General features: G+C 39.5%; 1 long non-coding RNA gene across 1 annotated transcript; it reads right to left on the reverse strand.

Moving 5' to 3' along the window:
• Nucleotides 1–23459: 23459 nt before the first annotated feature.
• On the reverse strand, nucleotides 23460–28434 carry LOC134761306 (uncharacterized). The gene is made up of 3 exons (XR_010139803.1): nucleotides 28086–28434; nucleotides 25427–25496; nucleotides 23460–25236 (listed from the first exon to the last, which is right to left on the reverse strand). It is a non-coding gene; the product is annotated as an uncharacterized LOC134761306 (long non-coding RNA).
• Between the last annotated feature and the right edge of the window lie 43655 nt (nucleotides 28435–72089).

Here is a 72089-nt window from a genome sequence, read left to right on the forward strand (position 1 = left end):
TCCTAAATTTTATACAATGAGAATGTATTCTTTTTATTACAATAAAATTAACCATTATGAAAAACTTGCAGCATGTTGACACTAACTGAACAAGACAGAAAAAAATCCTAGTATTTTTGCTCAATATCCTTCATTTTTACCACTTTCTTTTGGTATCTCTGGGTTTCAGTTCCCTCCTCTGTAAATAGAAGGAACTTAATTAAGGTCCCTTCTAGCCTTAAAAAAGGGAGTTATAGATCCATTCCTACTCAGTCATCTTGGTTGATAGAATTCTTCCTTCATTAAGATCCTCTGCTAAAGAGCACCCTCAAAATTAGCCATTTTAAAAAGCTCTTCCCAGTTTTGCAGAGACATTTTTGTTTTGCTGAATGACTTTTGGACAAGCACTAGACTTGTGTCATTTCCATGTGAACAGAAACACCTGTTTTCCAGAGGGCCGACTGTAGTTAGGGCTGTGTCTGTGCTGCTGTGTCTCTGTATAACCCAACTGGCCTGCATGAGAATAGGACTTATCATCTCATTCTCATTGGTTTCATACATTAACCAAGTCACTTCATATGTGCTAGAGGTCATGGTGGGAACTCTCAGTGTAAGGCTATGGATGGTTCAGCTCAACCCATTTCTTATTTCTGAAAAACAATTTGAAGCATGCAGCCTATGACTGGAAGGCAACTGAATTATGTTCATAGAAGGGCAGCTTGATTTCTTTCCATAGTATCCTTCCTTCCCTTTTTTCCTTCCTTCCTTCTTTCCTTCCTTCCCTCCTTCCTTCCTTCCTTCCTTTTTTCTTTTTTTTTTTTTTTGAGACAGAGTTTCACTGTTGTCACCCAGGCTGGAGTGCAATGGCGCAATCTCGGCTCACTGCAACCTCCACTTTCCAGGTTCAAGGAATTATCCTGTCTCAGCCTCATGAGTAGCTGGGATTACAGGCACCCAACACCACACCCAACTAATTTTTGTATTTTTAGTAGAGACTGGGTTTCACCATGTTGGCAGGCTGGTCTCGAACTCCTGACCTTAGGTGATCTGACCATCTTGGCCTCCCAAAGTGCTGGGATTACAGGTGTGAGACACTGCACCCAGCCATATCCTTTCTTTAGAAAGTAAAAAATAAGTTGCTGTATGTCATCACCAAGTATGGGCAAATTGGTGCAGAAATTATAAAAGAGCAGATCTCTTTATTGAGATGCACATCCTACTTATTTTTCATTATTTAGTGATTTTTCATAACTTAGTATGGCAGAAATTGCCTAAAAATGATAATCAAATTATCAATGACTTTCTTGCAATGGCAAATGGAAAATTTTTAATTTTAAGTTTTGATGGGTTTATGATTACTAAGGAATCAAGGGAACCCTACTTACCTATGCCAAGCAGAGAGATTATGTTAAAATAATTTTGACACACACACCAAAGTGGGAAAGAATCAGATACATGTCTGAATCAGACATGTGGCTGAAGGCAAATAAGACATTATCAGGCCAGCACGTAAGGCAAGATTCCACCTAGTCCCTACTCTCAAGGAGTTCATTAGGACTTACTGCATAGCTTATAAGTGATTGAAATATTAGGATGATTTTGAAGACTGAGGTTACCTGCAATTGCAGGTTATTTAAAAATCTATATCTGTATCTATGTATGAGTTAGCTAAATGTGATACTACATTTGGTTTTCTTAACATATGTGTGATCAAACTGAGAACAACTGTGGAACATTGTGCCTGATGCAATAATTTAATATGGAAACATAAAAATGAGTTAGGTATCTCCAAGCCACAAGTATCTAAATGTATTACCACTTTGTTTCTGAGCAGAAATGAGCATACTTTTGAGTAAGATTAGAGGATGAGAAAAAATCATCTCCTATGCAGATAGCACTCTGGGTAAGACGCAGTGCTGAGTGGTTGACCTCAATAATTTGCCAAATAATGAAATTTCCCATTATGATCACTAGTCCTGAAGGACTTCTAGATACATACTCATTTTCTCTTAACTTCCAAATAAATTTTTGCTGAGCATCACCTAGGCACTAAGTGCTATGGGAGGTAAATAATTAAGCAGAAATGACTCAAATCCTATTCCTGCCTTCAGTGAGCTTTCCCTCAAGTCAACAGGGAGAACCATATGTCTACTCAAGTAGTTACAATGCAAGAAAAGTGTGTGAAGTATAATTAGTAAAAAGTTACAGAAATTTTCAAGTTATATTGTTGTGACAGTTTGGAGAAAGGAAAGATTATATTTTAATTGGGTTAAGGCATTAAGTCATCCAGAAGGATTAATAAATTGACAAGGATTAGATCATTTAATGAATAAATCACTACCACCCATGATTATTGTTAGCAGTGGTTTCTAAACATTTTTGATTTTATAAGCCAATAGTAAATAAAATTTTGAGCAGCAACTCAGAATTGTGTATTATATTTATATTTTTGTCTTACACATGTATTGCTGTATCAATATATTATATATATCAAACATACACAAAATAGGTATGCTTAAAGGATGCACTAAATTTGAAATAAATAATATTTGAAGATACTTATTAATTTTTATTCATGGCATACTTTTTTTTCCTTAAAAATGCCATTTTAAACCAGTGCAGTGTGGTTGAAGATCCTTCTTTCTTTTTGAAAATGGTAGTTTCACATCTGTGACACAGCAATTCAAAGGTCTGCTTTTCACTTGTTTGTTTCTTATTAGTTTTAATGGCTGTCATAATTGCAAAAGACATGTCACAGACACAACATAAACACACCTAAAGTGAAATCTAGGTGTATGACTGTAGATACATTTCCATATTCTGGTATTATTCTTGACATTTGCAGTTTGGTGAGAGCATCTTCTTGTTAGATCTAATTAGATTGTCATTGTCTTGTGAGTAGCGAAGAGACCTTGTCCAGGCACACAAAGGTCAGCTCTGCCATTGTTCTGTTTGATGTTGCTTTAGTGCAATCTTTAATTGGAAGGGGTTTTCTCTTTTCTGTACTGTTTTAAAGTCATTTGTATATTTTGTGAGGGTTGGTTTACATAAATTAGATACTAGGATCTATACATCCCCTTAACCTGTCATAAACAAAAGACCATCTGTCGCAATACACTGGAAGAGTGGAAGTGGGAACTCCACAGTCAACGCTTCCATGCTGTGAAGCTCCTGCTCCTCTGGAGAAGTGTCCCCTCCAATAAGTGAGGCCTGACCATCTGACATCTCCTCCTAGCAATGGCACTGCTGTCACTTCATTTAGTGGATATTTGTAGTGCATATTTCCCTAATTTTTAAGATAACATTTTAAATGTTTGAATATTTTCTTCCCACACCACAATGATGATGTTGACAATCCTGCGAGGTGCACACTCACACCCTACTTTGGAGATCTGGGAACTAGAGAATAGTTTATCCTTTCCACAGAGGGGCAGGGGACAGCAGGAGGGGCTAACACCCTAGGATGGAGCCCTAAGGTGGCACTTTTTCCCTGGAAAATACAATCCCAGGTATCTTAAAATCCAGGTAACCACTGTGTCACAACGACACCACTTTAATTTTTTGTTTTGGGCCCCTTTTGATGAAATAATCAGATTTACTCTGTTCTAGTCCCCAGGTATCTCTAAGTCCTCTTAAACCAGTGTTGGTAAATTCATGAGATGGATGGATTAGAGTCCTCTTCCCCCCATGTATTAATAGAGTAACACAGTACATTAGACTCCTGTTTGTTAATCATCAACATTAGGGGCTTGATAAACAGTTTTAATACTAAATGCCAAATATCTGTGTTGGTAGATATGTCAACACAGATGGGCCATATTGTTCTTTTCTTGCTTCTCAGACTCAAAATGAAACACTGCCCTCTCTAGGATTTCACTTAATTCCAAGGACAGCCTCGTAGCTGGGTCTGTGTGGGGCTTGCCAGCACACAAAGTTCATTCCTACTCCTTTAGAGGCCAAAAGCCTCTGCATTTTGCTGTTTAATGCATGTCTTTGACCAGTCCCTGGAATCTGGCTGTGCCCTCAACTTTTCTTAACTACATTAGGCAATGTCACATCCTTGAATTTCTGTTGGCCTGAGAATATGTGTGACATCCAAACCTCCAATTCCTCTCTGAGATCAGTTAGACTAGTTGTGTGGCGTTTTCCAAACGGGCACAACACCTAGATCCATGTTATTAACCTTTTCTGGGTCACCTACTCCTTTGACGATCTATGTGAAATCTAATCAGAAAAATACTCAACCACATAAATTATGCATACAATTTCAAAAAGGGGGTAGTTTATACCCCTTCTGAAGTTCTTCTTAAACTAGGATTTTTTTTAAAAAACTGAATTTACTGAGTTGTCCTATAAACCAAATCATACTGAAACTGATTGTTTTTAGGTTTTTAATTTTTATGACTGTTTTCTCTATCTCTTTTTTAATGAGTTAGCTTTGAAGACTTATAAAATGTTTGTGGTATGTCTATTTATATTGCCTTGAACAGTTAAGGACTATTTATTATGGCATAATATTGATCTTAAATATATAGTTACAAAATCCCCTGCTTTATAATTTGGTTGTCACTGAAGCCTGTAGACAGGCTGGTAGTTGCTTACCCCAATCAATTTCTCCCCTTCTTCCTCATAAGAGAAATCTGATTTTGTTAGGGGAGGCAATGTACCATACTAAAAATCTACATTTTGTAGCTTGCCTTGTGGACAGAGGTGGCTATGTGGTTAGATTATTGCCAGTGCTAATTTAAAATGCTTCTTAAAAGGGGTTGATTCCTTTTAAAGAGCCAGAATGTGCTCTTTTGCACCCATTCTTTCTTCTTCTTCTTCTTGCCCAGAGCACAGATGCCACAGCTGGAGCTCCTACGGCCATCTTGCAGCCATGAGACCACCCTGAGAATGGAAACCATGTGTTCAGATGTCAGAACAGAGAGTTAGAAAAATACTGAGAAACGGATAAACCTGAAACCTCTAACAAGCCCTGGGTCTCCTTCCTCTTGACTCTTGGTCTTCAAGTTACATAAGAAAATTAAATCCTGATCTTGGTCAAATAAATAAATATGGTGTGTATACATGCACACATATATATACAGATACATATTCACATCCACACAGAGACATTTCTTAAGTAATGCAAATCTATACATGTATTTAAAAATATCTATGAACATTAAGTAGCAAATCCTCTCTCACAGGGAAACTGATAATTTCAACAAATTCAGTACACCCTTCTGAAAATAAGTTGTTAACCTATTTATATGGTATCATCAAAAACTATATATACTACTTTCTAACTTACAAATAGTACATTCTTTTGTTGTTGTTAGTAAACTTTAAAAAAATTCATTATACTTTAAGTTCTAGGGCACATGTGCACAACATGCAGGTTTGTTACATATGTATACATGTGCCATCTTGGTTTGCTGCACCCATTAACTGGTCATTGACATTAGATATTTCTCCTAATGCTATCCCTCCCCGACTCCCCCACCCCATGACAGGCCCTGGTGTGTGATGTTCCCCACCCTGTGTCCAAGTGTTCTCATTGTTCAATTCCCACCTATGAGTGAGAACATGTGGTGTTTGGTTTTCTGTCCTTGCGATAGTTTGCTCAGAATGATGGTTTCCAGCTTCATCCAGGTCCCTACAAAGGACATGAATTCAACCTTTTTTATGGCTGCATAGTATTCCATGGTGTATATGTGCCACATTTTCTTAATCCAGTCTATCATTGATGGACATTTGGGTTAGTTCCAAGTCTTTGCTATTGTGAGTAGTGCCGCAATAAACATACATGTGCATGTGTCTTTATAGTAGCATGATTTATAATCCTTTGGGTATAAACCCAGTAACGGGATAACTGAGTCAAATGGTATTTCTGGTTCTAGACCCTTGAGGAATCGCCACACTGTCTTCCACAATGGTTGAACTAGTTTACACTTTCGGCAACAGTGTAAAAGCGTTCCTATTTCTCCACATCCTCTCCAGCACTTGTTGTTTCCTGACTTTTTAATGATCGCCATTCTAACTGGTGTGAGATGGTATCTCATTGTGGTTTTGATTTGCCTTTATCTGATGACCAGTGATGATGAGCATTTTTTCATGTGTCTGTTGGCTGCATAAATGTCTTCTTTTGAAAAGCGTCTGTTCATATCCTTTGTTTACTTTTTGATGGGGTTTTTGATTTTTTCTTGTAAATTTAAGTTCTTTGTAGATTCTGGATATTAGCCCTTTGTCAAATGGGTAGATTGCAAAAATTTTTTCCCATTCTGTAGCTTGCCTGTTCACTCTGATGGTAGTTTCTTTTGCTGTGCAGAAGCTCTTTAGTTTAATAGATCCCATTTGTCTATTTTGGCTTTTATTGCCATTGCTTTTGGTGTTTTAGTCATGAAGTCCTTGCCCATGCCTATGTCCTGAGTGGTATGGCCTAGGTTTTCTTCTAGAGTTTTTATGGTTTTAGGTCTAAGATTTAAGTCTTTAATCCATCTTGAATTAATTTTTGTATAAGGTGTAAGGAAGGGATCCAGTTTCAGCTTTCTGCATATGGCTAGCCAGTTTTCCCAGCACCATTTATTAAATAGGGAATCCTTTCCCCATTTCTTAGTTTTTGTCAGGTTTGTCAAAGATGAGATGGTTGCAGATGTGTGGTGGTATTTCTGAGGCCTCTGTTCTGTTCCATTGGCCTATATCTCTGTTTTGGTACCAGTACCATGTTGTTTTGGTTACTGTAGCCTTGTAGTGTGATTTGAAATCAGGTAGAGTGATGCCTCCAGCTTTGTTCTTTTGGCTTAGGATTGTCTTGGCAATGTGGGCTCTTTTTTGGTTCCATGTGAATTTTAAAGTAGTTTTTTTTTTCAAATTCTGTGAAGAAAGTAATTGGTAGCTTGATAGGATGGCATTGAATCTACAAATTACCTTGGGCAGTATGGCCATTTTCACAATATTGATTCTTCCTATCCATGAGCATGGAATGTTCTTCCATTTGTTTGTGTCCTCTTTTATTTCATTGAGCAGTGGTTTGTTGTTCTCTTTGAAGAGGTCCTTCACATCCCTTATAAGTTGGATTCCTAGGTATTTTATTCTCTTTGTAGCAATTGTGAATGGCAGTTTACTTATGATTTGGCTCTGTTTGTCTGTTATTGGTATATAAGAATGCTTGTGATTTTTGCACATTGATTTTGTGTTCTGAGACTTTGCTGAAGTTGCTTATCAGCTTAAGGAGATTTGGGCTGAGATGATGGGGTTTTCTAAATATACAATCATGTCATCTGCAAACAGGGACAATTTGACTTCCTCTTCTCCTAATTGAATACCTTTTATTTCTTTCTCTTGCCTGATTGCCCTGGCCAAAACTTCCAACACTATGTTGAATAGAAGTGGTGAGAGAGGGCATCCCTGTCTGTGTCAGTTTTCAAAGGGAATGCTTCCAGTTTTTGCCCATTCAGTATGATATTGGCTGTGGGTTTGTCATCAATAGCTCTTATTATTTTGAGATATGTCCCATCAATACTTAGTTTATTGAGAGTTTTTAGCATGAAGTGCTGTTGAATTTTCTCAAAGGCCTTTTCTGCGTCTATTGAGATAATCGTGTGGTTTTTGTCTTTGATTCTGTTTATGTGATGGATTATGTTTGTTGATTTGCGTATTGGTTTACATTGAACCAGCCTTGCATCCCAGGGATGAAGCCAACTTGATCTTGGTGGATAAGCTTTTTGATGTGCTGCTAGATTCAGTCTGCCAGTATTTTTTGAGGATTTTCGCATCAATGTTCATCAGGGATATTGGTCTAAAATTCTCTTTTTTTGTTGTGTCTCTGCCAGGCTTTGGTATCAGGATGGTGCTGGCTTCACAAAATGAGTTAGGAAGGATTCCCTCTTGTTCTATTGATTGGAATAGTTTCAGAAGAAATGGTACCAGCTCCTCTTTGTACCTCTGGTAGAATTTGGCTGTGAATCTGTCTGGTCCTGGACTTTTTTTTTTGGTAGGCTATTAATTATTGCCTCAATTTCAGAGCCTGTTATTGGTCTATTCAGAGATTCAGCTTCTTCCTGGTTTAGTCTTGGGAGGGTGTATATGTCCAGGAATTAATCCATTTCTTCTAGATTTTCTAGTTTATTTGCATAGAGGTGTTTGTAGTGTTCTCTGGTGGTAGTTTGTATTTCTGTGGGATCGGTGGTGATATCCCCTTTATCATTTTTTATTGCATCTATTTCATTCTTCTCTCTTTTCTTCTTTATTAGTCTTGCTAGTGGTCTATCAATTTTGTTGATCTTTTCAAAAAACAAGCTCCTGGATTCATTGATTTTTGAAGGTTTTTTGTGTCTCTATCTCTTTCAGTTCTGCTCTGATCTTAGTTATTTCTTGACTTCTGCTTGTTTTTGAATTCGTTCACTCTTTCTTCTCTAGTTCTTTTAATTGTGATGTTATGGTGTCGATTTTAGGTCTTTCCTGCTTTCTCTTGTGGGCATTTAGTGCTACAAATTTCCCTCTACACACTGCTTTAAATGTGTTCCAGAGATTCTGGTATGTTGTGCCTTTGTTCTCATTGGTTTTAAAGAACATCTTTATTTCTGCCTTCATTTAGTTATTTACCCAGTAGTCATTCAGGAGCAGGTTGTTCAGTTTCCATACAGTTGTGCAGTTTTGAGTGAGTTTCTTAATCCTGAGTTCTAATTTGATTGCACCATGGTCTGAAAGACAGTTTGTTGTGATTTCTGTTCTTTTATATTTGCTGAGGAGTGCTTTACTTCCAACTATGTGGTCAATTTTGGAATAAGTGCAGTGTGGTGCTGAGAAGAATGTATATTCTGTTGATTTGGGGTGGAGAGTTCTGTAGATGTCTTTTAGGTCTGATTAGTGCAGAGCTAAGTTCAAGTCCTGGATATCCTTGCTAACCTTTTGTCTCATTGATCTGTCTAATATTGACAGTGGGGTGTTAAAGTCTCCCATTATTATTGTGTGGGAGTCTAAGTCTCTTTGTAGGTCTCTAAGGACTTGCTTTATGAATCTGGATGCTCCTGTGTTGGGTGCATATGTATTAGGATAGTTAGCTCTTCTTGTTGAATTGATCCCTTTACCATTGTGTAATGGCCTTCTTTGTCTCTTTTGATCTTTTTTGGTTTAAAGTCTGTTTTATCAGAGACTAGGATTGCAACCCCCACTTTTTTTTTTTTTGCTCTCCAGAGGTATTCCTCCATCCCTTTATTTTGAGCCTATGTGTGTCTCTGCACATGAGATGGGTCTCCTGAATACAGCACACTGATGGGTCTTGACTCTTGATCCAATTTGCCAGTCTGTGTCTTTTAATTGTGGCATTTAGCCCATTTACATTTAAGGTTAATATTATGTGTGAATTCGATCCTGTCATTATGATGTTTGCTGGTTATTTTGCCCATTAGTTGATGCAGTTTCTTCCTAGCCTTGATGGTCTTTACAATTTGGCATGTTTTTGCAGTGGCTGGTACTGGTTGTTCCTTTCCATGTTTAGTGCTTCCTTCAGGAGCTCTTGTAGGGCAGGCCTGGTGGTGACAAAATCTCTCAGCATTTGCTTGTCAGTAAAGGATTTTATTTCTCCTTCACTTATGAAGCTTAGTTTGGCTGGATATGAAATTCTGGATTGAAAATTGTTTTCTTTACGAATGTTGAATACTGGCCTCCACTCTCCTGTGGCTTGTAGAGCTTCTGCCGAGAGATTTGCTGTTAGTCTGATGGGCTTCCCTTTGTGGGTAACACGACCTTTCTCTCTGACTGCCCTTAACATTTCTCCTTTCATTTCAACCTTGGTGAATCTGACAATTATATGTCTTGGAATTGCTCTTCTCGAGGAGTATGTTTGTGGTGTTCTCTGTATTTCCTGAGTTTGAATGTTGGTCTGCCTTGCTAGGTTGGGGAAGTTCTCCTGAATAATATCCTGAAAAGTGTTTTCCAGCTTGGTTCCATTCTCCCCATCACTTTCAGGTACACCAATCAAACATAGATTTGGTCTTTTCACATAGTCCCATATTTCTTGGAGGCTTTGTTCATTTCTTTTATTATTATTATTATTATTATTATTATACTTTAGGTTTTATGGTACATGTGCACAATGTGCAGGTAAGTTACATATGTATACATGTGCCATGCTGGTGCGCTGCACCCACCAACTCGTCATCTAGCATTAGGTATATCTCCCAATGCTATCCCTCCCCCCTCCCCCCACCCCACAACAGTCCCCGAAGTGTGATGTTCCCCTTCCTGTGTCCATGTGTTCTCATTGTTCAATTCCCACCTATGAGTGAGAATATGTGGTGTTTGGTTTTTTGTTCTTGCAATAGTTTACTGAGAATGATGATTTCCAATTTCATCCATGTTCCTACAAAGGACATGAACTCATCATTTTTCATGGCTGCATAGTATTCCATGGTGTATATGTGCCACATTTTCTTAATCCAGTCTATCATTGTTAGACATTTGGGTTGGTTCCAAGTCTTTGCTATTGTGAATAATGCCGCAATAAACATACGTGTGCATGTGTCTTTATAGCAGCATGATTTATAGTCCTTTGGGTATATACCCAGTAATGGGATGGCTGGGTCAAATGGAATTTCTAGTTCTAGATCCCTGAGGAATCGCCACACTGACTTCCACAAGGGTTGAACTAGTTTACAGTCCCACCAACAGTGTAAAAGTGTTCCTATTTCTCCACATCCTCTCCAGCACCTGTTGTTTCCTGACTTTTTAATGATTGCCATTCTAACTGGTGTGAGATGGTATCCCATTGTGGTTTTGATTTGCATTTCTCTGATGGCCAGTGATGGTGAGCATTTTTTCATGTGTTTTTTGGCTGCATAAATGTCTTCTTTTGAGAAGTGTCTGTTCATGTCCTTCGCCCACTTTTTGATGGGGTTGTTTGTTTTTTTCTTGTAAATTTGTTGGAGTTCATTGTAGATTCTAGATATTAGCCGTTTGTCAGAAGAGTAGGTTGCGAAAATTTTCTCCCATTTTGTAGGTTGCCTGTTCACTCTGATGGTAGTTTATTTTGCTGTGCAGAAGCTCTTGAGTTTAATTAGATCCCATTTGTCAATTTTGGCTTTTGTTGCCATTGCTTTTGGTGTTTTAGACATGAAGTCCTTGCCCATGCCTATGTCCTGAATGGTAATGCCTAGGTTTTCTTCTAGGGTTTTTATGGTTTTAGGTCTAACATTTAAGTCTTTAATCCATCTTGAATTGATTTTTGTATAAGGTGTAAGGAAGGGATCCAGTTTCAGCTTTCTACGTATGGCTAGCCAGTTTTGCCAGCACCATTTATTAAATAGAGAATCCTTTCCCCATTGCTTGTTTTTCTCAGGTTTGTCAAAGATCAGATACTTGTAGATATGTGGCATTATTTCTGATGGCTCTGTTCTGTTCCATTGATCTATATCTCTGTTTTGGTACCAGTACCATGCTGTTTTGGTTACTGTAGCCTTGTAGTATAGTTTGAAGTCAGGTAGTGTGATGCCTCCAGCTTTGTTCTTTTGGCTTAGGATTGACTTGGCGATGAGGGCTCTTTTTTGGTTCCATTTGAACTTTAAAGTAGTTTTTTCCAATTCTGTGAAGAAAGTCATTGGTAGCTTGATGGGGATGGCATTGAATCTGTAAATTTCCTTGGGAAGGATGGCCATTTTCACAATATTGATTCTTCCTACCCATGAGCATGGAATGTTCTTCCATTTGTTTGTATCCTCTTTTATTTCATTGAGGAGTGGTTTGTACTTCTCCTTGAAGAGGTCCTTCACATCCCTTGTAAGTTGGATTCCTAGGTATTTTATTCTCTTTGAAGCAATTGTGAATGAGAGTTCACTCATGATTTGGCTCTCTGTTTGTCTGTTATTGATGTATAAGAATGCTTGTGATTTTTGCACATTGATTTTGTATCCTGAGACTTTGCTGAAGTTGCTTATCAGCTTAAGGAGATTTTGGGCTGAGACGATGGGGTTTTCTAGATATGCAATCATGTCATCTGCAAACAGGGACAATTTGACTTCCTCTTTTCCTAATTGAATACCCTTGATTTCCTTCTCCTGCCTAATTGCCCTGGCCAGAATTTCCAACACTATGTTGAATAGAAGTGGTGAGAGAGGGCATCCCTGTCTTGTGCCAGTTTTCAAAGGGAATGCTTCCAGTTTTTGCCCATTCAGTATGATATTGGCTGTGGGTTTGTCATAGACAGCTCTTATTATTTTGAGATACGTCCCATCAATACCTAATTTCTTGAGAATTTTTAGCATGAAGGGTTGTTGAATTTTGTCAAAGGCCTTTTCTGCATCTATTGAGATAATCATGTGGTTTTTGTCTTTGGTTCTGTTTATATGCTGGATTACATTTATTGATTTGCGTATATTGAACCAGCCTTGCATCCCAGGGATGAAGCCCACTTGATCATGGTAGATAAGCTTTTTGATGGGCTGCTGGATTCTGTTTGCCAGTATTTTATTGAGGATTTTTGCATCAATGTTCATCAAGGATATTGGTCTAAAATTCTCTTTTTTTGTTGTGTCTCTGCCAGGCTTTGGTATCAGGATGATGCCGGCCTCATAAAATGAGTTAGGGAGGATTCCCTCTTTTTCTATTGATTGGAATAGTTTCAGAAGGAATGGTACCAGTTCCTCCTTGTACCTCTGGTAGAATTCGGCTGTGAACCCATCTGGTCCTGGACTCTTTTTGGTTGGTAAGCTATTGATTATTGCCACAATTTCAGCTCCTGTTATTGGTCTATTCAGAGATTCAACTTCTTCCTGGTTTAGTCTTGGGAGGGTGTATGTGTTGAGGAATTTATCCATTTCTTCTAGATTTTCTAGTTTATTTGTGTAGAGGTGTTTGTAGTATTCTCTGATGGTAGTTTGTATTTCTGTGGGATCGGTGGTGATATCCCCTTTATCATTTTTTATTGCATCTATTTGATTCTTCTCTCTTTTTTTCTTTATTAATCTTGCTAGCAGTCTATCAATTTTGTTGATCCTTTCAAAAAACCAGCTCCTGGATTCATTAATTTTTTGAAGGGTTTTTTGTGTCTCTATTTCCTTCAGTTCTCCTCTGATTTTAGTTATTTCTTGCCTTCTGCTAGCTTTTGAATGTGTTTGCTCTTGCTTTTCTAGTTCTTTTAATTGTGATGTTAGGGTGTCAATTTTGGATCTTTCCTGCTTTCTCTTGTGGGCATTTAGTGCTATAAATTTCCCTCTACACACTGCTTTGAATGCATCCCAGAGATTCTGGTACGTTGTGTCTTGGTTCTCGTTGGTTTCAAAGAACATCTTTATTTCTGCCTTCATTTCGTTATGTACCCAGTAGTCATTCAGGAGCAGGTTGTTCAGTTTCCACGTAGTTGAGCGGTTTTGAGTGAGATTCTTAATCCTGAGTTCTAGCTTGATTGCACTGTGATCTGAGAGATAGTTTGTTATAATTTCTGTTCTTTTACATTTATTGAGGAGAGCTTTACTTCCAAGTATGTGGTCAATTTTGGAATAGGTGTGGTGTGGTGCTGAAAAAAATGTATATTCTGTTGATTTGGGGTGGAGAGTTCTGTAGATGTCTATTAGGTCCGCTTGGTGCAGAGCTGAGTTCAATTCCTGGGTATCCTTGTTGACTTTCTGTCTTGTTGATCTGTCTAATGTTGACAGTGGGGTGTTAAAGTCTCCCATTATTAATGTGTGGGAGTCTAAGACTCTTTGTAGGTCACTCAGGACTTGCTTTATGAATCTGGGTGCTCCTGCATTGGGTGCATATATATTTAGGATAGTTAGCTCTTCTTGTTGAATTAATCCCTTTACCATTATGTAATGGCCTTCTTTGTCTCTTTTGATCTTTGTTGGTTTAAAGTCTGTTTTATCAGAGACTAGGATTGCAACCCCTGCCTTTTTTTGTTTTCCATTTGCTTGGTAGATCTTCCTCCATCCTTTTATTTTGAGCCTATGTGTGTCTCTGCACGTGAGATGGGTTTCCTGAATATAGCACACTGATGGGTCTTGAGTCTTTATCCAATTTGCCAGTCTGTGTCTTTTAATTGGAGCATTTAGTCCATTTACATTTAAAGTTAATATTGTTATGTGTGAATTTGATCCTGTCATTATGATGTTAGCTGGTTATTTTGCTCGTTAGTTGATGCAGTCTCTTCCTAGTCTCGATGGTCTTTACATTTTGGCATGATTTTGCAGTGGCTGGTACCGGTTGTGCCTTTCCATGTTTAGCGCTTCCTTCAGGAGCTCTTTTAGGGCAGGCCTGGTGGTGGCAAAATCTCTCAGCATTTGCTTGTCTGTAAAGTATTTTATTTCTCCTTCACTTATGAAGCTTAGTTTGGCTGGATATGAAATTCTGGGTTGAAAATTCTTTTCTTTAAGAATGTTGAATATTGGCCCCCACTCTCTTCTGGCTTGTAGGGTTTCTGTGGAGAGATCCGCTGTTAGTCTGATGGGCTTCCCTTTGATGGTAACCCGACCTTTCTCTCTGGCTGCCCTTAACATTTTTTCCTTCATTTCAACTTTGGTGAATCTGACAATTATGTGTCTTGGAGTTGCTCTTCTCGAGGAGTATCTTTGTAGCATTCTCTGTATTTCCTGAATCTGAATGTTGGCCTGCCTTGCTAGATTGGGGAAGTTCTCCTGGATAATATCCTGCAGAGTGTTTTCCAACTTTGTTCCATTCTCCCCGTCACTTTCAGGTACACCAATCAGACGTAGATTTGGTCTTTTCACATAGTCCTACATTTCTTGGAGGCTTTGCTCGTTTCTTTTTATTCTTTTCTCTCTAAACTTCCCTTCTCACTTCATTTCATTCATCTTATCTTCCAGGGCTGATACCCTTTCTTCCATTTGATCGCATTGGCTCCTGAGGCTTCTGCATTCTTCACGTAGTTCTCGAGCCTTGGTTTTCAGCTCCATCAGCTCCTTTAAGCACTTCTCTGTATTGGTTATTCTAGTTATACATTCTTCTAAATTTTTTCAAAGTTTTCAACTTCTTTGCCTTTGGTTTGAATATCCTCCCGTAGCTCAGAGTAATTTGATCATCTGAAGCCTTCTTCTCTCAGCTCGTCAAAGTCATTCTCCGTCCAGCTTTGTTCCGTTGCTGGTGAGGAACTGTGTTCCTTTGGAGGAGGAGAGGTACTCTGCTTTTTAGAGTTTCCAGTTTTTCTGCTCTGTTTTTTCCCCATCTTTGTGGTTTTATCTACTTTTGGTCTTTGATGATGGTGATGTACAGATGGGTTTTTGGTGTGGATGTCCTTTCTGTTAGTTTTCCTTCTAACAGACAGGACCCTCAGCTGCAGGTCTGTTGGAGTACCTGGCCGGCCGTGTGAGGTGTCAGTCTGCCCCTGCTGGGGGGTGCCTCCCAGTTAGGCTGCTCGGGGGTCAGGGGTCAGGGACCCACTTGAGGAGGCAGTCTGCCCATTCTCAGATCTCCAGCTGCGTGCTGGGAGAACCACTGCTCTCCTCAAAGCTGTCAGACAGGGACATTTAAGTCCGCAGAGGTTACTGCTGTCTTTTTGTTTGTCTGTGCCCTGCCCCCAGAGGTGGAGCCTACAGAGGCAGGCAGGCCTCCTTGAGCTGTGGTGGGCTCCACCCAGTTCAAGCTTCCTGGCTGCTTTGTTTACCTAAGCGAGCCTGGGCAATGGCCGGCGCCCCTCCCCCAGCCTCGCTGCCAACTTGCTGTTTGATCTCAGACTGCTGTGCTAGCAATCAGCGATACTCCGTGGGCGTAGGACCCTCTGAGCCAGGTGTGGGCTATAATCTCCTGGGGCACCATTTCCTAAGCCCGTTGGAAAAGCACAGTATTTGGGTGGGAGTGGCCAGATTTTCCAGGTGCAGTCTGTCACCCCTGGAAAGGGAACTCCCTGACCCCTTGCGTTTCCCGAGTGAGGCAATGCCTCGCCCCTGCTTCGGCTGGCGCACAGTGCACTCACCCACTGGCCTGCGCCCACTGTCTGGCACTCTCTGGTGAGATGAACACGGTACCTCAGATGGAAATGCAGAAATCACCCGTCTTCTGCGTCGCTCACGCTGGGAGCTGTAGACCGGAGCTGTTCCTATTCGGCTATCTTGGCTCGATGATGTTCATTTCTTTTTACTCTTTTTTTCTCTAAACTTCTCTTCTCACTTCATTTCATTAATTTAATCTTCAATCAGTGATACCCTTTCTTCCACTTGATCGAATCACCTACTGAAGCTTGTGCATGCATCACATAGTTCTCATGCCATGGTTTTCAGCTCCATCAGGTCATTTTAGGTCTTCTCTACACTGGTTATTCTAGTTACCCATTCGTCTAATCTTTTTTCAAGATTTTTAGCTTCGTTGCAATGCATTCGAACATCCTCCTTTAGCTTGGAGAAGTTTATTATTACTGACCTTCTGAAGCCTACTTCTGTTAACTCACAAAGTCATTCTCCATTCAGGTTTGTTCCATTGCTGGCAAGGAGCTGCGGTCCTTTGGAGGAGAAGAGGTGCTCTGGTTTTTAGAATTTTCAGCTTTTCTGCCCTTGTTTCTCCCCATCGTTGCGGTTTTATCTACCTTTGGTCTTTGATGATGGTGACTGACAGATGGGGTTTTGGTGTGGATGTCCTTTTTGTTGATGTTGATGCTATTCCTTTCTCTTTGTCAGTTTTCCTTCTAATAGTCAGGTCCCTCAGCTGCAGGTCCGTTGGAGTTTGCTGGAGGTCCACTTCAGACCCTGTTTTCCTGGGTATCACCAGCAGAGGCTGCAGAACAGCAAATATTGCAGAACAGCAAATATTGCTGCCTGATCCTTCCTCTGGAAGCTTCGTCTCAGAGGGGCACCCGACTGTATGAGATGTCAGTTGGCCCCTACTGGGAGGTGTCTCCCAGTTAGGCTACTCGGGGTCAGGTACCCCCTTGAGGAGGCAGTCTTTCCATTCTCAGAGCTCAAATACCATGCTGAGATAATCACTGCTCTCTTCAGAGCTGTCAGACAGGGACGTTTAAGACTGCAGAACTTTCTGCTGCCTTTTGTTCAGCTATGTCCTGCCCCCAGAGGTGGAGTCTACAGAGGCAGGCAGGCCTGGTTGAGCTGCGGTGGGCTCTACCCAGTTTGAGCTTCCTGGTCACTTTGTTTATCTACTCAAGCCTCAGCAATGGCGGACGCCCCTCCCCAAGTCTGGCCGCCTCCTTGCAGTTTGATCTTGGACTGCTGCTAGCAGTGAGCAAGGCTCTGTGGGCATGGGGCCTGCTGAGCCAAGTGCAGGATATAATCTCCTGGTGTGCCATTTGCTAAGACTGTTGGGAAAGCTCAGTATTTGGGTGGCAGTGTCCCGATTTTCCTGGTACGCTCTGTCATGGCTTCCCTTGGCTAGGAAAGGGAAATTCCCCAGCCCTTTGTGCTTCCCAGGTGAGACAACGCCCTGCCCTGCTTTGGCTCGCCCTCTGTGGGCTGCACTCGCTGTCCAACCAGTCCCAATGAGATGAACCAGGTACCTCAGTTGGAAATGCAGAAATCACCTCTTCTGCTTCGATCATGCTGGGAGCTGCAGACCTGAGCTGTTCCTATTCAGCCATTTTGGAACAGACCTCACAAATAGTACATGCTTGCAAAAATTTTCAGCTTGGAAGTATTAATGTCCTTTGGTCTCTCCTTCTACATCCCTCCCCCAAAAAACCCACTACCCAAGATTAACCACCTGCATCCATTTTCCATTGGTGCTATAATAAATTACCACAAACTTGGTGGCTTAAATAAACAACACACACAACAAATTATTTAGTTCTAGAGGTCAGAAATTAGAAATGGGTCTCACTGGGCAAAATTCAAGGTGCTGGCAGGAATGAATTCCCTTCTAGGGGCTCTAAGGGAGAATCTGTTTCCTTGCCTTTTCTTGCCCCTATGGTTGCCTGTATACCTCTGCTTGTGGCTTCCTTCCATCTTCAAACCTGGTAATGGGAGTCAAATCCTTCTTCTACTATACCACCCTGAAACTGACTCTTCTGCCTCTCTTTTTCACTTACAGGGACCCTTGCCATTACATTGAGCCCACCTGAATAATCTGGGCTAAGCTTCCCGTCTCAAGATTCTTAGTTTAACCATATCCACAAAGTTTCTTTTGCCATGTAAGGTAACATATCTAAAGATTCTAGAGATTAAGATGTGGACATATTTGAGGGGGCATTATTCTGCTTATCACACCAGCATTACATGTTTGGTGAGTATCTATGAAGAAGACTTTTTAGTATATATTCAGTTATATTTGCAATTTAACATGTTTTATCTAGCTACTTGGGAGTCTGAGGCAGGAGGATCTCTTGAGGCCAGGAGTTTGAAGCTGTAGTGTGTTATGGTCATGTCTGTGAATAGCCACTGCACTCCAGCTTGAGCAACATAATGAGTATCTGTCTCCAAAAAAATTTTCTAAATAATGTTTTAAAATTATCAGAATGAGATTTTATACTATTCTGCTGCTTGTTTGTTTTTACTTAGCAGTATATAATGCATAGCTTTCCACATTGGACAAGATAAATCTAGTAAGGTAATATTTTAAAGAAAGGCTTTCTTCTGAAATTTTGAGAAAATGTTTTTTTTTTTTTCTGAAAAAAATAATAAGGGGGGAAAATAGAAACCAGGAATCCTGCCTTAGGCTAAATGAGGTGAAAAATCAAAGTGTGGGGCCGGGCATGGTGGCTCACACCTGTAATCCCAGCGCCTTGGGAGGCCGAGGCAGGAGAATCACTTGAGGTCAGGAGGTCGAGACTAGCCTTGCCAACATGGTGAAACCCTGCCTCTATTAAAAATACAGAAATTAGCTAGGCATGTTGGTGGGTGCCTGTAATCCCAGCTACTTGGGAGGCTGATGCAGGAGAATCGCTTGAACCTGGGAGGCGGAGGTTGCAGATCATGTCGTTGGACTCCTGCCTGGAGGACAAGAGCAAAACTCTAGTCTCAAAAAAAAAAAAAAAAAAAGAGAAAGAAAAGAAAAGAAAAACGAAAGTGGGAAGTTCAAGAGAAGTAGTCCCAGCTCTTTGCATATTGCAGGTGAATGTGGTATTTTAGGAAGCGGTTAATATCCAGTTATGTTCTGCTTAGCTCTAGTGAAAATACTCTCATATGCTCACTGTAGTGGGCATTTGTGGTTATTTTACTGCTTAGTGTCTATTCCCCTTACCAACAGCATCCGATTTCCCTTAGAGCATTACACTCCCCAATGGATAACTTTTTGGGTGTGCCCTGCACCTCCTAGTGAAGAGAGGCCACGTGACCCAAGCTAGGCCAATCACCTACTGCCTCTTTTAAACCTAAAATTTGGAGACAATGACAAATAAATAACAGTTGACATTTCTACATCCTCAAAATTGCTCTAAAATGATTTTTAAAAGGGTGAGTAGTCAGCAAAATATAAAATAAAACCCCTAAAACCAACATTGAGCCCTGTCTTCAGAATTGTAACTAAAAATAGTTTTAAGAATTGTTGATTGGGTGCAGTGCCTCATGCCTATAACCCAAGTACTTTGGGAGGCCAAGGTGGGAGGATCGCTTGAGCCCAGGAGTTCAAGACCAGCCTGGGCAACATAGTGAAACCCCGTCTTACAAAAAATACAAAAAACAAAAATGAGCTGGGCCTGGTGGTGCGTGCCTGCAGTTCCAGCTACTCGGGAGGCTGAGGTGGGAGAATCACTTGAGCCCAGGAGGTTGAGGTTGCAGTGAGTGGAGATTGTACCACTGCACTTCAGCCTGGGCAACAGAGTGAGACTGTCTTCAAAAAAACAAACAAACAAACAAACAAAAGAATTGTCAGTCTGCAGCATAATAGATAAGAGCTATTTTGTTGAGATCTCTCATTTTTATCATTGGGTAAAAAGGTGAGTGTATCCAGGGAATCACTTAGGCAATCCCAACGCATCTCGGCATTGGTAACCTGACATTACAATTTGGGAAGCTAAGGTTGTTATTGCACCTGAGCCATGGTGTGCACCTACCCCTGTACTCTGTAGCCAGACCAGCTGAGTTGAACAGCTTTAGTCAATATCCGAGCTGGGTGGGGCTGGGCGAAAGAGCAATAGGTGAAAACAATCCCAGCAAGATGCCATCTCTTCCTTAGAAATCAATTACTGAGATATCAAAAAGGAAAAGCAACAGAATGCTTTGCCTAATTAAGCAGTTGAGTTTGTAAGTATTTGATAAAACAGCAAAAGTAAAAGCAGCACATATATCAGAGCTCTTTGTTGTAAACAGTGGAAACCCAAGGTGGCTTACTTTGAGCTCCATGGAGGAATACGGAGAAAGATACAAGAGGTGCTCCCAGAAAGCTTGTGAAGGGAACAACCAAACCCCAGAAGACAGGGTGCACAGAGTTGGGCAGTGGGATTCTCCAACTCCAGAACTGAGGACTTTACACTTGGTATCACCTGTCCCTACAATTTGGCTTCATTCTTCTATACCAGCTGTCTCCATGGGGTGGAGTTACATGGCTGCTTCTAGACATCATCATTAGCAAAGAAAGCTCTTCTTCCCTGTGGAGCTACACTTCAGAATCCTGGTGAAGGCCTCTGATTGGTTTACCTTTCATAGCCTCTTAGAATAATCACTAAAGACAGTGCATGATGCATGGTAATTAACCACATTCCTGCCCTTTGACTGGAACAGAGAGATCAGGGGTCCATAATTAGAAGTTCACACTAGAAACATGTGATTGAAATGGAGAAAGGTAGATGAAAACAATCCATGTTCAACAAAGCCTGTATATGGAGTCAAATATGCCATATTTGGGTATTCATAAGCCTATGGGAAGAAAGAATCTGGGTATCATTTGATTTCACAAACTAACATCCCATCAAAAGTGAAAACAAAACAAGATTTATTCAACAAATATTTAATGGCTTAAAATGAACAAAGCTTGTTTATTTCTGATTTTTGATCACTCATTGGCTTTTTCAGGATGCCACTGATATTTTTGTCTCTGTGAATGTGGAGGTCTTTCTAAAATTTGTCTTAGTAATATCCCTCCTGAAGGGTTTCCTAATATATGCAGGAGATAAAGAAAGAATTACTATATACTTGCCCCCAGCGTGGATTTCTTCATAAGCTGCATTCCAAAGGGAATACTGCGTGCATTACCAAAGTTAAAATGCATGAGTCTGTAGAGCTGCACTTTGAAAATATTTAAAATACTAAAAGATGTGTGCATGTATGTCTGAATGCAAATGTGTGTGTATGTGTATTTGTGTATGTGAAAACTCTGTTGTAAAATGAAAAATTAATGGTTGAGTAACCGAGATAGTTCAACAACTTTTAAAGGATAAAACATATACCTGTTAAATTTGACTCATGACGTTTATTTTGCCTGCATGGTGAAAATGTTGATTTCATTAGTCATAGTAGTTGGCCAATGACAGCTATTTCAATATAATCCTTGGATAGTTGACAGCCCTACCAACCATTTCTACAGTTATGAAAATATTCCTCTTCATAACGTGTTAGGAAGTATTACTGCATTTTTTAAAAGTTCAATTTCTTCATTTTCCTTAAGCTAGTGAAAGTACTTTTTAAAATTGGTCTTCACATTTTTGCTGCAGTTATCACTATAAATATGTATTATTTTGGCCTATCAGCGGAAATCATATTACTTTTGTCAAGAAAATTACTAGTAATACTTGTAGCAAATAAGACATAAATGTAGATAGGCAAACTTACCATCTTTGTTTGGGTTCCCCAGAATGCAGAGTGAGATAAAGATTTGATTACAGATAGTTTATTTGGTGATCCCAGGGACTTCATGGGATGGAGTAGGGAAAGGGAGAGAAAGAAAGGAGAAAAGTAAAAAGGGGGTGCCTTAATGAGTAGGTTCCATTTTTCCTAAGCAACTGGAGCTCACTTCCTCTGGGGAGCCTCTGAGAAACCGGAAAGAATGTATCTCAGAAGGAATTCACTATTCTGACTCTTGGACCTCGTTGATTAAAGGTTGACCTTTGAGGCATTATGCCCTTAGTACTTGCAGGCTACTCACACTGTGAGCTGAGAAGGGCCTCAGCAGAGAAGCAGAGAGTTATGGCACTCGTGGCAGGAAGATGGCAGTGTGTATAGACATGTTTGCAAGCTGCCGGGGAGCTAACAGGTGAGCTGGGGGCCATGGGCAGGGTATCAATAGTGACTACCATGTTCATTCCTTGCTCTCAGCAGATCCTCTCATGCCCACCCTGAGTTTGCTCTGTTACTGACATTTCAGAGTTGTAGCTGGCTGCAATCTCCAAAAATGACTGAAAATAGAAGAATATATGGAACAAGTCACAATCTTCACTGCTGCAGCTGGTCCCAAGGCTATAATCTATACTCATCATCTCTCTCCAATTCTACTTCTTCTAGATTTCCTGAATCCTTGGCTAGCACTTCCACTAGTCATCACTGTTTGCTCAGTGAATGACCAGACCTTCATCTCTGAGTGGCTGGGCCTTGATTACCTTGTCCTTGTGAGGACATGGCTACTTCAATGGCTTCTCTGCTATTATCGCCAGACAGAGAAGCACTAAGGGGAGCCTGAGTGATTCCCCCAAGTTCTAGACATCTTCCTCTCTGGGCCCATTATGTAGCAGCAACTCCAACTCTTCAAGATAATTAGTCAGGTATCCCTGCCAGTATAGTACTCCCAATTTGCCTGCTGACCTGTCAGTATGGAGATGCCCAAATCCTCAGATGGCACTGCATTGATGCAGTGGAATGCTTACTGTCTCCCTCTGTACACACACCCTGAGACCAAGGCTTTTAATCAGGAAGAGACTAAAGTTGTAAGAATTAAAAACATAATTTCCACTAATGGGTCAAAGGGAGTGTGTTTAAGTCAGTCCTACTTGTATCCTTTAATTATCATTCCTGTGTATTCCAAATGCTGGGAAAACAGCACAGTGATTGCTTATGGTGATCACTGGTTCAACAAACATGCTGTATCCTCGAGGACAATGACCTAGCCATGCAAGGTGCAATTCCTAAGCCAATGCCTTTTTAAGCCTTTAAAAGGCTATTCAGATACTCTCTCAGACCCCCTCAAAGCCAATAGTCTTCTGAGACAATAGATCAGAACATTATTCTCATGGGTAGTATTTATTATTATTATTATTTTTTGCCTCAGGAATTCAAAGCAGCTCACCAAGTGCTGTGCCTCTCTCTTAGTGGTAGGAAATGCAAAGTATTCTTTTGAGTAGGGTGTCTCAACATACTCCTGGATCTTTGGGCCCCTAAAATATTCCCTGATGTGGCAGACTTCCAAAACTTTGTAGGGCTTATCTCTCATTCCTTCAGCATGAAGTATTTAAAACCAGTATACTTGTTCCTTCCTAAAAACCAAGTTCAGTTATTATTTTCTCATTAATATAATGGGCCAGGATGATGTTCTATAGAATGTCAAGATGATCAAGGTCACTGAAGACTATACTGTAACAGAAACGAGGATCACCGACCAAATTCCTAGGGCCAGGTGGTGAATGATAAAGAGAATGCATTCAACAAAAACAACAATCTTTGGCACTTAGCGTGAGACTATTGAAAAAGTGGTTTGCATTCACAAGAGAAAGACAGAAGTGCACATTCACTATCAATATGAAGGATCTTGCTAAAGCAACCAGCTTACTTGCTCTTCATGTGGCTTTACTTTCTTCCAGCATGGCAGCCTCAAGGTAGTGGTCTTCTTATGTAGTAGCTCAATCCCACAGAGGCAAATGCCCCCAGGAACAGGGCAGAAGCTGCATCACCTTTTATGACTTAGCTGTAAGAATCACACAGCACCACTTCTGTATATTACAGGTCAAAGCAAGTAAAGTCCAGCTTAGATTCAAGGGCATTGAAATTAGATTTCATCTCTTGGTAGCGGAGTGACAAGTTTGCATTGTAGAAGAGCATTTGGGATGAGAGACATGGTTGCAGCCTTCTTTAGAAAATACAATCTGTCACATCTCTCACAGCAAGAACTGTGCTACCCTGCTCAGGGCATGCTGAGACTTGTTCTCAGTTTTTGGAATAGAGGCAATGAGGGCAGGCAGTAGCAGACCTTGAAGTAATCTTGGAGGTGTCTGCTTCAGAGGAGGATTGTGTAGAGTCTCTAGGCAATGGTAAGCTGTTCTGTTCAAGTAACAGGGTGCAGGATACTCCTGCTAGCCGGGGTTGTTCAGGGAATCTAGGGGTTCAAGGTTATCTAGCACATCTATCCAGATGCCTGCCTGCATCCCAGTAGTTTTTAAGGACCATTTCCTTCCTCTAGGGCTTTGACTTTTGCATGAGAGGCCTGCCTGGACTGTGTCTTCAATCTGCTCTGTAGTTAAATTCCTCTTGCAATGAACCCCTGAATGTCATTTTTTAAGAACAGCCTGCCCTCTGGTTGCAGGAAATGGGGGTCTCTTTAGATCCTCTCAAGGAGACCTTCTGGCTTTCATTGCTATGCTCTGAATGGATAGTTGGATGTTGTAAACCTATCTTTCTTTTTTTCCCAATTCTTCTAGGGGAGTTAACAAGAACAAGACAACTCTTCAATTCCTGTGATTATCACAGCCCTGTGTCTTTCAGGAGTTAGCACTATTGCATAAGGTAAGCATCTCCTTTCATCTTTACCTCATCCAAATACACCATGGGTCAATTGTGGGTATTGAAATTCTTCAAAGTGCCAGGGTTTGTCACCACCTTACTCACCACCATTAATGGGGTTTTTGTTGCCTCCATACCATTGAGAATATACTTTCTGTAGTCACTTCCAGTACCTATTATCTCAGTTTGAGTTCCTCCCAAATCAGACCTTGAGACAAAGCTTTGGATACAGGAGTTTATCTTGGAGAGTATCCCAGGGAGAACAAGTGAGTGAGTGTGCAAATTGAGAGAGGTGAAATGAAAATTGAATTGGTGAATGGGTTTTTACTGTGGGCAACTTTGGTTCAATCCCATTTGGGACCTCTGAGGAACCAAGCAGAATGCCTAATAATAGTCCCACCAAGGTATGGGACAGTTGCTATTAATCCACTGATCCTCATTCTTCCCCAGCAATTCCAGGATACCTTGTGAGTGTTGGGCAAGCTCTTGGTGTACTGGAGGAAATCCTTGGAGAAGCAGAATGAGGCAGGTGCTTGATGGGGGAAGCCATCAGCATCCTTAGGGAGTGTTCACTGCAGCTGCAGGTCAACTCAGAGTCAAAGGGACGTGAGGAAGGGCATCAAGATAGTCTACTACCTACTCCTCAGTAATTCAAATGAAAAAATCAGGAGGCGGTCCCTGTTAAACATTGTAGACTGAACACATGCGTTTATCACAACTCCATCCTGAAGCCTCTCTGAAATGACTGAAAAGGAATAAAAACAATCTTATAAAACCTGGAAGGATAAAGAGAACAGAAGAGGCAACAGCAGACAAGAGCTAGCAACAAAATGTTGGAAGACAGAAGGCAGACGGGTGAGTGGTAACGAAGTTAACAGAGCAGCAAGAAAGTTTGCTTTGCTGTGGAAAATATCAAAAAGCAAATGAATACCTACTGTACAACCCTGGAAAGGCTCAGAAACTGGAAATTGTTGTTACTTCTGTAGAAAGGGATGCAGGCTGGGGCTGAAAAAAATGGGACTGGAGATGACCCCTCAGAATCCTTTTCCTCTTCTGTACACCAACCAGCCCAGCAGGCAACTGCTTTAATTTCTAGAGAAATAGAGCCAGGGATTTTCAGACCCAGTGATACCATGTTTTGTAGAGGATAGGAGTAAGGCTGAAAAAGGATGATCAAGGTCAAGTCTATATGCCATATACTAATTAGTGAGACTCCCACCCTTTTTCCTTCACTTGCAATTAGGGCACTGGCAACTAGATTTATATTCCCTAGGCAGGGAATTAGAAGAGTCCCCTTTGACAAAACCAACTGATTGGAGAAAAGACTTATATACTGACATTTTAAGTCTCCCAATGAAATGACCAGGTGCCTGACTGATTGCTTTACAGTAAACAGTAGCAACTGACAAACAATGCAAATACACACAAAGCTTCCCATTCACTTTTTAAGTGCCTCATTCTTAAGTGTGAACCATCAAGTATCACCAGACATGTGAGGAAAGTCTCTAACATAAAATATTAAAGATTAAAATAAACAAACAAATGAATAAAGGCAACTTGGAGTAACAAAGAGTGCAATGAAAAGAACACTTAAAAGTATTATTAAACGTAAAGATAAAATGTTACATCTGCAAAATAAGAATGTGTGGTTACATGAAAAAAGGAATATATAGAGCATAAGAAATCATTCTTGGTAAATGAAAATAGGGTAACAGAAATAACAGATTCAATAAAAGGGCTGGAAGGTAAGTCTTCAAGAAACTAAGTAAAAAGACAAAGGGATGGAAAAATGGAAGAGTCAAGTAAATCAGAGAATTGAACTAGGAGACCATCATTTACTAACAGGACTTTAAGAAAGACAAAATGTAGAAAACAGAGGGGAGAAATTATAAAAGAGAATTTTAAAACTTCCCTAGAACAGAAGGATAAGATTCTCCAGATTCATCAGGCTCATGAGAACAAGTTCAAGTGAAAACTCCAAGCTTATCCTCACTCTCTCCAATATGCCCTTGTAGATGCTGTCATGGAATTTCTGCCAACCGAACATGCTCTCAGTGCCTTGACTTCTTTTTCTTCAATTATTTAATTATTTTCCATCATTTCTTCAGCCAACTTCTTTCTTCCCATCGCTTAGATCCTAGACCTTATCATTACCAATGACTGTACTGATATTAACTTGATAATCTCAACTTCAAGCTTCCTACTTTCTGACCATAACCACCGATTTTTCCTCTTAGGTTGGTGCAAAAGTAAGGGCAAAACAAACAAACAAACACAAAACCAAACAAACAAGAAAATTACTTTTGCACCAAGCTAATAGTTTATTCCCACTAACATCCCAATTCCTAAAATATTTCTGGTCCTTTGGGACTGAAAATTAGTTTATCTGAAACCACCACCTTTTCACTGTCCCACACTCACCTCGCGTCCTTACCCTGTGTAGATTCTACAGTCCATCAGTATAAATTCCCTTGCATACACTTTCAACTCTCTTGCCCTTCTCTCCTTTCATTGTATTTTCTTGAAAAGGACCCAATCCTGGCTTAATTCGATTCCCCACACATGATGTTTGCACATGCATGCAGCTTAAGATGGCAGGAGAAAATCTGCATCCAAACCAGGCAGTCCTGTTTTAAACTCGTTATCACTCACCTCCGGTGAGACTTTTGTGCTACTCAGCAATCCTACTACATCTTCCTAGTCTATGTACTGCTCCATTCTCCTTGTTTAGTTCCTCTCCCACCCTCCTAAATGACTATTTTGTATCTTTTCCTACAATATCTCCTTTTCCACCCTCATTTCAAGTTCATGCCCTTACCTCCAAATTCACTAAGAAAATTAAAGCAACCTGAAAATGTCCCTGCTCATTCCCATCACCACATTCACTTGCATCTGTTAGTGCACCCTGCGTGCTACAGGACACACATGTTCCATCCCCTGAGCTAATACGATCCCTCTACTTATAGTCTTAGTTTCTTCCCCTTCCTTGAAAGTTTTAGTGATTGTACTTTGTCCCTTCTTTGCCTGTCTTTTATCAGTTTTTTCCTCCTCTCTTGGATCACTCTCACCAGCAAGCAAATGTGCTATATTGTCTTTCACTGGAAAAATGAAAATCTTTTCCTTATATCATATCTCAACTTCGCTTCAGGACAAAATTTAAAGGACTGACTACATTCACTGCCTCTAAGACCACTCCTCCAATTCCCTTTGAACTCACTTCAGTCATGTTTTCACTCTCACAGGTTGAGCTAGTCAAAAATCACTGATGACCTCCATGTTGCTAAGTCTCAGTCCTTATCTTACTTAATCAGTCAGCAGTTGATCATTCCCTTCTTCTTGAGACAGTCTCTTGGCTTGCTTTCTACCTCCCTGACTACTCCTTCTCAATCTCCTTCGTGGATTCTTCCTCTGATCTTTAATCTTTAATATATGGGCATGCCTCAGATCTCAACCCTCAGACCTCTTTTTTTTCTATGTTCACTAACTCCTCTGCCACCTCACTTGTTTTGTCAATATTTATAGGCTGATGACTTCAAAGCTTATATATCTAGCGAACACCCCTCTCCTTAACCCCAGACTCCCATATCCAGCTACCTGTTTGAGACCTCCAAGCAGAGGTCTAATAGGTATCTCAAACTGCAATGTTCAAAACAGCTTCTGCTCTTCAGAGACATCTCTATTTCAGCAATTCCTTCCTTCCATTTGTTCAGGATAAAAACATCGGTGTCATATTTAATTAACTCCTCTCTTCCTTTATCCTATATCATCATCATATTCTTTACAATCATTGGCGTATCCTGTTGGTTTCACATTAAAAAAAAAAGCAGAAATGGAACACTTTTCAACACTTTCAACATCACTAACTGGAACCCCACTAGCTGGGTACAAGCCCATTATCACTTGCTTGACTTACTGCAATCACCTCCTAACTGGTCTTCCTCCTGCTGCCTTAGCCCACCAGTTTATTCTCAACACAGCAGCCAGTCTGATGCTTTAAACATATGATTTAGATCATGACACTTCTCTGCTCAAAACCCTTCACTGGCTCCCTAGCTTATTCAGGATAAAAGCCAGATCCTTATAAAAAGCCTCCAAAGCTTGATATAATCTGGCCACAGACTACTTCTTGCAATCCACATCTTACCTCTCTCCCCCTCACAAACCCTGGTCCAGCTTACCCAGACCATCTGTTCCTCCACAATGCCAGGCTTGCTTCTGCCCCACCCCAGGCTCTTTGCACTGGACATCCATGATCTGGAGTGCTCTTACCTCAGCAGCCTTTTCCTTCACTTCCCTGAGGTATTTTCTTATACTTCAAGTAAGGAAACAAAATAGCAGTGCCTTTAAAAATTTAAAAATTTGCTGGAAAATATTTCTAATCTATAATTCTCTTCATATCTAGATTATCAATCAAGCTTGAGGGTAGAAATTGCATTTTACATCATGCAAGGTCTCTACAAATTTCCCTTCAATTTCTTTTTCAGGAAGCTCCTGGAGGATGTGCTCCACCAATATGACATAATAACCCAAGAAAGAGGAAACGGAGCATCCAACACGGAAGAGAGGCAAGGGGAATTCCCAGGGTGATGGTGACAGGAAGTCCTGGGGCCATAGCTGTGCAGCCAGCCTAGCAGGAGGGCAGCAGGTGCAGGAGGAAGGTAGTCAAGGGTAAAGAATAACACTGAGAGATTGCCTGATGCATTTGGTCATGTGAAGGAGACTGATACAGTTTTATAGAGCTTGGAGCTGATATGTGAGAGTCACATAGAAAAGCAGTGGGGTGGTTTTCTGTAGGAAACAAAACAATTAGACAACAAAAGATAAAACATGATCACATGTCCCAACTGTTAACAATATTTTCATGGTCATAAGAATGACTTCAACCAAAATTGTGTAATAACTCTATTGGGACCATGTAAGGAGTACAGATGCTCCTTCATTTATGATTGGGTTACGTCCCAATAAAACCATCATTAATTAGAAAATATTGTAAGTCAAAAGTGCATTTAATACACTAACCTACCAGACATCATAGCTTATTCTAGCCCGGCCTACCTTAAATGTGCTCAGAACACCTACATTAGCCTACAGTTGGGAAAATTACCTAACACAAAGCTTATTTTACAATAAAGTGGTGAATTTCTCATATAATCTATTGAATACTGTACTGAATGTGAAAAACAGAATGATTGTATAGGTACTCGAAATATGGTTTCTACTGAAATGTGTATTGCTTTCACACCATCATAAAGCAGAACAATTTAAAGTCAAACCATCATAAGCTGGGAATCATCTGTATAGTGTGCAAGGGGGAGGGAGTAGAAAGAAAGCTGGAGACTCAACTTCCAGATTAGAAAGCTAATACATTATGTCTAAAGGCTTAAAGATCGAGGCATAGCAATGCAATAATGTTATTTAAGAATATGAAGGTAAATATAGAAGTGATGGCTGAAAGATTTGAAAATGTTTCCTCTGGGAGCAGAAATCAGGATAGAGAGGGGATTTTTTTTCCTCTTTTAAATTAAAGACTTATAATGATTGACTTTTGTAAACTAAGTACATGAATTTCTTTGCTAAAATTAAAATAAAATCAGAAATAAATAGAAAGAAAAGTTCTCCAAACTACAATAAAAAAGGAAGTCATGAATCATACTTAATTTAACTGATATGTAAGTGGTATAAATTGCTCATACAGAAAAAACGAAAAAATTATTTTCAATGTGTTCTAACCCTGTGAACATCTTCTAATGTGTTCTACCTATATTTCTCTTTCCTTCTCTCTTTCCTTCCTTCCTCCTTCTTCATTCCTTCCTTGGCTTTGCTTTTCTTTTCTTCTTTCTCTTTCTCTCCCCTTTGTTTCTTTCTTTGTTTCTCTCTTTCTTTCTCTCTCTCTTTCTTTCTCTTTCTTTCTTTCTCTCTCTCTCTCTCTTTCTTTCTTTCTTTCTTTCTTTCTTCTTTTTTTGAGACAGGGTCTAACTTTGTCACCCAGGCTGGGGCTCAGTGGCATCATTATAACTCACTGCAGCCTCGACCTCCTAGACTTAAGCGATCCTTCTCCCTCAGCTCTCTGGGTATCTGGGACCGCAGGTATGCACCACCACACCCAGATAATTTAATATTTATTTATTTATTTATTTATTTTGGTAGAGACAGGATCACCCTATGTTGCCTAGGCGGGTCTCAAACGCCTAGGCTCAAGCAATCAGTCCTCTTTAGCCTCCCAAAGTGGTGGGATTACAGATGAGAGCCAACGTGCCCAGCCCCTCCTTTCTTCTAGGAAGTGCATCACCTTCGTTTTACAAATTTGCTCCTTTTGCATTTGGGTTTATCTGTGGTAGTATCCCATCTCCTATACATAGGGGTTGGCATATGATTCCATCAAGCCAGTCTGAGTCCCGTTTTGAAAGTTTTTGAATTGAATAGAGGAATGGAGCTTTGTGAAAGCAATCCCAGAGCTGTCAGCAGGTATGTCTTCTGTGTGAAAAATCCTGTCTGCAGTAGATAGTAGGCAACAATGACTCAGACACAGAAATCTGTGGAAGAAATAAAGAACGAATTTGAGAGTGGGAGAGAAACCAAGAACTGACAGCATTCAGGTTTCTGGTTCTGGTTGTCCCCAGCTACTTCCTTGCATTTCTAGCTCACGAGCCAAGAAGCCCTGCTTTTCTGCTCATGCTGTTTCAGGTTGCATTTATAGCAACTTCTAAAAGCACAATGTACATGTGTGTCAAAGGCAGCACTACAACACACCTTTATTGTTCCCCTACTAAGTGTGGGGCACTAAGTGCTTGACACTGGGTCCATCCTCAAAGAATTAGAGAAATCAGGACACAAAGACAAATGGAATCTTGAGGAGCCTCAAGTGCAAGAGGAGCCACGTAAATAATGAGTGCATTCGGAGGGAGGAACAGTAATGGAGGAGTAGGGAACCTGATTAGAAAAGGAGGTGGCCTTGGAAGGGAGAGGAGAGAAACAGGAAGTGTATTCTAGGCAGGGAGAAAATGAGAGCTGGGGTTGCAAACTCAAAAGCTTACTAGTGCTGCAGGGCAGGGTGGCTCATGCTTATAGTCCCAGCTACTTAGAAGGCTGAGAAGGATGATCGCTTGAGCCCAGGAGTTTGAGGCTGTAGTGAGCTATAATCGTGCCACTGCACTCCAGCCTGGGAAACAGAGTGAGACCCTGTCTCCAAAAAAGAAAAAAGAAAAGAAATTTAAAAGCTTACTAGAGCCATGCATCACATGAGTCAGGCTGGGGTGGTTGTGGGGAGCACGTGTTCCATTTGCACAGGGTTCCTGTGCTCAACAATGAATGCTGCCAGGGGAGGGCCCAGTCTTACCAGGTCTTCCAATTTTTCAGGAAAAGTGAGAAATCTAAATTTTGTTGTGAAATTGGTGATGTTCAAATGTTGACAAGAATTTGTAAAAATCAAAACACTATATGAGCCAAACATACCACGTCTATTGGCTGGCTCTGGGTAGTGGTCCTTTGGTGAAAGACTGATGCTGTAAGCAAAGACAGGGCAGAGGAAACATGTGATTGTGTTTCTAAAAAGGAGACTGGGAGCAGACGGTTGTATTGAAGAATAGTAGAAAAGTTTGGAGAGTCAGATGGGGGCTTTGAGCCCTGTTAACAGGTTATTCAAGAGACATGTGTGCAGAGAAATATTTTAGGAAGATATATTTGGTAGCTGGGTGAAGGATGAGTCAGACATGGAAAAGACTAGAATACTGTTTTATTTAAAGACATGATTTTAAGGGTTTGGTACTTTTGTGGTTTTTTTAAACTGTAAAATGGGGTCAAAGTTATTCTCATGTGAAGCTGTAAGGTTTTCCTCCTTTAAGTCTGAAGCAGAACTGATCTTTCTGTTAACCTCCTGACAGAGCAATATTAGAACAACAGGGGACTCAGTGGGGAGATGGAAGGGAAGGCTTTCACTATGCAACACTTGGAGTAGAGTCTAACCACATTCTTGCTGGACATTGCTATACTCTCCCCCAAAGTCTCTTTGATCTCCATCCACTGAGTCTCCTTCCCTCTCAACTCTATCCCCCACTATCACTACCTATTTAATCCTCCCCACCAGTGGAGTTGCAGCAGCCATGGAGCTGAGCCATCTAAATGCCCCTTCCAAAGTAAATCTGCCATGAGTTCAGTCAGCCTTCAGTCTCCAGCTGTAGTACCTTTGGGATTTGCCATAGGGTGCACACCGAGGTCATGCTCCCCATGGGCTGTTCCCAGTCAATAACTGAGCAGGCAAGGGTACTAGAGCTCATCATTTTTGCCCAGCATGGGACTCTTCTAATGGCCAATATTTACTCTGAGGTTCCCCATTGTGCTGGCTGATTTTCTCAGACTGCACTTCAGTTGGAGCTTCTTCTTACCCAACCCTTCTTCCTTCCTCATTTCCTTTCACAGATGTCAGAGCCACATCATGGTCTGACGATTTGCACTACCTACTTCTGCTCCCTCATCCCTTTACCTTTCACAGGTGTTTTGTCCAATAAATTTTTTGCCCTTCTAATTCCATCTTGGCATCTGCTTCCCAGAGGACCGAACTGGAACCAGGATTAATCCAAGAAGGCAGGTAGTCAAAGAGATTTGGGGACTGGATCACTCACTTTCTGGCTAGTAAGGAAGATCTCCTCTGGAATGGAATGTGGGGCATGGATAATCTTTGGCACAAGATGGTGGCCTAATTGCTAAAACTTTCATTGGTGGTGATTCGGGAAATCAGGCCTTCAAAAATTATGAGGGGAACAGTGTGTATAAGGATAATGGACTTGATGGGATTTTACTAATTTATTTTATGCTCTGCAAAGGGATTATGACAAATGAACACTGAAAACTATGTGTGAAAAACCAAAAGCCATTTTAAAAAATGGGAAGACCTGACAGATGCCAAATATTGGGAGGAGGCTTGAATAGCTCCCAAACAAGAGATATGGATGGCAAATAGGCACATGGAAAGATGCTCAATATCATGAATTATTAGAAAAATGCAAAATCGAATAAAATATCACCATATATGTATTATAGATTTGATGGCAAAAATTAAAACTACAGATAGCACAAAGTCCTGACAAAGATGTGTAACAAATGTAACTCTCATAGATCACTGGTAGGAATGCAAAATGGTACAGCCATTTTGTCAAACAGTTTGGCAGTATTTTTAAATTATCTGAAACATACACATTATCATGTAACCCAACAATCCCATTCCTGGCTATTTACTCAGGATAAATGAAAGCATAGCTTCACACAAAGACCTGAATGTGAAAGTTTATACAAGTTTTATTCATAATTACCCAAACCTGGAACAACCCAAATGTCCACCTAATGAGGAATGGATAAACAAATTGTGATGCATCTATACTATTAAAAACAAAAAGGAATGAACTACTGATGCATGCAGCAACATGAATGACTCTCAAATGTGTTAAAATGAAAAGAGGCAGGTGCAAAAGACCTCATGAATGATTCTATTTATGTGATACTTTTAAAACGTCACAGGGACAGAAATCAGAACCGTGGTTGCTGGGGGCTGGGGTTGGCAAGAAGATTAATTACAAAGGAGCAACATGAAGGAATTTTTTGGGGTGATGCTTATGTTCCTTATCTCAACTGTGGTGGTTGTTACACTAATATATACATTTTTCAAAAACTGATCAAACTATACATCTAAATTTTACTATATGTAGATTTTATCTTAATAAAACTGTGTTTAAAAAATAAGTATGAAAGACAAAGGTCCTTCTTGGTAGCTTTCAAAGCATCTCTTGTCTTCAGCAGTGCAAAGTGGACATAGCTGAGGTATAAAGTCAACACTTAATAGAGTTGCAGAACTACATAGACAATGAATGGTTAGCCAAGGCAGGTCTGCTATGCTAAGGTCAGGGCCCTAGCTGAGAAAAGCAGGGACCCTGAAACATGGAATATGGACATCTGGGTGAAGGACCCCTGAAGACAGTGGCCCTGCAAACTCCCAAGCCATTAGAGGCTGCAGAAGTGTCCCATCTCCCACAAGTTTAGAGCTTTGCCCAGAAAAGAGGACACTGCAGAGGCCTCTTTTCTTCAACACAACAAGAGTCTCCTCAGTTTACTACCTCTTTTCTTAGTGCCAGATGGATAAACGTGGTTAAACCCCAGCACCCCACTTCTGAGGACATGCTGTGCCTGATAAGGGAAGAAAAAGATTACATCCCCAAAAGGCTGGAAGAATTAGCCACCACAGACTGGCAGAAGCCAAGGGAAGTACTCCCGGGATTTGATGTTGAGGGTGTTTGATCAAAGAGGCCAGGATATAAGACTGGAAAAGCAAGACTTTGTAGTCTTGGGACACTATGGGACATTGGATTTAACACCCTGTCAAGGATCTTAGGAGATAGGCAAATTTACAGCTGGGTGGTTCTTGGAAACTTGAAGAAAGTGATGACCCTGCCAGAAAGCATTTTCCAAGGAAGAGGCACTGAATAAGCAAGTAGACAAAAATGACTTGGGCAGCCAATATTATCTGGGCTTTGTCATTGGCTACCCCAGAATTAGCATGACCTGCACGTGAATGAAGCTGCCATGGAAGCAGAGATGGGTCCAACAGCATGAACTCCCATGATCTAGCTATGGCTGCCTCCAAATGTCCGATCTTCCAACAATGGATACCAATACTGATCCTGCAATATGGCGCTATCTCTTGAGGAAACCAAATTGTCATTTGGTGGCAAGTTGACTACATTAGGTCCCTTTTATCATGGGAGGTTCAGTGATTAATTCTCATTAGAATAGGGCGCTATACTGGTAAAAGTTTGCATTTCTTGCCTTCGGAGCCTCAGCCTGCTAAGCTTCCTATTTGAGAGTTTATGGAATGTCTCTTCCACGGGCATGGAATCCCACATAACATAACATCTAACAGGATACCTACTTCACACTAAAGGAAACCCGTGACCATGGGGCCAACTTGTTCTACCACAAGCCACATCATCCAGAAGCAGCCAGCCTCAAAGAGCACTGGAATAACCTTCTAATGGCCCAACTTCAGCACCAGCACAGACACAATACTCTGTAAGAGTGGGTATCATTCTCCAGGATGCAGTATATGCGCTGAACCAGAGACTTGTGGAGGTCTGTCCTCAGGTATGGAGCTGTGTCCCCATTGAGAAGTATGCACGGACCCAGGAACCAAGGGGCAGGAATACCTTCCTTTCTACTATCTTTTCATCCATTCCAATGACTCACAGGGGTCATTTCACTTCATGGCTGGACAACTGTGGGGGCTGTAGGGTTAGAGCTCCTGGTCCTCAAAGTGGGTGCACTCTAGCCAGGCAGAAAAGCCAGAGTTCCATTAAACACAAAATTAAGGCAGCCTTCCAGGGCACCTTGGGCTCTTTGTGTCCAGAGACCAGCAAGTTAGAAGAGAAATGACCATCCTGGTAGGAGTAATTGATCTTGATCAGCAAGAGGAGGTAAGAACATTTTTATATAATGGACAGAGTCATTGCATACATATAGAGCTCAGGTAACCTACTTGGGTGCCTCTTAGTAGTCCCATGCCCACTTGTAGTGTGAAGGGACTCCCTTGTATAGCAACTTTGGCCAGAGATTACTCAGGGCTCAGCCCCTGCAGTAATGTGGTCTGGAACACATCACCAAATAAACCTCCAAGACTTGCAGAGGTAATAGCCAAGGGTAAAGGGTAGTTGGAATAAACAGTGGAGAAGAGAGAAAATGAGTGCCGGTTGCAACTCCAAAACTAATCACAGTGATGGGGGCTGAGGTTCATCTGATCTCCCTCTTCTGAGCTTATCCTCAGGAAGCAAAGCTCACAGTAACTGTGGAGGAGCAGCTCCCTGATCATGCACGGAGAGGTAGCTCACACAGGGTGAACTGCAGTGGTCCTGGATTTGTGCCATTCAGAACATTCAGAACTCCCTTCAAGAGAGAGCTTGTTGCGAAGAGTGTAGTTAGCTGACAGCCTCCAGCTGCAGAAACTTGTGGACCCTGTGCAACATGCACGCATACTCACACACTGAAACCATGTTCTCTTAAAAGACTGAGCATGGTGGGGATACTAGAGCCCGGCCATTCCTGCCCAACGCAGGACTCCTCTCACAGGAACTCCTTGCTCTGTGGTTTCTTCTTGAGCAGGCTGACTTTCTGAGAGCTGTACCACAGTGAGAGGGTGAGGGTAGGCTCTTCTCACCCTTCTCTCCTTCCTTCTCACAGTCTAAAGGGTTTCCCTGCCTGCTCTCGCTCCTTTGGTTTCCTCCCTCCCTTCCTTCCTTCATTCCTTCCTTCCTTCCCTCCTTCCTTTCTTTCCTTTCCCTTTCTTTCATTCTCTTTCTTTTTTCTTTCCTTTCCTTTCTCCCTTTCTTTCTTTCTTTTTCTTTCTTCTTTCTTTCTTCTCTTTCTTTCATCTTTCTTTCTTCTTTTCCCTTTCCCTCCCTCCTTCCTTCTCTTTCTCTCTCTCTTTCCTTCTTTCTTTTCTTTCTTTCTTTCTTTCTTTCTTTCTCTTTCTTTCTTTCTTTCTTTCTTTCTTTCTTTCTTTCTTTCTTCTTTCTTTCTTTCTTTCTTTTCTTCTCTCTCTCTCTCTCTGTCTCTCTATCTCTTTTTTTCTTGATGGAGTCTTGCTCTTATGCCAGACAGGAGTGCAGTGGTGTGATCCCAGCTCACTGCAACCTCCGCCTCCTGGGTTCAAGCGATTCTCCTGCCTCAGCCTCCTGAGTAGCTGAAACTACAGGCGCATGCCACCACGCCCTCCCAGCTAATTTTTGTATTTTTAGTAGAGACGGGGTTTCACCATGTTGGCCAGGATGATCTCCATCTCTTGACCTCGTGATCTGCCTGCCTCAGCCTCCCAAAGTGCAGGGATTACAGGCGTGAGCCACTGCAGCCAGCTGTGTGTTATTAATCCTATCTTGACCTCTGCTTCCCAGAGGGAGAAGCACCCAGAGGGACAATTACGCTTTCTTATGCCTGATCCTAATGGGAGCACAGCTTCTGTGCAAGCAGCCACACAAAGAAACTGACTTCTCTCTTGCAGTGATGGTTCTGATTACGCTACTAAAATTCAAGGCAAAATTTAATATTCCTTCACATTTTAATGCCCAGAACACTTAAATTATTAAAATTGGGGGGAAAAGTCAATTTACAGAAATATAATTATTTATATTTTAGCAAAGCACTGTTCCACAAAGTGAGTGCATACACAATGCATCTGCTCAAGAACATTCCAAGAGATCCCCAATCAGGTTTTAATCTATTTCTTCAGGTCTCTTCAAGTTTTGCTATTTCCACAACTCCTTATTCTAAAACTTGCAAGTCAATTTTTCAGCCCTATAACATGTTAAGAAAATTTCACATTTTCATCGACTGAAAAGGAAAGTACCGTTATATAAAAGATGAATAAGCTGACAGTTTTGGAGGGGCTGGCATCATTATATTTAAATGGTTTCAAGTGTTTTAATTTCATCCACCATCAGATTTTATGCAAATAGAAAGTAAGGTCTGTGCCTTTTCGTGTATCCTTCTGGGCCCCAGGAATTCTGCCTGTGCTTAACAAGTTCTCAGTAAATAACTAGTTCATTGAATCTCTCCCCATCCTCTCCTTTCTTGGACCACCACTCTAGGATAATGGTCATTATACCTCTTAAGACCAATTCATTTCTTCCTTTGTTTTTATTTTCTCAATATATCTAAATATTTTAAATGATGATTTTTAATTACATCAGCAAGTCTGCTTATTTTACAAAGTGATATAGATCCAAATATACATAAGAACGTTAATAACCTTCTTCCAGTCCCTTCCATCCTCACCCCATAACTAAGCAATGGTAACAGCTTGATGTACCTTGGTCCATATCTTTTCTTATGCTCATATGGACTTGTAAAAATTGGCATATTCATGTGTAGTGTATTTTTTGATTGATAAAAAAAATCACAGTTAAGCAATGTGTTTTTTTCATCTCTCTGTCTCAGTAAGTGAGACTCTGGCTCAATATTTTTTAAAACAACATCACATTCCAAGTTATTGGTAAAACCACAATTTATTCAGTTTGCTTATTCCTGAGGTCTAATGAGATTAAGTGTATTTTCATAATATTATAAAACACATATTTATTTCTCTCTTGTGCATTGCTGTTCCTATTCTTCATTCCTTATATTTAAATTTCTAAACCTTCAGACCCTTACTTTTGTGGATAACATGAGATAGTGGATTTAGTTTTATTTTCTTCTAGATTGATGTCCAGTTTATATTTAAAAAATAAATCAATCTTTTCCTACCTAATTGAAATAGCACCCTTTCCATATTTCAAATTCTTATATATAATTGCATTTATTTTGGGATCAATTTCTGATCCACTGATACATTTTTTATTCATCTCTTAATGTTGTTTTGATTACAGTGACTTTATAATATGGGTTAATATTTGGTAGGGCAATTCTCCCTATTTCTGTTTTTTATTTTCATAATTTTCTTGCCTATTCTTGGATGCTCATTTATTTTTTCATTTAAACTTTACATTCATTTCATGTAGTTTTGTAAAATGACTTGCATGTTTGAATGTTTGTGACCCCTCCAAATTCATATGTTGGAATCCTAACCCCCAAGGTGATAGTATTAAAAGATAGAGCCTTTGGGAAGTAATTAGGTTGAGAAGGCAGAGCTCCCATAAATAGGATTCGTGCTCTTATAAAAGAAGTCCAAGGGAGCTTGTTTGTCCCTTCCCCCACTGAGGACACAGCAAGAAGGCGCCGTAATTAAACCATGAAATGGGCTCTCACCAGACACTGGTCTGCCTGTGCCTTGATCTTGGACTTCCCAGCCTTCAGAACTATGAAAAATCAATTTATGTTGTTTAGTAGCTATCCAATCTGTAGTATTTTGTTACAGCAGCCCAAAGGGACGAAGACACAATTCAATGCGATTCTAACAGGAATTGCATCATAGTTATATATTAATTTTTCTAAGGATTAACATTAACACCATCCTTTCTGGAGTACTGGCATGTCTCTCCTCTTGTTTAGATCTTGTTTTCTGTCTTTAAAAATGACTTTATAGTTTTTTTTGTATGGGTCATTTACTTAACTATTAAAAACATTTCTTAGCCATTATTGTTGTTTTTATTATGATTTTAAAGAAGATATTTCAAATGTAAAATTGTATTATTAATTTCAAATATACAGAAGAGTATAAAACATAATATTCAAGGCAACTTGTACCCTCCTCTCATACTTACTAGATTTTAACATTTTGACATAGTTATAGAATGTAATGACATTCTTTCATCCTCCCCCTTTCTAGAGATGTGACTAGTATCTAGAAGCCAGTATGTATGATTCCTATACATTTGAATATTTTAAAAATATGTTTGCATTCCTAAATAATACATAATGGTTTTATATGTATTCCTAAGTAACATATAATGCTTTTATGAGTTATTTAAAAAATAAATGTATATCCATGTCTAGTTATTGCTCATATTGAGAAAGACCAATGATTTTCATGTACTGTTTATATCTTGATTTGAGATACTTTATTAACTTATTTTAATTGTAATAGTATTTATCTTATTAAAATCTTAAGCTTTCTCTGTTCTCTATTGCACACAAAGATATGTAATTTTACCTTTTTTGTACAATATGCATGCCAATTGTTTTCTTTTAGTTTAATTAGCTAAACATTCCAAATAATGTTGAATAATGCTGGTAAAAGCAGCATGGTTTTCTTATTCTTGATTTCAATGGAAATGACTTTAGAAATTCTAATGTAATGTTTCTGTTAATTTTCACAGTCTTGTCATATTTAAGCAAGACTTTTAACTTATTTTTTTAGGATAATATTTATACTTCTCATTCACAATTAGGGTCTAATTTTGGGCCAGATCCCAGCCAGGAGAGACCCTCTATGTGAAAGTTGGATATTTTGAGTGTCTTGGCATTGGTCCCATCCTGTTTTACGGGTGGTAACAGGTATTTTGAGTTCACATTATTTGCAGGGCAAAGTCTAGATGTTCTCAAAATGTGATCCCTAAATGACAGCATCCGTTATATCCTAGGAATTTTTTTGAAATACAAGTTTTTGGGTCTCATCCCAGACCTACTAAATCAGAAATTCTAAGGCTGGAACACAGCAATTTGAGTTATCACAATCCTTCTGGCATACACTGAAGTATTAGAACCACTTTTTCTTTGCAGTATATACATACAATGGAATAGTATTTAGCTCTTTAGATAAAGAAGGAAATCCTGACATAAGTCACAACGTGGATGAACCTGGAGGACAGTATGTTAAGTGAAATAAAGCGGGCGCTGAAGAACAAATACTGAATGATTCAACTTAAATAGTGTATCAAAAATAGTCAAACTCCTAGAAGTGTAGAGTAGGATGGTGGTTGCCAGGGACTGGGAGGAAGGGGATATGGGAAGTTGCTGTTCGATGGGTATAAAATTTCACTGTGCAAGATGAGTAAGTTCTAGCTGTACAACATTGTGCCTAGAGTTAACAACACTGTATTGTGCACCTACAAAATTGTTGAGGGTAGATCTCATAAGTGTTCTTACCACAATAAAAACAACATAAACTAATATAAAATGAAACACAAGCACACAAAATCAAAGAAAGTAAAATTTGAGAACCAATGACCTGGAGACAAGTGTAGAACTCAAACAGGCTGTTATTGGCCCCATCTTTTTTTTTTTCTTCCTCAAGTGTTCTCTTGATCTCACTTCTCCCACCAGCCCTCTTTTCTGCCACAATAAAAATAACATAAAGTAATATAAAATGAAATACACACACACAAAATTAAAGAAAGGAAAATTTGAGAACCAATGGTCTGGAGACAAGTGCAGAACTCAAACAGGCTGTTATTGGCCCCATCTTTTTTTTTTTCTTCCTCAAGTCTTCTCTTGATCTCACTTCTCCCACCAGCCCTCTTTTCTTTTCAGCAAGAACTTCTCAAAAGAGTTGTTTTATGTTCACTGTCTCCAAGTCTTCTCTTCCATTTTTTCCTCAAGCCACACTAATTAGATTTTTCTTTATTTTTGTTCACAGTCATTGAAACTGCTCTTGTTGAGTCCTGCTCATGTTGCTAAATCCAGTGGTCATTTCTCAATCCCCATGTTACTTGACCAATCAGTGGCATTTGATCCAGTTGATTACTCCTTCATTTTCAATATACCTTCTTTATTTATCTTCCAAGACAACACACATTCTGGAGTTTTTTCCTAGTTCCCGGCTGCTCCATTATCAGTTTTGACCTTCAAAGTTGGAGTGATCCAAGGCTGAGCAATTGATCTTTTTTAATTCCCCATCTCACTCATTTCCTTGGTAATCACATTTACTCATTGCTTTAAATGCCAACTATGTTAGAGCTGCCCAATTTAGCAAATATAGCTACAGGATGGTCAGTGAAGTTTGAATTTCAGATAAGCAACAAAAAATGTTTTACTATAAAAGTATCCCAAATATTACATATGATACACAATTTTAATTATGTTATGAATAACTATTTGTATTAATTATTAATAATAATCACAATAACTACTAATAGTTATATCAGGGAATTAAATCCATTACCTAATATATATTTGGGACATATTTATCCTAAAAAATTATTTGTTGTTTATCTGAAAATCAAACTTTGTTGCATTCCTATATTTTATCTGGTAATCCTAATCTATAAGGCAAGGAACTCCCAAATTATATATTCAGCCTAGAGCTTCCTTTTAAAGTCCAGAAATCTATAACTGTCTACATCTCCACTTGGATGATCAATAGACAATTCAAACTCAACATGACCCAAGCTGAGCTCCTGATGTTCCCAATCTCTGGATGTGCTCTACCCACAGCCTTCTCCCATCCCATCTCCCATCCCAGTTGATGGCAACACCTCCTTCCAGTAGAGCAGGACAAACACTTGGAGCAAGCATTTTCTTGTTCTCTTTCTCTTGCATCCCACACCCAATTAGTCAGGAAGACCTACTGGTTCTACCTTCAATAGGAATCTGGATTTCCAACCATTTCACACATCCCCACCTCCATACCATCCTGGTGCAAGCCACTATCATCTATTGCTTCCGGTAGCCTCCTAGCTGGTCTCCACTCTTTTCTCTTCAGTTTGTTCTCATGACAGAAACTCTAATAGGATTATTTTAAAATCTAAGCCAGATGTTCCTCTTCTGCTCTGCTCACTCCAATGGCTTACTCTCATGAAGAATTAAAAGCCAAACTCATTTCGACGGTTTGCAAAGTTGTACATCACCTAGTTCATGCTAATTCTCTGACATCATTTCCTATTAGCTTCCCTTCATTGGCTCTCTTCTGACCACACTGGCCTCCTTGCTATTCCTGGTTCACTCTAGCCATGTTTCCACCCGAGAACCATTGCACTGGCTGTTCCCTCTGCCCGGAGTGCTCTTCTCCCAGATATTCACCAGGCTAACTCCCTCACCTCCTTAAGTCTTTGCTCAAATGTCACTTTCTCAGTGAAGCTCAAACAGACCACTTTATTGAATTTGTAATTCACTCCTTCACGCACACACACACACACACCCCTAAAGTCCCTTGTTCTGCTTTATTTTTTTTACCATAGCACTTAGCATTTTAACACATTTTACTAGTGCATCATGTTTATTAATTATTGTCTGTCTCATCTCCCTCACTCTAGCCCAGAATGGTCAAGGAAATCTTCTGCTCCTGCTTTTATTTCTGTGAATCAACTTTCCCAGTGTTCCTTGAATCTATTGCCTTCTGAATACACTTTTTTTTTGAGACGGAGTCTTGCTCTCTCTCCCAGGCTGGAGTGCAGTGGCACAATCTCGGTTCACTGCAAGCTCCGCCTCCCGGGTTCACACCATTCTCCTCCTCAGCCTCCTGAGTAGCTGGGACTACAGGCGCCCACGACCACGCCCAGCTAATTTTTTGTATTTTTAGTAGAGATGGGTTTTCACCGTGTTAGCCAGGATGGTCTCGATCTCCTGACCTCATGATCCACCCACCTCGGCCTCCCAAAGTGCTGGGATTACAGGCATGAGCCACCTCCCCTGGCCTGAATACACTTTTACTAACACTAATAAGACCCTTTGATTTAGCTTTGCCCCTCTTCCCAAGAAGATAATACAATTCATTCAAAAAAGTAAATAAGGTGTTGAAGGATTTTTATCTCAGAAAAGGACTTTGCATCTCCAAGGACCTCAAGACTAGCTTATCTGGCTCCAGCCAAACTAGCATGGTCCCTATAGACATTTCTTAACAGGAACTTACATAAAATAATGTATGTTCCCCCGACAAATTTGGTTCCCATTTATTTTATCTTATATTTTGAGAGAAGCTCTTACTCTGTCACCCAGGCTGGAATGCAGTGACTCAAGTGATCCTCCCGCCTCAGCCTCCCAAAGTGCTGATTTCAATTTAAAAAGACCCTGAATGTCTAAATACAGGGTTTTTATTAATAAGTATTTCAGAAAACTAAATATTATGAGACAGTGCTTTATAGAATGCATGGCACATGGCTGGGCACAGTGTCTCATGCCTGTAATCCCAGCAGTTTGGGATGCCAAGGCAGGAGGATCACTTGAGCCCAGGAGTTTGAGAACAGTCTAGGCAACTTAGGGAGACCCCATCTCTACAGATAATTTAAAAATTAGGTGGGCATGGTGGTGCATGCCTGTGATGCCAGCTACTCGGGAGGCTGAGGTGGGAGGATCACTTGATCCCAGGAGGTCAAAGCTGCAGTGAGCTATGATTGTACCACTACACTCCAGACTGGATGACAGAGCGAGACCCTGTCTAAATAAGAAAAAAAAATGACATGTAGTAGATATTTAGTAATGAGTTTTGACACTCTTACATCTCTTCTTTAAAATGTACTACCAATTTAATCTGACATATGTCTCCTAAGAGCTCTTGGCTCAGCATAGCTCAGGTGAGCTTATAGCTATTACCCTATTAATTCAACTTGTGAAGTTGAGAGTTCCCAACTGCTATTACCCTCATTTTGTGGAAAGAGAAATGTAGTTACATGTAAGTCAAAGTGATTTTCCCTAACTTTAATGTGTCATTGTCACAGATTTTTTCCCCCATCAGTTCTTGGTACCTTAAAGCCAATATTTGGATGCAGTTTCATGAGAGCTTTTAAGTGAAACTAGCTGTAAGAAATCAGCCTATGAAAAATACTTTATATTTATTACAGTTCCCTAGATCCTTGAGTATTCAGCATCTCAGTACTCAAGAAACAAGCAGTAAATTCTAAGGTCCATTTCACGCTGAGTGAAATGATTGAAGTCAACAGTCATTAAAGGTGATGAAAGTGTAAATTCCGCTCCACATTTCAGCTGTTTATCATCACTGCCTATCCTCATCAATCAGTAAATTAATTAATAGATAGTGCCTATGCTGATGTTTCTATTCATTCAAATAATTTATTTAACTACTCTCATAGACTTTTAATAAGGCAAGAGGGATATTTTTATAAGTTCTACCAAATTCATGTATAAAATAAATATAAATCTAATACAATGCTTTAGCAGCCTCAAAAATTAGATTTCCAATAACTCTAAATGAAAGTTATGAATATCAGCTCAATTTGTTCCCAAACCTGGCCACATTGGAATCATCTGAACAGACAAAAAAAAAAAAAAAAAAAAATTCACGGGCCCAATCCCTAAACATTTCTGATTCAGTAGGTTTGGGTTTGTAGCCCAGGAATCGGTATTTGAAAAACAGGTCTCCGCTGAATCAGCTATAGGTGGATTTGAAGTTCACTGAGTTAAATAAACAGTGTTAGGATGAAAAGAGAGTCAGCCAGGAATTTCTCATCAATTGGCTGATTATTAATGGACCAAAACCAGACAAAACAATTTCATTGGAAAGTCTTCATTTAGAATGTCAGACAGATAACTCAGCATATTAGACTTCTTTACAAACTGCTGACCCATGCCATGGAAGGCCAAGGTGGCAACTTTTATAACTACATGGGAGAGAGGCAGTGTCAGACTTACCTCTTCTGATATAAGCATTCCTCAGGTGTGCTCCCTACCTGTAAGCTCATGGGTGCCCCAGTTTTTCTCTTTTTTTCCCAACTAATCATTGTCTAACACCACACTTCATCTCTCCACACCATACCACCTTGTCTGTACAGCCTTCCCAATCCCGCTGTGGAAATCCGAACCGAGTCCAAGTCTGAACTGAGAGGATGTATGTGTGAAGTAATAGGCCTCAAACAAACAAAGAGCTCATGCGAGCCCTAAGTACCCAATTTATTTTGATAAAATCTTTTTAAATAATCACCCTATATACGATCATATTTTTCCTTGTTGTACTACTTCCTAACACATTCCCTCTATTTAATTTATACAGTGAATCATTACTGTCTTCTGATAACTGTTCTATATTTATCATTATTAAACTCGTTTTATTGATCTCATTCTTTCCTCCAATCTGTCATGATTTTATGAATTTTAATTCAATTCTTTCCACATTTATGATCCCTCCAGCTTCATGCCATCTTCACATTTTTATTAACATGGTCTCCAGTCTCTCTTCTATGCTGCTGGTTATTATTGTGATGTGATGTTAATGAGACTATTTAAACATATTGTACTGCTGCAGCACCTTGTTGGAAAAAAAAGTCTTACCTTGACATTAAGCAATTAATATTAACTTTTATGTTTAATTTTGTTGCCAGTGTCGTATTTATTTTGCAGCAGAGTTGCATGATTCACATGCCTCTCCTTTTCCTCTGAGTGTTGTGTAAAGGCAAATGCTTTTCTCACACTGTGAAATAACACCACGAAGTGTTCATACTGTATTTCCTTTACCTACAGAGCTTCTTAGTTCACCAAATAGATAAATTCTCAACCCTTCCTCACTTTCATTAGTTAAGGTAAAAAACAAAATTCAAGGAAATGTTAAAATAATATAAAGCCTTTGACATGAAACTACACAAATCCTTGACGTTTATAGGAAAGGCTGACACTACATTCCTAAATTCATTCTGTGGAGTCTAAGTTCTAGTCGATAAAGGATTTTCAAGTTTCCCCAAAGAGCTGCTTATCATGGATACTTTCTGTACATGGAAGAAACGGGTTAAGATAAATTAGTGGATTAAGATATAGGTATCCCTGAGCTTTCTGGCAATTTTAGTCAAAGTATTATATACCTACATAAAGATGATAAAGCTCAGTAGTGACTCTCTGCATTTGTTTACACCTTCTAGTCACAAATTTCAGCTCTTTCTAGAATCCTTAAATTTCAGAACACTTGAGAAACTATGTTAAGCAAGGTTGTTCTCTATTTCTTTATTGGTAAGCAGAAGAGTAAGGGGTGTTTATGTAGCCCTAGGTTTTTAAGCCAAAAGATCCACCCTCTGTCTCCACTAACATTGCAGCTCATCCTGTGTGGCTCTCTCCTTGATAATCCCAGGGTTTGCTTCCAAATGGGGTTTTTGAAATGATGACCAGTTTTCAGGTTGAAAGCCTCTTTGTTGCCACTTGCCCAGTTTTGACCTTTTAATTTCCAGCGGCTTAAAATTAATGATTTAGAATTTCTCTCCAACTGGGCTTGTCAACTACTCCTGGTAGATACTTTGCTGGGCCCAGCCCCTAAGGCATTTCTTCTTAGCAGGATGTCTGGTATCCAGCTACGTTTTCTCTGGATCCTTCTGGAAAATCCAGATGGCATCCATGCAACTGCAGTCTAATTGACCTGAAATGAAAAATGTGGTCATTTCAAATCAACAAATTTTATCTGTATAGCTGAACCATGGCTTCCGTCCTTAATGAATTTAAAGGCTTAAGACATCCTCTGCCACACCTGTGAATGTGAAAAATGACGTATGTTTGATTTTCCTGAGTAGAAAAGGCCTAAGTTATCATTGAACTAAGAGGGACTTCAAAAGTCAATTTGTCTAAGGTTTTCAATTACTGAATAGGCTGTATGATGCAGACTTCCAAAGCTGGTCTCCTGAATTCCTTCCAATCTCATCAAACATTAGAGGCAAAAGGAAGGGACCCAAAAGACCATATAGTTGACCTTCTCACTTAACGGAATAAGAAATATAAATCATAGAAAAGCTCAGTAATTTTCCTAGAGCTGGAACTAGAACTCACATTTCCAGCCTTGGTCTGGTCTCTTTATCACTCTGTTTGACCTTAGTGTGAAAATGTGTCTACTTTTCCAAGGATTAAAAAAATGAAGACAAAGATGCAATAACAAAATTTAAGCATTATAAGGAAAATAACCTAGTCTATGTTAGAAATTTCTAGAATGTTTTAGGAATTTTTTCCATAGTAAAACAGAACCATAACATTTTAAAATGGGAAAGAACACATCATCCTTTCTATCCCAGCCTGCATAAGAAGGCAATGGACATGCCTGATACCCATATTAGCTTAGAGTTCACTAAACAACTCCCTATTCTTAATTCTACCCAAAAGTGTTACCACAACTGTAGGTCGCATGAGAATGTAGCTGAAACATCCACATGGAGAAATCTGTTTTAAAAATTCTCAAGCTCATTCACTGGAGTTGTGTCTTCGTGATTCCAAATAGTTTCATTCAACCCCCAAAGCCAATAAAAAGATACCTATGGGGTGTAACAAGCCAGTTCAAATTCGTTTTGTAATTTTAGGCAGAGAATAAATCTTCACATTACAGATGAAGACATGAAGACAATAAAGTAAGCAAATAAATATGGCTCTTCTTAGGGTTATTTTGTCTGCAAATGATCAAGAGTAGTATTTTGGTTTATAACTACAGATTGAGTGGCATCATTCTGACATTGTCTGTTAGGACAACCACTGGTACACATTTGCCATTCCTTGGACACCTGGCTCTGGTCTTCTGTGTTCCTTGACAATTTTATCTGGTTGTTCTCTAATTGGCCATACCCATCCTTGGTCTTACATCAGCCACATCTCAAATACCTCAGTGAGGGTGAAGGAATCATTGTCTGCACCCAAAATGATTAGGTTGCAACAACTTGCAGGGAGGAAACCAAGGAGGCCTTTGTAGAGCTCTAAAGTCCTACAGTTGGAGAGTTTGTGAGTTATGCTAGACCAGTGCTGTTCAACATAAATATAATGAAATCCATATCGAATTTTAAATTTTCTAGTAAAAATGTTATGAAAAAGTTTTTTAAAAACCTAAAATTAGTATTAATAATCTATTTTATTGAACTCAGTATATTCAAAAATATCATTTCGACATGTATCATAGCTGCATTTTAAGTGCTCAACAGGCCACATGTGGCTAGTGGCAACTATATTGGAGAGGGCAACACTAGATAGTTCTCTTGGGAAATCATTTTCTTCAGTTAATCCTAGTAAGCAACCACGTCTTACAAAGAGTTTTCCATGTTAAAAAAAATCATGGCAAGTCAAGACTTCCCAACTGTATAAGTCAGGGTTCTCCAAATAACAAAACCAGCAGGATGTGTATATAAAATATATATGTAGAGAGATTTAAGAAATTAGCTCATGCAATTGTGGAGGCCGGCAAGTCCAAAATCTGCAGGGCAGGTCAACAAGCTGGAGACCTAAGGAAGAGTGGATGCTGCAGCTGGAGTCTGAAGATGGTGTGGAGGCAGAATTTCTTCTTCCTCAAAAAACCTCAGTTTTTGTTCTCTTAAAGCCTTCAACTGATTAGGTGAGTTCCATCCACATTGTGGAGTGTAAGCTGCTTTAACTCAAAGTCTACTGATTTAAATGTTAATCACATCTAAAAATATTCTTTCAAAGCAGCATCTAGGTTGTGTTTCATTTGTTGTTGTTGTTTGTTTGTTTGTTTTGAGACAGGTCTTGCTCTGTTGCCCCAGGGACTGAAGTGCAGTGGTGCAATTATAGCTCACTGCAGTCTTAAACTCCTGGGCTCAAACTATCCTCCCACCTCAGCCTCCCAAGTAGATGGGACTATAGGCATGCACCACCACACTTGGCCAATTTTTAAAAATTGTTGGTAAAGATAGGGTTTCGCTATGTTGTCCAGGCTGGTCTCAAACTCCTGGTCTCAAGCAATCCTGCCTTGGCCTCCCAAAGTGTTGAGATTATAGGCTTGAGCCATGTACCCAGCCTTGACTGGTGTTTGATCAAACATCTGGGAATCATAGCCTAGTCAAGTTGACCCATAAAATTAACCATCACACCAACCAAAGCAAAGGAAACGATTTGAAACAATTACTCACATAACTCAGGAAACAATCCTTATCCAATAAATTTAGATAATAATTAAAAGTAATGACAAAAACTGCAATTACTTTTGCACCAACCGTCAGCATTGAGCTTTGCTTTGGCTGTGAAGACCTGGCAAAAAGGAAGTCTTTTTTACATTTTTCTGTAAGCTGCTTAATATTCTGGATGGCCCTCCTTTGTACATTATAACTATTATAACAAATAACTTGATTGTGTTATATTATCAAGGAGGACATTTTTAAAATTAAACAAATCAACAAAAGAAACCAGGAATGTCTCAATAGTATTCCCTTGGGAAGAATTGGCAATCCACAAGAGTATGTTACATGCATAACATCTAATGACATCGTAGGAAACTACAGATGTGGTTATTAATTTTTTCACACAGGACTAATAAATGTAGAAATCACACACTTCAATTACTTCCTTTTTTCTTCTGTTCTTCATAAGTTAAGATTTAGATAATTATCTCTTCTGGCTGCCCAGTAGTATTTTAAACCCTCTGTCTATTTGGGGGTTATCCAAGAAAAAGTAAAAGGCAGTCTCTCTCCTCCCACTTTGGAACCTGAAGGGAACAGATGTTACCTTTGCCAGCTCCCTGGTGACTGGGATGAGGACATGTAAATGAGGCTCAGCCAATCTGATGATCCCCCTCCCCACGGCCCCACCCCACCTTACCACACCAATGCCAACTCTTGGTGCAGGAGGATCAGAGATTATTGGCAGTGACTGTGGCGGAGCTGTGGAGTTGAAAGCCCAGTGGGGTGGAAAAGAGTGCACAGGGGCACTAGTGCCAGCGACAGCAGCTCTGTTCAACAATCACAATGCCAGGAACAGGGCATCATTGAAAGGCTCTTCCTGTGGCTGAGACTGGCCCTTGGCTGTGCTTTGCATTCCTGGTTCCTGCTCACCTTCTGATTCTATGAGCTAGCAACTATCTTACCAATACATTTTTCTATTCTATAGTAGCCAAAGTTAATTTCTGTTGCTTTTAATACTAAGAACCTTGACCCAGTATAGAACCTCACAAATGGATGGTGAGATTTTATCTGAATCTTCAGATCAGCTATTAACTGCATGGATCTCTAACATTTTCATAGAGGGGGCTTTCAAGTTTTTTGGTCTCAGGACCCCTTTACACTTTGAAAAATTATTGAGGAAACCAAAGAATTTTTGTTGACATGAATTATCTATTGATATTTACCTATTGGAAATTAAAACAAAATTTAAATTATCTATTTATTAATTTCATCAAAAATAAAATGATATATCCCTTACTTGTTAACATACATAACACTTTTCATAAAAAATAGTTTTATCTTACATCCGGGTGCGGTGACTCGTGCCTGTAATCCCAGCACTTTGGGAGGTCAAGGCGGGCAGATCACTTGAGGTCAGGAGTTCGAGACCAGCCTGGCAAACATGGCCAAACTTTGTCTCTACTAAAAATACAAAAATCGGCCGGGCATGGTGGCATGTGCCTTAGTCCCAGCTATGTGGAAGGCTGAGGCACCAGAATTGCTTGAACCTGGAAGGCAGAGGTTGTAGTGAGCCAAGATGGTGCCACTGCGCTCTAGCCTGGTCAACAGAGTAAGACTCTGTCTCAAAAAAAAAACCAAAAAAAACAAAAAAGGGCTTTATTTCCAAAAAACACAAAAGAATTCTCTGGTTTGATAAAAGACAAGAGTCTTAGATATGCTTCTGCATTCAATCTGTTGTTATACGTTCTTTGGGTTAAAGTATGAAGAAACTTCAGGTTTACTCAGCTGTGTAGTTGGAAAATAGGAGAGCATTTTAGTAGCTTTTTTAGATATTTGTGGATATTCTTCTTTGATACCACACCAAGGACTGACAAGTGGTGGTTTCTTAAAGGTTAGTTGTAATACAGAATCCAAAATCTTAGCAATAAGCAGTTCCTGTTTTATTGCATTAAAATCTGTTTTGAAATAATTTTAACATAGGTCATTTGGAAAATATTGGTATACTAAATTATGCAAATATTTGAAATGTTGACATACCTCACTGTACAATATCAGAACCATATTCATTAGTGTCACCACCAAGCTCATTAAAAAATAATTAAGTATTTGGAAGTTGTTGGACTGATGGTGGCAAATCTAGATTTTTGAAAATTTTTAATTTTCTTTTGAAAGCCCAGATTTTACCATTGGCAGCAAAAACTCTAGGTTGTTTTCCTTCAAGTGACAGGATTGCTTCATTCATTTAAAACAAAAAACTACCAAACATATCAGTCAGAAAAGGTACAGTTTGTCTGAGTCACTTTTTCCAAGTAGAAATGGTGTCCTATGATAAAAGCGGCTAGTTTGGCTGCATTCAGTCACTCTAGTGTCTTTCCTGAGACAACCATTGTATTTTGAAATGCAGAACGCTTTATGTGTACTTTCCATTTCTCACAAGGAATGTTTTTAGAAACCTGTATTCAAGTGTCTAGATTTAATAAAATTAATAATTTGTATGTCTTCATCGAGGACATTCTTCAATGAAACTGACATTTTCTGTCATGTGAGTGTTTGGCTTGAAGAATGCAATGACAGCTAGCACAGCCTGGAGCCACTGCCTTGATTCGTGGCAAGACACTAGCAGTTTCAGCTGCCATTGCTTTGCACCATCAATGCATATTCAAACACAATGAAAAAGGCAAATAATGCCTTAGTATTATTATAAAGACAGTTTTGACCCAATAGTCCCCCAAAAGGTTCTCAGGGCCTCCAGGAGTTCATTGAACACACTGGGAGAATCGCTGGGCTAATAAGTTAATGTGTGCCTGTCTACAAATGAGAGGTTTGTAAGCCTCTGTCATTGCAGAAACAGGTGAAAATAAGACTTGCCATCTTAGTTTACACTATTTTGTTATAAATGTTTCTAAATAAAGAATAACTTGTCCTACTTTATTGCAAGATCTTTTTCTAGGATTTTAAAAGCTGAAATATCTGGGTACTTACAGCCTTGTGACTGGTTATTTTGCCATTTTGACCTCTGAAACTGTGGTAGGTTGTACCATAAATTATCACTAAACTCATTTCAAGGAGGGAGGCTGGAGTGGCAGGAAAGGTTAGTTGAATTGAGCTCCTGTAATAATCCATGGCTACATTGGTTTAGATATCAGAGATCCCAGGAGGTAGTATTCCAGGAGGGGTGCAATTTCCACCCCTTCTATAGTGACTTCCTCCACTGAAGTCTTGAACCCCTCAAAATCATCCATGAGCATTGGAATTAACTTCATCCAAACTCCTGTTAATGTTGATTATTTTGACCTCCCCCCATAAATCATGAATGTTCTTGATGGCATCCAGAAGATTTTCAATTTACTTTGCACAGATCCATTAGAGGGATCATTATTTATGGCAGCTTTAGCCTTACGAAATATGTGTCTTAAAAAATAAGATGTGAAAGTCAAAATTACTTCTTGATCCATTGGCTGTAGAATGGGTATTGTGTTAGCAGACATGAAGACAACATCAGTCTCTCTGTGCATCTCAATCGGTGCTCTTCGATGACCAGGTACATTGTCAATGAGCAGTAATATTTTGGAAGAAATCTTTTTTTCTGAGCAGTAACTCTTAACAGTGAGCTAAAATATTCAGTAAGTCATACTATGAACAGGGGTGCTCTCATCAAATCTTTGTTGTTCTATTGACAGAGCACAGGCAGAGTAGATACAGCATAATTTGTAAGGGCCCTAAAATTTTCAGAATGGTAAACGAGCACCAGCTTCAACTTCAAGTCACCAGCATTAACCCTTAACAAGTGAGTCAGTCTGTCCTTTGAAGCTTTGAAGCCAGGCATTGACTTCTCTTCTGTAGCTATGAAAGTCTTAGGTGGCATCTTCTTCCAATAGAAGGCTGTTTTTGTCTGAATTGAAAATTTATTGTTTAGTGTATCCACCTTCATCAATTATCTTAGCTAGATCTTCCGGACAACTTGCTGCAGCTTCTCCATCAGCACTTGCTGCTTCACCTGGTACTTTCATGTTATGGAGACAGCTTCTTTCTTTAAACATCATGAACCCATCTTTTCTAGCTTCAAACTTTTCTTCTGCGGCTTCCCCACCTCTCTCAGCCTTCATAGAATTGAAGAGTTTAGGACTTTGCTTTGGATTAAGTTTTGGCTTAAGGGAATGGTGTAGTTGATTGGTCTTCTACACAGACCACTAAACTTTCTCCATATCAGCAAAAAGGCTGTTTTGCTTTTTTATCATTCATGTGTTCACTGGAGTAGCACTTTTAATTTCCTTCAAGAACTTTTCTTTTGCCTTCCCAACTTGGCTAACTGACTTTCAACCTATCTTGGCTTTCGACCTGTCTTCCTCATTAAGCTTGATCATCTTTAGCTTTTGATTTTAAGTGAGAGATGTGCAACTCTTCCTTTCATTTGAACGTTGACAGGCCATTTTACAGTTATGAGTTGGCCTAATTTCAATGTTTCTGTGTCTCAGGGAATAGGGAAGCCCTAGGAAAGGGCAAGAGACAGGCAATGACAGGTGCATGGAGCAGTCAGAACACACACACATATTTATCAAGTAATTTCGCTGTCCTAAATTGGTGCAGTTAATGGTGACCCAAAACAATTAAAATAGTAACGTCAAAGATCACTGAGAGCACAGATCACCATGACAGATATAACAATAATGAAAAAGTTTTTGAAATATTGTGTCACAAAATGTGACACAAAGACGTGAAGTGCGCACATGCTGTTGGAAAAATGGTATGGATAGACTTTCTCAATGCAGGATTGCCACGAACCTTCAATTTGTAAAAAATGCAGTATCTGCAAAGTGCAGTAAAGTGAGGTATGCCTGTATATGGATAGAGAGCCAGTTTCAAAGCTGCTCTCACTTTAGGGAGATTTCTTACCGGTTATTTGCAGTATTTTAATAATATTTGCATAAATATTAAATAAATATTAATATTACACACATTAACATTAAGAAAAATTTAAGGAGACCCTACCTTTCACCAGAGAAAATATGTTATGGTTATTTTTGCAGAACACATTTGGCAAAGACTGGAGGAAAAACAAAACAAGCAAAACTCCAAAACAACTAATAGTTGCACAGTTTGGAAAGAAAAATTAATTAGCAAACAGAGTTAATTGCAGTTTAAAACACCCCTGTCATAAGTGTATAATAAAAATTCTAAGGAGACATATCTGGTAGCTAAATCAAGTTACATGGTTTGTTATTTTTATTTTAAAGGAGCTAAACTGTGAAGAGTTGGTATGTATAAGAGGCCGGAAACACAAATCCTTCAAAACACATCTCAGGCTTATAGTTTAGCTAAAATTACAACACATTATGCAGTAACATTCCTGCATATCTTGACTTGGGGATATAATTCAAGGAATTGAATGAAGCCTTTGCCCTGGCAGAGCATCAAGGTCATGGGATGCCAAGCACTGGTGAGGACTGGAGATCACAAGAACCATCTTCATTGCTGGTGGAGTGGGAATCAATTCATTTGGAGACACAACTTGGCAATTTAAAAAAGCATGAAGATGCATATTTTATCCTGCTCCAGCCACCGTAACAGAATACCATAGGCTGGGTGTCTCAAACAACAGAAAATATTTTTTTCATAGTTAAATAGTTAATTTCTAGAGGTTGGAAGTTGAAGATCAAGGTTCCAGTGGGGTTTGGTTTCTGGTGAGGGCCTTCTTTCTGGCTTGGAAGTGGCCATTTTGTCCTTATATGGCCTTTTTTCTGAGTGCACTCAGAGAGAGAGAACATGCATGGTATCTGATGTCTTCTCTCATAAAGACACTTGTCCTTGGTAGGATTCCACTGTTATGACCAACTCATTTTACCTTAATTACCTCCTTACAGGTTCTGCCTCCAAATACAGTCATGTTGGGGGTTAAGGATTCAATATATGGTGTGGAGGGGAACACACAATTTTGTCCACAGCAATCCACATAACCTAGGACCCAGAAGTTCTAGAAAGGTTTCCTAGAGAAATTCTTGTGCATGTACACAAAGAGATGTGTAGAAAGAATATTCATTGTGGCATTATTTATAATAGCAACACAAAAACAATTTAGATAACCACCATTAGGAAATGGAGAAAGAAATTGTAAAATCATCAAACAATAAAGTAATACACAGTAGTTAAAAGAGAAACAAGAACCACATATTGTGGCTCTGTCAGCATGAATAAATCTTACAAATAAAATTTGAGTATGAAAATCAAACTACAAAAAGTATACATAGATCATGATACCATTAAAGTGAGAAAGTAACTAAGCAGTAGGTCTTAGTTTCTTATGGATACACTCATATGAATGAAACAGATGTTAAAAATATGACAATATGGATGGAAAGGATGAACCTCAATTCAGGCTAGTGGCTGATTTAGGGAAAGAGGAAGGGCAAGTAACAGGATAGGTGACTTTAATTTTGTCTGTAATATTTTATTCTCAAGTTAAAGGGATCTGAGGTAAATATGGCAAAGTAATAACGTCTACTAAAGGGATAGTGGGTACATGGTAATTTGATATATAATTTCTATTCCTTACATTTGCAATTTTCATAATGAAACACCAAATAAGCAAACAAATGTTTAAAAGTCAAAATGTCCCTGAGAGTTAGAGAGATCTAGGTCCCAATTGAGTTCCCATTATTCACTAGCTATAGGTCCTTGGGCAAGTTATTTAACCTCCTTAAGTTGCTCTTATTTATGTATTTCATCTATACTTACCTCCTGGGAATATTGTGAAATTCAACAGCACTCATGTAATTCATGTGGCACCCAGCATACAAAACAATGCTAGTTCCCTTTCTTACATCAAGTACTGTTTAGTAACATCAATTTAAACTCCATGTCTTTGTGTAAATTAAAAGAAAGCTCTGAGTGGTTGTAATGAGACAGAATAACTTTCCTGTTTCCCTTATCGTGACCTTTCTTTCTTTCTTTTTTTTTTTTGACCCCTACCTTGTCTCAGATATTTAAATGTGTGTGTGCATGCACAAATACATAAGCAGTACTTCACAAGTGCTTTAGAGTAGAGGCTAAGCTTTTGGAGGTTGGGAAAGTGGTCTGTTTAATGTCATGTAAGTGTGAAGCATCTTTTCACTTATAGGCTCAAAAGAACTATATTGTGGCAAAACTGGAAATCAGTTAAAGTTTTTGTGTTGAGACAGTACTTGCTGGTTGAATTCTCATGGTGTATGTGTTCTTTTTCTTTTTCTTTCTTTCCTTTTTTGAGCTGGAGTCTTGCTATGTTGCCCAGGCTGATCTCAAACTCCTGAGCTCAATCAATCCTGCTTCACCCTCCTGAGTAGCTTATTAAAGGTATGTACTACTGCACCTGGCTGTATTTATTTTTATGTAGTCTTTCATAACAATATAATGAGGACAGTTTTGTGTGGTCGGTTTTCAATTATCCTTGCTGTGGAGACATCAGAAAGCTCAGGAAAATCCAGAAACTTCATCTGAATCAATTGTTTTCATTTTTTTATACTGCCACTTGAACTATTAGCAGAAAAGATAATCAATTCAAGTATCTACCCCTTTTTGTTCTTTTTTCATGCTAGAGAATTTGTTAAAGAAAAATGCAAAAGTCACAACATTAGCAGCAATAAAGGTAAAAAATAAAAATAAAAGCCTGGGCATGATGGCTCACACCAGTAATCCCAGCACTTTGGGAGACCAAGGAAGGCAGACCACCTGAGGCTAGGAGCTCAAGACCAGCCTGACCAACATTGGAGAAACCCCGTCTCTACTAAAAGTATAAAATTAGCCAGGTATGGTGGCACATGCCTGTAATCCCAGCTACTCAGGAGGCTGAGACAGGGGAATCGCATGAACCTGGGAGGCAGAGGTTGCAGTGAGTCAAAATTGCTCCATTGCACTCCAGCCTGAGCAACAAGAGGGAAACTCTGTCTCAAAAAGTAAATAAATAAATTAATTAAATAATAATGATTAAAAAAAGTCTCTGCTACTTTGGGGACAAAATGCTAACTGAAAATCAAGCTGATCAAATTGTTGCTTTCAATTCTATACTGTCTCTAGACTGAAGCTCAGAGCTTCTTATAACTAAGGAGGAGAGGAGAAAGATATGTAGAGAACAGGCAGAAAAGAGTCTAAATAACCAAGGACTGCCATGCATGTTGTGCACTGCACAACTCCAGAAAGCACGATTTACATGGACAACTATGTATGCATGCAATGGCCCTGAAAGGAGGTATCAAAGTAAAGAACAGAAAAGGCTGTAGTGGCACAGAAGAGTTCCTAGTCTCTGAAATTTCCCACAATCTAACTTTACGAGTGAAGCCCATTCTCACTTAACTACACAAGTAAGTGATGGATTTTGGAGAATCAAAGTCCATAGTATAGATAATATATAGGATTTTTCAGTGGGATACCTCCCAATAACATGAAAATAAAGGGAATGAAACTAACAAGGACCAACATGTAATAAAAAGGGTTATCGACCTGCAGAAGTTCCCTAAAAGATTAAAACTGAGTAGCAAATAGGCATAATAAACAGTCAAATCTCATTTAAAAAGTAAATCAATATATATGTTGTGCAGTTTCCTGTATTTAAAAAGGTAAGAAACAGCAATGCTAATTGTATTAGGATGAACATATGTACTTAATTAAACATCCCACTTTCCATTAGTGAACACACAAGAGGAGCACAGTTTATGCAGTTTTCACAGGTTTGAGAATGAGCTTACTAACCATGTATAGGAGAAAAATAAGTACTGGACAGTTTTGAAGAGCATTCTGTGTTTCATTGCTTTGGTTAAAAGTGTAAAGAGGGTAAACACCTAAAGGTCCTTCTATTTATGTGTGAAATCAAGGGTAGGTTCATGAGTTCTTTTTCGTTTTAAAGGTCTGTGATTTTATTAGCAATGATGGGTAATATACAAGAAAGAGGAGCAGAAAGAAATCATCCCTTTCCATGGACAAGTGCTTTCTTTTATCATTGTATCTGTGTGTGAATAAATTCTATAATTATTGTAAAGCAATATACACTATCCTAAATGCTTTTCTTTGGATCTGCATAGAGTGCCTTTAATGTAAGCAAGGCTGGGCAGTTGTTTAAAAAAGTGGTTTGGAGATCAAGTTCTTGACCTAATATAGTCAAGGTCTATTTTGGACTCTTTCATTTGAAACTAGCACCAGCAGATTAAAAACAACTTTACACTGCCAATTCAAAGTAGAAATGTCTTTTTGACCAACATCTAATTTCTTGCTCTTTGTGATCCAAATTTGGTAAGCTTTGGGGAGCTGAATATTAGATTATATTTCTGCCTTGTGCAGAAGAATAATTCTAGTCCATCAAATGAAATTGTAAGTGTCCAGTGAGGCCCAAGGCTTGTTTTCATGGCACATTGATGGCTACTGGCTTGTGACCTGTTCACTAGTAGGTCAAGTTCATTGTCAGTAACCACCGTATTATCCTAACCTCTTCTGCTGACCACAAAGCAAATGAACCAGAAGATAAGGCTCTTTCTTGGATCACTAATATTTTCCATTTTGGTACATTTATATCTTTCCTAATGTAGCAAAGTAGCATTAAGCGTACCAATTTCAAGAGGTAAAGCAGAGGTGTTAGAGAAGCCAGATGGCTGCCAACAGAGGTCTAGCTCAATGGTAGTGTCCTGTCCCAAGTCTGTACTCAGATTTTCAGGTCTAGAATTGGTTCCGTTTGCACATCCAAATTTGACTGGGCTGAGAGATAACAGCAAATAACCAAACTTACAAAGGATTGATGTAAAAACTGGTATGCCAATTCCCTAGTTATAGTGGTAAATATTACTGTATCTTGAACAGATTACTTATACCCCATATTCAGGGACTTCTTTTTTAAAGAATCTTGGTTTTTGTGAAGTTGAGTGAATTTCACAAAGATGCCTGCTCTATCAGCCATGATGAAACAGCACTGTGACAGAGAAAACCCACACAGTAATTCAAACAGGGAATGTTTACTATAAAAAAGAGAAATCAATCAAAAGAGAAAAATCAAAAAAGAGAGAAAAACCACACAGTAATTCAAACAGGGAATGTTTAGTATAAAGAATTATTAACTATAATAGAGAATTTGGATAATAATGGATTGATTAGTAAGAAATATAAATTACAGAATACAAGGATAGTAGATATAAGATGTAAGATTACTCCTACGGCTGAGATAAAAGCGCCTCAGCAAGCAACAGATCTTATTGCAGAGAGTGCAGGTGTGGCTCAAGGATGGCTGACAAGCTGCTGAAATGCCTCACCAGTAGAGCTTGCTGGAAACCCACCTTCTTGGATGTCAAGGAAGCTATTCACAGGGTGGTGCCATATTTTGGAATTTACTCCAGTGTCAAGCAAGAGGTGATGGAGGAAGCTGCTGGCCACTGGGTGCTGGTGACTGCTACTTGCTGCAGGAACCTGGCAGTGGAGAAGCCCTACACATAGAAGGAACCTAGAGAAGAGAACAGACCAGAATCAGAAAGAGAAACCCCTTCCTCTTCTTCTATCTTTCTTGCACCCTCCACTGACAAACAGAGCATCACCAAAGGAGAAATATTTACAGGGTCCAGCTCCATCCTCACAGAGTAGGTAATAAAGGGTGGATTTGAAGTTGAGAGGCAAGAAATTGGTAACTGGCACAGTTGCTAAGTCAGCATGACATTCATTCAAAGAAAGGTAGACAGTCTTGAAAAACATGTCATTCGAGCCAAGGAAAATGTAATGAATCTCCTTGTCCAAAAACAGAGCATACTTCTTTGTTTAAGGAAAATGTCTATGGGTTCCAGACCCATAACCCTTGGGTAGTTCTGTATAAACATAAATTCTTGTCCTGTTTTCCAAGTTCTGCTACAACCAACTTATTGCGTTTGGGTAGGGTATTATACAATCAACATGATTTTAATTTTCTTAGATTTTTAAAATCACTTTCATGGACTGTCTCTCTCACATTATAAACCTTACTGCTTTGGTGAATCTTGAAACTTTCCTTTTGTCTTCGTCTGTGTATTACAATTTTGGGTGACAGCTGCAGGTGGCTAACTCTTCGAGGCTGGAGATATCCTTCGTTCCAAGTTACAAAATATCTCTCATGATAGCCTCCATAATGGTTATAGAGAGCTCTAATTCTCTCCAACATGACCTCAGAGAGACAAGATCCATTTAACTTTTTAAGCCAATAGTGTTTGATTTCATGAATTACTAAAAAACTTAGGAACAGCCTTTTTTATTACCCAGAAATAAGATTTGCAAAGGGGAATTAATAAAGTAAAAGGAATACTTATCCAGAGAGTATTTACTAGCTGTGTAACTTGAGGCATGCTTTGTCCCTTGTTGCACAAATGCAAAATGTGTGTACTAAGAGCAACAATTTTGATAGGCCATTGTGAAAATCAATTCAGTTAATAAATGTTAAAGTGCTTAAGTCAGCACCTGGTACATAGTTAATACTCATAAGTGATAGATAAGATCTGACATGAGAACTAAGAAATTTCTTAGATTTCTGGCAGAAATTTATCCAACTTGAGAGAAAAAGATCAGCAAGAATGAAGAATTTTAATACAATTTTGAAATAAGAAAAGGTATTGTACCTTTTGGTAGTAGAAAAAAATCTACTTCCATTGACTATAGTCAGATATACTCTATTTATTAAGCATAATGGTAACTTGTGAGAATGTAGAAGATCTGTCCATTTAGGGCCCAAAAAACTTCAGGAAACAGTCTCCAATGGGTTTATGATGGATTGGGATGCAAATTCAGTGTCACTAGATGGCGCTGTAGAGCAATTAAGCTTGGTTGCTTGTTAAAGGTGATTTTAAACACTATTCTAAAATTGGGTTATTTTCATATGAACATTTTGCACAAGCATAGATAGTTATGTGAACCAAAAATAGTGTGCCTATGTTCACCAGGGTTTTTAACCCTCAAACAGCTGGTGTGGCAAATACGAGAGACCTTGCGAACAAATGACCAGGAGGAATAGTAGACTTACGGGAAGATAACTGAACACAAACCAAGCTAAGATTCAGTAGCTGACTGGGATCACTAAATGGTGACAGAGAAACTGTGGTCCGAGGTCATCTTGTCAAAGTTAAGGCTAGCATCGGTAAAATGAAATTGTGAGCTAAGTACTGCAAAAATAAAGCATTAAAAGACTATAGTTTGATATCTTTATTTATATCTGAGGTTCTGATAGCACACCTGATGTTGTACTGTCTAGTTCACAAAAACAAGATTAAGTTGAAATTATATGTTTTTAAGTATTATTTTGGATTAGTATTTTCACTTTCTAAAGGGCATGTTTTAAGGGATCCACACTATTATATAAAAGATTGTATTTGGGATTTGGTAGAACATTTTTTTTGGAAATAGTGAGGAGAGAGGCATGAAGCAAAGAAAGAAGTTGGTTTTATATACAGATGTTAAGGAAGGTTATAAAAAAAGAAGAGAAGGTGCAGGCCACATTCAGACATTTGACTCACATTATAGTGCAGTAAAACTAGTCGATTCAGCTCATTGCCTTCAATCTCCTCAATCAGTACAGCCTTGCCAGTTTTTAAACCAGTCAGCAGAGAGCAAGAATGACTGGATGGCTGTGCTGCGATCCATTTATTGTACTACACAGAGCTATAGCTAGATTCCTACCAAGCCATAACATCAAGAAGGAACAGATTGCACTTGACCTGTAGATGAATGGCTTTTGATGGGGACTTAGATGGAGATAAAAGAAGTCAGCTGCTATGGCTCTAGCATTAGAAATGGTGGGATATACAATATAGTAGTATAGAAATGGTGGGAAAAGGAAACACTCTAACAACCTTGGAATAAAGAAGAAATGGAGATAAGAGATTTACAAGGTTAAGAAATGAAGAGGAAATATAAAGGAACTTAAAAGGAAATTATTCCTTGGCTTCAGGAAATTAACTACTGATTCTTTCCTTGTAAGTTGGAGCCTTAAATAGTAAGAGACGTCTGTGGTGTGTGGAGAGGAATGTCTGTCTTATTGTGTGGTAACTCAGGATACTTGGCGTTCAAAGGTATAATATTTCAGTAATCTGGACCTTGGAATCCCTACTGGTTTTAGTGTTGTAATCTTCAGTCTCTACAAAGTTGACCTCAACTGAGTCACTGATACTTCATTGATGATTTTTCATTATCTTTAGATTATTAGACTTTAAGTTTGAGTTATAGGATTCCTATTTCAGGCATCTTCTTAAAATTAACTAGGGGCAAATGTGTATAATTCTTAGGTATCGCCTCTAAAGTCAAGGTTCAGGTGATAATTCAGTTAAAAAGTCAGTTCCTGAGTATAATGATGCAGAGAAAATGTTATGTCTGTTGAAGCTGGTATGAGAATCCCATCTGAGGAGGGTTTTGCTAAGCCCATGAGACACTTACAAAAAATTAGGCTACACCCTGAGAAAGAAGTGGACCACACATCCCAGTGCCTCCCCATGGTGACAAGGGATTGGGGGTGGGAGTTGGGGGTGCTTCGGGAAGGTGCTAGACAGAGAGAATGAAATGCTGGTGAGAGGGTAGAAAGGGACCCCTCCTGGGGCCGGTCAGATCTACACACATGATTCCCAACACATGATAGGCTTAGTGTGAGTAGATCCTTTGGGAAAACCCTGAAGGGGTTGAGTCTTGAGCCCAGCAAGCATGTTTGAATTTAGGGGGAAAGGCCATCATGAGAAATAAGATGGTAATTTTAACATTTATTTAGTGCAGTCATTTAAAGCTGACAACAGATCACCTAGCTGGAGAGCGGCAGATTCGCCACCCCACACTCACCCTGGCAGAGTGGAAAAGCAACTCTTGAACAATGAAATGAGTGAATGTGGAGATGAGTGAGGCCTCCCCGCTTCCACAACTCATCTTCTGTATCTATATGCCCCCCTGATGGCCCCTTATAGCTGGGCCCCCCCGCCTCCGAAGGGTTAGATGAACTGAGTAACTGATAAATTACCCCCTCAGTTGCCTTCTCTGTGAGATGAGGAACAATAGGAGCTCTCCTGTGAGGTGTGGTGGTAATTCACATAAAGCCCTTAAACTATTACTGGTCATATGTGGTGGAATATAGAATATATGTTAGTTCTTATCATTAAAAAATGACCCATTCTAATACTCTGTGCGGTAGTAACAGATGAAAGAAACATGGCTCTCAATTTTTAAATTTTCCTCAGCCTGTGCTTCATGACTGTGCAAAAACACCAACTCTGGGACTTTTAAAAGACTTGGTACCCTAATGTTGAGAGAGGCCCACAGGTCCTACTGCTGTACAGTCCACCCTCCAGCAACAGAAACTCTGGCCAAATGCCAGGGATTAAAATATTCCAGGGAAGACAAAGACTAGAGCCAAAGCAGAAAGAAATCAAGATAAGAAAAATAATCCCTTGAGTGACACACAGTTATAATTAAATAACACAGAACTAAAACCAAGCGTTTTTTGTTACGCCCTCTGAGTAATATTTGTGCTTTGAAACTTTTAAAATATTTAAGGCAAGAAGAAATGAAATGCATGACAACCAGTTAAGGTCATACATTTAGGACAAAAATAATAAAATATTAAAATGAAAGAAATAAATGTTCTAACTGAAATACCGAGATTCTGTGGAGATGAATTATTCAAAGTAGGAAACACATGTGACCTCCAATCTGTTATATAACAGGGGGGAAATGGTGGTAAAGTTCAAGTGTAGAGCAATGCCAAGAGATGAGAAAATGATGGCAGGTAATGCTTAACAATATTCTAACATTATGCTTAGATTTAAGGAAAGGGACTTCAAAGAAAGAAGAGGCAAGTCTGGCTAGTATAAAATGGAGTCTGGGGGCTTGAAAATGGTATTTTTCAGTCAGAATACTTAAGTAGTCAGGATAGACTAAGTTATGCTGCAGTAACAAATAACTCTAAGCCTCAATGGCTTCAAACAGCACAGTTTTATTTCTTGCTTACAATAGATGTCTGTTATGAGTTAGTAAAGATCTCTGTTCATCAGTCACTTAGGGGTAGGATTTCTGATGGTACAGCCACCATCTTGAACTTTGCCAGTCTCTGTCCTAGAGGGAAGTGTGAGCCCAGGATTTCAGATCATATAAAATACTAATGTCCAGAAATGACTCATGTTAGTTTTGCTCAAACTCCCTGTCCAGAACTACTTCAAGGGGGCCAAAAAGTACAATTTTACCCTGCAGGCAGAAGTGGGGAAGGAACAAGAAGAAGAAAAAGATTTGGAGAATAACTCCAGTGGTTCCCCTGCAGCTCCACGTGGCACTCCTTGGAAGGAAAACCTGTTTGTATGGCTGGGGGCTTCACGTACTTTGTTCATGAGAAAATCAGCTCCTGATCCCAGCACTTAACATGAGCAGGATTTTTGTGGCTAAGATGTTCATAAACTTAGGGTGACTTTGAGGGAAGGATTGTAGCTTTATTTTTAGTATTAATTTCCATGCATGTAACAGAAATCCAGTAGGCTATGGGAACAGGCAAGGGTCTTTGCAATTGTCTAGCCTCAAGGTCTTGAATCCAAATGCCTACAAGAGCCCAGGCAGGAAATGTGCATGAATGGGGGACTCCAGGTGGTGTGCAAGAGGGAGTTGTCATGAGAGGGTGCACTGAGGGTACAAGTCCTCCTGAAGGGAGTGAATTCTTCTCAGCACAAGCAAAGGGCCAGCGTGAGGGATTATGAGATGAATGTGGCCGGATTTTCTGACTTTTTAAGAGAAGCCAGAGAGATGCAGTTGGTTGTTTTTTGGTTTTTGGTTTCTTTTCTAATTCTAGATATGAAATCTGGTTTTTAAACCTTGATTTCAAATTATAAAAATTTAAAACACCATTTTGAACCAATGAAACATGGCTATAGCCTACCAGTTTATGACAATTATCCAGTGTTTTTTAATCCTCTTTTCTCACCTCTTTTCCCCCACCCTTATTCCTCCAGCAGCAGAAGAACCCTTTATTTGGTCAAACTCAGAAACTCAATATCTAGAGTGGATATATGTGGGGAACTGCTCTGATTGAAGCAGAGTGAGGGCCTGGACCCTAAAATTCAGCTGTTTCCCCTCTTCTCCCAGAACTCAAGAAGCAGAGTTTGAAAACCACAGAATAAGTGGAATGCAGGCCTCTCCTTCTTCAGGTGAGGATTCAGACCAGGATACAGAACCAATCAGAGGCCTGTCAGTCCAGAAGTCCTTCCAGAACACCAGCAGACCTGCATTCATCCATGTGCTGACCACAGTGCCCACTAGAGCTCCCTGCGCAGTCAGAGATTCACTGGAGCCTCTGTCAGACATCATCAGGAAATGTACCCTGAAAAGACTCTTGTGCAGGACCCCCTGCTGGCAACATGTGGGGTGAAGGGTGCAGAGGTTGCCTTTTCCAGGGAATTATTTTCTAAGATGTACATTTCTGTCTTGGCAAGCTCAGAGACAAACACCTGGGTACTGTGCTCTGAAGCCGTTGAATTAGTAAACTAAGAGGAATAACATCTTGGGGAGCATTAGTGCTGGTGCTCTTTGTGCAGTGGGACATGGAAAGTGTGAGCGGCAGGACAGATCCTCAGCAGGGTTGAGAAGGAGTTACCTGGACTTCTGGGTGTATGGGAGTTTTAGTAACTTAATAGTTCAGCATTGCCTTGCAATAATTCTATGTATCTGCACCCAGACGTTTCAGGTCTAGAAATAGATAGATATACAATATACAAAGTATATATGTACACATTATATATATATGTATTATATATAAAGTATATACACATATATATAAGTTTTCCTGTGAGTTTTATTTTATTTTATCAATTCAACTTTTATTTTAGATTAACGGGTAAATGTGCAGGTTTTACCTGGGTATACTGCATGATGCTGAGGTTTGGACTACAATTGATGCCGTCACCCAGATACTGAGCATAGTGTCCAGTAGTTTTTCAACCCTGGCCCACTTCCCTCCCTATTCTAGTAGTCCCCAGTGTCTATTGTTGCCATCTTTATGTCCATGAGTATCCAATATTTAGGTCCCACATGTAAGTGAGAACATGCAGTATATAGTTTTCTGTTCCTGCATTAATTCACTTAGGATAATGGCCTCCAGCTACATCCATGTTGCTTCAAAGGACATGATTTTTTTTCTTTTTTATGGCTGCATAGTATTGCATTGCGTACATGTACCACATTTTCTTTATCCAATCCACCACTGATGAACATCCAGGCTGATTTCATCTCTGTTGTTATGAATAGTGTTGCAATGAACACATGAGTGCGTGTGTCCTTTTGGTAGAATGATTTATTCTCTTTTGGATATATAACCAGTAATGGGATTACTGGGTTGAATGGCAGTTCTGCTGTAAGTTCTTTGAGAAATCTCCAAACTGCTTTCCACAGTGGGTGAACTAATTTACATTCCCACAAACAGTGCATAAGCGGTCCCCTTCCTCTGTAGTCTCACCAGGATCTGTTGTTTTTTGGCTTTTTAATAGTGGCCATTCTGACTGGTGTGAGATGGTATACCCTTGTGGTTTTGATTTGCATTTCCCTGATGATTAGTGATGTTGAGCATTTTTTAAATATGTTTGTATGTCTTCTTTTGAGAAGTGTCTGTTTATGTCTTTTGCCCATTTTTTAATGGAGTTACTTGTTTTTTGCTTGTTGAATTAAGTTCCTTGTAGATTCTGGATGTTAGACCCCTGTCAGATGCACAGTTTGTGAATATTTTCTCCCATTCTGTATCTGTTTACTCTGTTGATTGTTTTTATTGCTGAGCAGAAGCTCTTTAATTAGGTCCCATTTGACAATTTTTGTGTTGGTTGCAATTGCTTTTGAGGACTTAGTCATAAATTTCTTCCCTAAGGCCCATATCCAGAGTGGTGTTTCCTAGGTTTTCTTCTAAGATTCTTGTAATTTGAGGTCTTACATTTAAGTCTTTAATCCATCTTGAGTTCATTTTTGTATACGGTGAAATGTTAAGAGTCCAGTTCCATTCTTCTTCATATGGTTAGCCAGTTATTCCATCACCATTTATTGAACAGAAAGTCCTTTCCCCATTGCTTATTTTTCTCTACTTTTTCAAAGATCAGATGGTTGTATACGTGCAGCTTTATCTTTGGGTTCTCTATTCTGTTTCATTGTTCTATTTGTCTGTTTTTGTACTAGTATCATGCTGTTTTGGTTACTGTAGACTTATAGCATAGTTTGAAGTTTGGGAATGTGATGCCTCCAACTTTGTCCTTTTTGCTTAGGATTGCTTTGGTGATTTTGGCTTTTTGGTTCCATGTGAATTTTAAAATATTTTTTCTAGTTCTGTGAAAAATGACATTGGTAGATTAATAGGAATAGCATTGAATCTGTAAAGTGCTTTGATCAGTATGACTATTTTAACAATATTTATTCTTCCAATCCATGAGCATGGAATGTTTTTCCATTTGTTTGTGTTATTTGTGATTTCTTTCAGCAGTATTTTGTAGTTCTCCTTGTAGAGATCTTTCACCTCCTTGGTTGGATATATTCCTAGGTATTTAATTTTTTTGCAGATATTGTAAATAGGTTTGCATTTTTAATTTGGCTCTTAGCTTGAATGTTAATAGGTGTTTAGAAAGGCTGAGTTTTATTTTAAAAATAAAGGATACACATTACTTAGTTTTAAAATTTAAATATGCGTAAGTACACAGAAAAAAAAACCTTACTCTTAATTATCTAATCTGGAAGGTCAGCAAATTATGGCCTGTGGGCCAAATTCAGCCCACAACCTGTCTTTGTCTTTAAGGCTTTATTGGAATGCAATCATGCCCATTCTCTTATGTGCTACCCATGGCTACTTTCTTGCTGAAATGGCAGATGAAGTAGCTGTGACACAGACTGCATGGCTCATAAAGTCTAAAATACTTACTATGGACTGGGTGCTGTGGCTCATGCCTGTAATCCCAGCACTTAGGGAGGCCGAAATGGGAGGATCTTTTGAGCCCAGAAGTTTGAAACCATCCTGGGCAACACAGTGAGACCCCTCTTTCTACAAAAAAATGAAAATAAAAATAAACTAGCTGGGTGTGGTGGTACATGCCTGTGTTCCCAGCCACTCAGGAGGCTGAGGGAGGAGGATTGCTTGAGCCTGGGAGGTCAAGGCTGAAGTGAGCTGTGATCATGCTACTGTGTTCCAGCTTGGGTGACAGTGCAAGACTTTGTCTCAAAACACATAAATAAAATAAAATAAAGCAAAATACTATTAGTCCCTTTATAGAAAAAGATTGCCTACCTCTCATCCAATCCCACCAACTAAAGATCATCATTATTATTTGGCATATTTTCTTCTAATATTTTTCTATGTGTATACATATATTGGAAAAAATGAAATCATATTCTATTTAGTGCCCACAATTCTGCAAATGATGGAAATGTTATACATCTGCACTGTCCAATATAACTATTGAGTACTTGAAATGTGTGTTCCTTCTGTCACTGAGAAACTAAATATTTAATTTTATTTAATTATAATCAATTAAAATTTAAATAACCACATATGACTAGTGAATGCCGTCATGAACAGAACTTTCTAGAAATATTTGCTTAATATTTCAGGATCATTTCTTCAAATCATTAAATATTCCTTATGAAACCCTTTTTATAACTGTAAAATATTATAATGTATGGATGAGTCATCATTTACTGAGCCAAGAGCCTATCACTGACACTTCAGTCCCAGTTTTTCACTGCTATAATCCAATTCCATGATGAACATTTCTGTGCATGCAAATATTTGCACATGCCTACGATTATTGACTTAGGATAAATTTCTACATGCAGTATCATTTGATCAGAGAACGTGAATATTTTTCAGAGTTTTAAAATATGTCATCAAATTGCTAGAGAGATCCTTCCATCCTGCCTACTTGAGAACAGTACAGGAGAGTGCCTATTCCCCATATTATTCTGCGTATATTTTTAAGAATTGTCTTGAAAAGAGTCTCTCCTTTATCCGTTCCATCTGGACTGTCAAAGAGATGATTGAGTAGGATACTTTGTGAAGACTCATCAGTGAATTGAGAAAGATGGGGACTGAGATCAGAATGGAGCATTTTCCACTGAAGTTGTCTACACAATCAAGGCTTTGGGCCACTTGATTAATTTGCATGATCACTTCTAAATGTAGTGCTGTGGGCAAAGTCCTTATGCTGTGGCAGGTCTTGACATTGAAATATTCTTGCTTGGGGGCAATGAAGACTTAAATGGACATGTGTGTGAAAATGAAATAGAAATGTAAATGGCGGTCGGGGTGGGTGGAGGTGAGGGGGTTGGGGGTGGGGATGGCAGTAGCTCCTTTTCATTCTCTCCACCTCCCATCTCCCAGGATGGAAGATTTAAGAAACAGGCAACAGGCCAGGCGCGGTGGCTCACGCCTGTAATCCCAGCACTTTGGGAGGCAGAGGTGGGCGGATAACGACGTCAGGAATGGAGACTATCCTGGCTAACCCGGTGAAACCCTGTCTCTACTAAAAAATACAAAAAATTAGCTGGGCATGGTGGCGGGCACCTGTAGTCCCAGCTACTCGGGAGGCTGAGGCAGGAGAATGGCGTTAACCCGGGAGGCAGAGCTTGCAGTGAGCCGAGATCGCGCCACTGCACTCCAGTCTGGACGACAGAGTGAGACTCCGTCAAGAAAGAAAGAGAGAGAGAGACAGAGAGAGAGAGCCAACAGAGAAATAAAGGAATGGAGGAACAAGGCCGCGGGAAGTGAATAAGCTCAGGTACCAACCACAAGTGGTGTCAACAACCATAAGATGTGGGGGATAAGAGCAAGGGTCTTCTGGTGAGAAAAACATGGAATTGAATTTTACTCTGCCAACTCATCATGCACCCTGAGTAAGTGGCTTTATCTCCCTGGGCCTCAATTTTCTCAAGAGAATAATAATAGTTCTCTATGTGTAAGGATTATTAAAAATAATCAATGTGAAAAATTCAGCACAGGGCCTGGCTCACATAGCACTACAAGTGAGGGCCACTGATGGGGTTAGGATTATCTTTCTCTCACGCTGAAAACCAGGGGGGCTGCCTCCTCCTGGGTGCTAGTCCACGCACCCCCCTCATGGAAAGCATCCTCACCACCAACAGTTAGGTCCCCTTGGCCTGGCACACAGCCCAGCTATAGCGTATGTATTGCTCAAAGAGGACGGCACTTCTTGTAATGTGCTTTACCCAGGCGTTCTTGAAAGTCAATGACCTACCATTTAGGATGGCCTGGGCTACATGGCGCCCTCAGGATTTGGGGGTGGAGGTGACTGTCTCCTCCCCTGCCTTAATAATTACTCTCTTCTCAATAACTGATTAGAATGGGTCAGATCAGACCTGACTAAGGCTGCCTATGCCTGCAGACATTTTCCCACCTATGCTTGTTCTTTGTCTCTAAAATCTACCAGTTTTGACTTCTTTTTTTTTTTTTTGTACTTTAGAAACTCTGATCTCTACCATCCAATGCAGGGGCAGCACTGTTGTATATCTGTTGTGTAACATAGAGAGAGAGAGAGAAAAAACACATTAGTCAATTTGTAGGCAACTATATTCCTCTCCTCCTCTTGCGGCTGTTTCTCTGCTTTAAAATAAACAAAGCCCAAAAGCGACTTCGGAAAATTCCCAAAGGGAAGAATAAAGCCAACATGAAAGACTGTCAAAGGCAGGCTTACCGGATTTATAAAAGCAGGGAACCCCTCCTACCCTGTCTCCATCCGCACCCACCCCCTACTCCATACACACACTTCTTTTTTAGACAATGCCTAAGTTAGCACAATACTAACATTTCAGGGAAGGCTTGGGTGATTTTTCTTTAGGAAATAATGGTCAACATTATTCAAAAGCCAAACAAGCTAAAGCTGTTTCTTGAATTGGTGATATATTTGCAAAGATGAAATTACACAATCCAGACATGCTAGTTATGAACACAGAAAATCTTCTACTTCTCTGTTCAAGGGTCAGAAAATGAAGAAGTCATTTAGATATTTACCAACTTCACAGTGGCTGCTGAGAGCGCCAGCCAAGTTTTTGAAACAAAAGAAGAGATGGCCATGCAGCTCACAGGAGAAGCAACTGCAACCCAATTGAAGTATTTCAACAGCTGGTTTCATTACCAACAGGAGAAAGCTGACTCTTTTGTGGAGTTCAGAAAGTGAGTGAAAAGGTTACATTTTCATAAAGATGTGCATGGGCAGGGCATGCAAAACCAGTCCTTGCTTGCTTCAGAAGAGACAGAAATCTTGAGCGTGGACATACTTTCAAGTTCCAGCACGTAGATCCATGGTCATGATCGGGTGGCCCCAAACTGCCTGCCTCAATGAAGACGCTTCCGGGCCTACACATGGAACAACCATGAACCTTCAAGGGAATTCTTTTGTTGTCTTTATCCACCACATTCGCATTCAATTTACCTAATACATTTCCTAACGAAACAATTAATACATTCTCATATGAAACT

Source organism: Pongo abelii, chromosome 3, assembly GCF_028885655.2.
Source record: "Pongo abelii isolate AG06213 chromosome 3, NHGRI_mPonAbe1-v2.0_pri, whole genome shotgun sequence".
NCBI classification, from domain to species: Eukaryota; Metazoa; Chordata; class Mammalia; order Primates; family Hominidae; genus Pongo; species Pongo abelii.